This window comes from Symphalangus syndactylus, chromosome 21, assembly GCF_028878055.3.
Source record: "Symphalangus syndactylus isolate Jambi chromosome 21, NHGRI_mSymSyn1-v2.1_pri, whole genome shotgun sequence".
Lineage (NCBI taxonomy): Eukaryota > Metazoa > Chordata > Mammalia > Primates > Hylobatidae > Symphalangus > Symphalangus syndactylus.
Genome location: NC_072443.2, coordinates 68,470,039 through 68,542,127, shown reverse-complemented (window position 1 = coordinate 68,542,127; position 72,089 = coordinate 68,470,039).

The following is a 72,089-nucleotide window of genomic DNA, read 5'->3' as shown; positions in this document are numbered from 1 at the left end:
AATAGTATTTGGAAAATTTGAAACATGTCAATCTTCTACATCTTTTGGAGTGAATTCATTGTCTTGTACCTCCAAATAAATCTCTATTTTTATTTACTGGTACACATACGTAGGGATTCTAAACATATATCTGTAAATCTCACAATTGAAACATTTAAAACCAAAGGCTATAGTTTATTTTAATAAAATATTAGAATAGTCTAGCAAATATTTATTTCTTGAAGCACTTGAGAGAAACCTCACCAGGGATAGAAAACCCTACCCAAGATCAAAGACTGTGGGGGAAAGGAAAGAAAACACTGCTGAATGGCAACGATTCCTTACTTCTTCCCTAAACCACATGGCTTCCCTGTATGCTAATAGCATTCATAATGATTTCCGCAGGCTTTGAAAGCTTAACAAGCAAGAGTACAACCATATTTTATGTCTATGGTGAATACGTAGCTTTATGTGCACAGATGATTACAAATGTATCATTTCTAACCTCTATTTCAAGAGAAAAATATAACTTTTTTCCCTGGCAATTTGAAGAGCTGTGTTGTATAGTGAATTACAATAAAAAGTTGAAGTACAAAAACATATCTCTTACTAATGCTTCCATGAACCATGCTGTTTCTCAGTGAGTGTTTGACATTTATGTATCTATGGTACATAGATATTCTACAAGGCTAGACACGGGGGAAAAATATACTCAGTAGGTGTTGCACATATATTCTCTAGTCTGTTTATAAAGAGAAGTGACATAGTAATATTATATCTTGCTGTAGTAATAAAAAAAACACATTTACATCAGAACTGTTCAGGATAATGGTCATCACTTGTGTTTATCAGCCCTGACACTTTTGTCGATTTATTTATATTGGAGACTTTGATAGATGGGATAGGGCATTAGTTCTCATTATTCATTCAATTTTTGCTCAAAAGACATTTAAAATCACATCATGTGCCAGCACTCTCTAGGTTCTGAGGATTCTGAAAATTATACACCTCAGCTCAGAGAGTTTGTAGTCATATGGAAAGAAAGGTAATTGATCAATTATGCCCCATAATTTGAATAAATAATCAAGAAAATGAGAACAAAACATTAGAAATTTCAAAAAATTAAAAGGAAAAAATGCAGTCACATCTGTCCCTGTATATTTCTAAAACAAGAACGTCTATTCAGCAAAAATAGGGAAAAAAATCAGCTATAATCTTATCACTAGACCAAAACTATGTTGACCTGAGTAGATATGTCAAAAAATATAAAATCTTATCAAATTTGGGGCTATTTCTTATTCTTCATATCAAATCTTGCAAAATTCTAATTATTGGCTTGCATTTGGCACACAGACATATTTTGTTTCTTCCACACTTCGTTGAATAGCAATAAAATGTTTTTTAAAAATTGCTTGTCAACAAAATTCTCATAAAAGTTAAAAATTCCAACTTTACTTCTCAGGCAATTCCAAACCTGTATTTCCTATGGCAACAATCTGCTGGAGTTGATCAATGTCCATAGCAGATTCCCACTGCCCCCATGTCTCCCTGTTATCTCCCTAACCTGGTTCACTCCACTCACTGACATTCTCTATTTAGGCCTTGGAGATGCCTGTGTTTGGGACCTCCAGTTTATAGAAAACTGCCAGTTGCTTCAGGTTGTTCTGTCTGTTGCACTCTATCTATGCTGGAGAATTATACATTTCAATGTTTATTCAGGTGTTTTGATGTCCTAACAATTGTTACCATGTATTGGGCATTATCTATGTCAGGGGGTCAATAAATGTTACCTGTTAAGGAACAGATAGTAAACATTTTAGGCTTTGTGGGTCATTGGGCCTCTGTCACAACTAGTCAACTCTGTGAAAGAAGCTATAAACAAATCGTAAATGATGGGTGCAGTTGTGTTCCTAATTAAACTTTAGTGAATGGATGCTGAAACTTGAATTTCATATAATTTTCACATGTCACAAAAATCTCATCTTTTTATTTCTTTCCAATCATTTGCAAATGTAAAAGCCATTTTGTTATAGACTGAATGTGTCCTCCCTAAATTCATATGTTGAATCCTTAACTCCCAATGTAACTATATTCGGAGACAGGGCTTTTAGGAATTAATTAAGATTAAATTAGGTCATAGGGTGTAGTGCCAATTTGATAGGATTGGTGGATTTGTAAGAAGAAAGAGAGAGATTCCTTTCTGTAAGCTAGGAAGAAAGCCCTCACTAGGACCCAATCAGTTAGCAGCTTGATCTTCTCACCTCCAGAACTATAAGAACATAACCATCTGTTGTTTAAGCCACTCAGTCTATGGTACTTTGTTATGGCAGTTAGCCTGAGCGGACTAAGACATTCTTTGCTTGCATACCATACAGAACAGGTGGTAGGCTGAATTTGGCCTGTGGGCTTTAGTTTCCCAAGCCCTGGTCTAGGTGCCAGTATTCTATTTGCTATTCCTCATAGTCTTAAATAATAATATATATATTTTTTCACTTTACAATGAGAAAGGTAGAACTTAACTAATACTGTAAATTTAGTCAATGTTGAGCCACATCTGAGAGAGAGAAACCGGGTCTTTTTTCTCCTGAAAACTGTGAGTTTTTAGGTCAGAACACAGTGGATACTTTTAAGAATAAATTATGCAGTCAATTAAATTGTTACATATCGGTTAAAAGATAGTATGAACTAAAAGTCCTTACTAATAATGTCTAAATTTCCATTCTCTTCCATTCGTTGCTTTCCAGGTAGCATTCTGATATGTCTAGTTGTTTTCCAGAAGCACAGAAAGAAAAGCTCTTTTAAATCAAGAATTTGTCTATATTTCTTCTTGGCAAACTTGGCCATGATAGAATGACTTGCTAAAAATGTACCCCAGGCATGCTGCTGGGTTTGAATTCTCTGTAGAAATGACTGCTTATTTTTAATTATTTCAGCCCATTTGTAATGTGTATGAGTGTGCATTGTTTACATATGGAGAACTTAATCCTTCAGAGGTAGTGGTTTTAACAGTGGGAGTAGGAATGGCAGTTAGTGGAGCTGCAACTTCCGTATCCTATTACCAATACTTGTTCAAGGATTTTATGGAAAGCTTGGAAGACATTGCCCAAAGTATCATCAACATACAAAATCGGATTATTTGGCAGCAGTTGCCTTACACAATAGAAGGGGACTGGATCTCCTACTAATGAAAAAAAGTGGCTTATGTCTTTTTCTAGAAACATAAAAATGCTGTTTTTTTGTTTTTTTTGTTTTTTGTCAACCAATCCAGATTAGTAAGGAATGGAACCCAGAAATTACATGTCCGGGCCTCTAAAATATGACAACAGCTGTCTGTGCCATGGGGCTCCTGGAGAAGGGCACTAATTTGGGTTTCATGGCTCCTTCTCTTGGCTGGCCCATTATTAATGATTATAGTTGCCTGGTTTTGGGACTGTGTGTTAAGTCTCTTACCCAAATTCATTTCCTCTCACCTAGAGACCATCAAGCTTCAGATGATTATGTGACGTGGTTTCTAGCCAGTTCCAGGTGAAAACACCAACCCAGGCCATCAAGAAGCTACCATGTCACCACTGGACAGAGCAAGGAAAGGGTTCCATGAGCCCCATTAGGTAGGGACTGCACCCCAAATTCAAGTCAGCATAAAGCAGTTACAGAAAAAAAGACTATCAGTCCCTATGCCTTCGATAAAGATATATGAGAATCATGTCTTGCAGTGGGGACATGAGGCAGGACAAGAATGTCTGGAGGCAGGAAGCCTAAGGCCAATTCCCACTGACTTCCTGGAGCTCAATCCAAAGGAAAACCACACTGGATTGTCCATTTTCATGCTGCTGATAAAGACATAAAGACTGGGCAATTTACAAAAGAAAGAGATTTATTGGACATACAGTTCCACGTGGCTGGGAAGGCCTCACAATCATGGTGGAAGGTGAAAGGCATTTCTCACATAGTGGCAGACAAGAGAAGAGAGCTTGTGCAGGGAAACTCCTGCTTTTAAAACCATCAGATCTTGTGAGACTCATTCACTATCATGAGAACAGCACAGGAGAGACCCACCCCCATAATTCAATCACCTTCCACCAGGATCCTCCCATGATGCATGGGAATTGTGGGAGTTGCAATTCAAGATGAGATTGGGTGGGGACACAGCCAAACCATACCATCAATCTCTCCATAACAAAAGGATCAGAAACTACTCCTTTTGTACTGCATTGCAGATGAAAAATGGAAAGTACCTCTGAATGGTTCCCTCCCACCCTTTTGTACTGCATTGCAGATGAAAAATGGAAAGTACCTCTGAATGGTTCCCTCCCACAACCAAGCAGACTGGTCGCAGGCCAAGTCTTCATTTACATTGGGTGTAACCAAGTAACCAAAGGGAAACCTTTACAGGGTATTGAAATCCCAGAAAATTTTTCAAGAGGTGCTCTTCGCCACTTGCTCAATCCTGCTCCCACTCTGTTGGAGTGTAATTTCGTTTCAATAAATCTGTGCTTTCCTTGCCTTTTTCTTTCATTGCTTTGTTTGTGCATTTTGTCAAATTCTTTGTTCAAAACGCCAAGAACATGGATGACTCATCGTCAAGACCCTCCACTGGTAACAGCCTTAGTAATCTGGCATAGCCTTCATGATTCCTTCAATGCTGAAATCTTCCAATACAACTCAATTAAGAATCCATCTCACATCATGCTCAGGAAAAGCACTGAACAAAACCCGTACTCTTTACTGTGGAGCCCATCGCCAATATCATGACAAAGAAAACAATTGTTTCTAATATTCTTTTGTCCACAGTGTATCAGGAAAGGATAATAGATATGAGCCAAGCTCTCTCAATTACTACTCCAGAGCCAATACCAAGTAACCACTGTTTGGAAGAAAAAAGTAGAATTATTTTTGAAGTTTTCTGTTTTATCATGAATCAAGCCAGCTGGCCTGTTTATTTCTCATAGGTAATCCAAATAAATGAACGACCCACTTCAGCAGTGTCAGCTGTGCTTTTTTAACAGTTATAGAGGGTGGAGTTTCCCTTTTATCGCTTCCCCCTAAACACAGAACATCTCTGCTTCTCATGAAAGGGGAGAACTTTCGCTAATTGCCAAGTTGTCTGGATTAGCCAGTCCCCAAAGGAGTCAATAGTTTTGCAACAAATGATTGTATTTCTTTTTAAAAAGTATTCTTAAAATGCTTCATAAAGAATAATCGGATAGCCTCTTTAGAGTAGCACTCTATCCGTGGGTTCACGTCATTCTTGACTCAAAGAAGTAAATGGAAAAGCTGCTTTCAGTAAGACACTTGAAATTTATTTACACTAAAGCTTCTCAGATTTATATTAAGTCAGGGTTTGAGGGATAGAAGGTGGTATTCAATTTAAAGTGATTGAAAAATTGGTCAGAATTTGTAAATCATTTCATAGCAACTTACCTGTGTTGTTAGGCAGAATGTTTGTCCAGGTTTGTGTAATCAGACTGCTTTTCTCTTAGCAAGTCTAACAATGTGTTGGAAAGGCCCAGAAAAGGAAAAGATTGTTCTCAACCTGCTGTAAGACTTTTGTTTCCAATAGGAGTTTAATAAACACTGGAAGCAGAAAAATCACTCACTAGCAGCTCAAGGATATCTGCAGTGTCTGCCCTGATATTTGTACTCATAGCTGAATAACAGCTGGTAATGAAGTGGCAAGAAATGATGGCTAATTAGTTATAATGTCAATGCCCAGTAATGCAAAGTTAAGTATAAGCTATGGTGCAATGAGGTCAGGAAACACAGGTAGAGAATAGGGGCCAAAATGGATGGATTTCCTAGATAGAGTGTTAATGAAAGTAAAATAATAAATACGTAAAAACAAGATAAACTTGAGTGTGTATGATAGAATCCCGCTTATATGTAAATATATACACACAATATTTTGTTTATATTTTATGCTAACACAGTCATGCATCACATAATTACATTTCATTCAGCGATGAACCACATATACAATGCTTGTCCCACAAGATTATAATGGAACTGAAAAATGTCTATTGCCAAGTGACATTGTAGTTGTTGCAATGCGTTAATCATATGTTTGTGGTGATACTGGTGTAAACAAACCCACTGCACTACCAATCATGTAAAAGTATAGTGCATACAATTATGTACAATACATAATACTTGATAATAATAATGATAGTTTGTTTCTGGTTTATGTATTTACTATATCTTAAATACTATTTCATTTAGATTAATAGAGTTATTTTAGAATGTTTTCTCTCCATTTATTTAAAAAAAAAGTTAAACGCAAAACAACCCTAGGCAGATCCTTCAGGAGGTATTCCAAAGGAAGACATTGTTACCATAGATGACAACTCCATAGGTGTTATTGACCTTAAAGACCTTCCAATGGGACCAGATGTGGTGGTGGAAGATGGTGATATTGACGATCTTGATTCTGTGTAGACCTAGGCTAATATGTGTCTTTATGTCTTGATTTATAACAAAAATGTTTAAAAAGTAAAAAAAAAAAAAATGTTTATGTAGGAAAAAGATAATAGAATAAGGATACAAAGAAAGAAAATATTTTTGTCCAGCTCCACAATGTGTTTGGGTCTTTAGCTAAATGCTATTACAAAAGCATCTAAAAGTTTAAAAAAATTTAAAGTTCTCAGATAAAAAAGTTACAATAAGCTAAGGTTAATTTATTATTTAAAAAAGACAATTAAAAATAAATTCAGTATAGCCTAAGTGTACAGTGTCTAGAATGGCTGTAGTAGTGTATGATAATGTCCTCCACCTCACATTCACTCCCTACTCACTGACTCACCCAGAGCAACTTATAGTACTGCAAGGGATGGTTTTCGGACTGCTTTTGTAGTTTGTAGTAAGTGCCCTGTGTAGTAAGTGCCCATTTGTAGTAAGTGCGCTATGCAAGTGTGCTATATTTTACCTTTTATATCATACTTTTACTGTACCTTTTCTAGTTGGATATGTTTAAAAACACAAATATTTACTATTATTTTGCAATTGCCTATAGTATTCTGTACAGTCACATGCTGTACAGGTTTGTTGCCTAGGAGCAATAGGTTCTGCCATATAGCCTAGGTATGTAGTAGGCTATCCGACCTAGGTTTGGGTAAGTACACTCTATTATGTTCACATAATAATGAAATTGTCTAATGATGAATTTCTCGGAATGTATCCTCATTGTTAAGTGACATATGACTCTATATGTACATGAATTTATGTATATTTATATGATATAATTATATATTTAATAAATATCTATTCCTTAATATAATTAATAAAATTAACATATTTAATTATATAAAATGCATATTTACAATTTAATTATATGAATACTATAGATTAGTTTTTGTATATAGTATACATTGCAGTTTATTGTTATTTTTGGATTTTTATTTTTCAATTGATACATAATAATTGCACATACTTATGGGAAGTTGGTTTTTCTTTAGGAATGGGAATGGAGGAGTGTCTGTGTGAGTATATAGGGGCTCCACTTTGGGGAAGCAAGTTAGGATGGGATGGAGTGGAAAGAGTTGGAGGATTTTACTGTTTTTATTTCATAGGTTTATATATAATTTGATTTTTACCCCAAACATGGATTAATTTTGTAATAAAAATCACTCAAAATGTTTAAAAATACTAAAAATAGTCACTGCTCATAGGCAGTTCTTAACACAATTACTAGGAGAAAAGGAAGCGCCACCTAAATCTAGGTAATCTTGGAGCATCCGCAGGAGACATTGAGAAGCAGCATTTGTCCATATTCACATCAGTCTCAGGGAAATGCTCTCCATGCCCAGAAAACCACTGTTCCTAAACGATGGCTTGAGAAATGTGTTAAATAATCGTTGTGTACTTTTTAACCTGTATAAACATCTTGAAAATTATCTCCCTTTTCTAACTGTACATTTCAAATGCTCTTGGATATATTGAGTTCTAAAAATGAAACTTAAATTCCTAACGTGTGAGAAAAAATGTTCAGTGTATTGGGAAAATGTTCAAGTTTGAATTAAGTAAAATACCTGAGGTGTTTATTTTTATTATTTTTATTGTGCTGGGTAATTGTCTTTTCCATTTTTATGCATGTAGGTATATAAGGATAAAAATGCATTCAAACTGTTAAATTTAAAATTAAATATTAGTGACTTCAACAAAGGTAATGGCAAACTCTAGTGAAAAACATCCTTTGTGATTGTAGATTAGAATGCCTTAAATTGACTATAAATTCTAAATAATAATCTCCCATTCCTATGGCTATAATCAGCATAGAGAATATTAAAGGGTCTCCCAGTGATTGTTGTTAAATTATTGAATCATAGTTTTTCTCAGCTTAATAATTAAAAATATTTCAAATGCAAACTTAGTTTTGTAGATACTAAGTATTAAACCATTTGGTGATAACTAGACCTTGCTTAGCTACATTAAAAAAAATCCACTTAGTCATTTTAGTTATGACTGTGAGGTGTAATTTATCAAAAGCACAATGAGAGGTTATCAAACTCTCATTTCAGTAAAAGAAAGAGGAACATTACCCTCAAGAGATAAATGTTTCATTAAACTTTACAAAGACTTTAAACAGTCTCTACCTCATTTATCATTTCTAGTCTTTCAGAATGTACCAGCTGCCTGTGTTTAGAAAGCAGCACAGGGCAGACAGCCAAAAGGGTTGATAGCTGGTAGAACAGATGAAACTTCTGTTCCATATTTTACGTGTTCGTTCACCTTAGAAAATTATTTTAAAAACAGCCATGTTTTGGGCTAAATTTTGGTATTGTACAAAACTATAGAGTACATGTTAGTATTATTTTTTGAAATATGGTGAAAATTTCTTTATCATCAAATATGTTTTTTAGAAAAAAATACAATTTCTCCTACGTTTTCATAAAGTAATTATCTTGCTTGATGTTAGCATTCTGAGTCATGTAAAATGTTATTTTCTTAAGAGTACTCTTAAGGACAAAAATTTTGTGATCATCTCAACATATGCAGAAAAGGTGTTTGAAAAACATTCAAGATGCTTTTATGATAAAGCTCTCAAAATATTAGGTATAGAAGGAATTTACCTCACATAATAAATGATATATATATGAAATGCCCACAGCTATCATCGTACTCAACAGTGAAAAGCTTTCAGCTTTTCTCCTAAGATCGAGAACAGGACAAGGGTACCTACTTTTACCATTTCTATTCAACATTATACTGGATCTTCAAGCCAGAGCAATTAGATAAGAAAAAGAAACAAAAGGCTTTCAGATTCGAAAGGAAGAAGTAAAACAGTCTCTTTTTATAGATAACACTATCTTATACACAGAACACCTTAAAGACTCTACCAAAAGCTGTTGCCTAATAAATGAATTCAGTAGAGTTGCAGGATGCGAAATCAACATACAAAAATCAGTGGGAATTTTATACCAGAACAATGAACTATGTAACAAAGAATTAAGAAAACAATCCCTTTATGTTAGCATCAGAAATAACAAAATATTTAGGAATAAATTTAATAAAGGAGATGAGAGATCTCTATACTGAAAACTAGAAAATACTGATAAAAAAATTGAAGACACAAACAAATGAAAAGAAATCCTGTACTCATAGATTGGGAGGCTTAATATTGGTGCAATGTTTGTACTTCCCAAAATAATTCAAAATTTAAGGCAATCCCTATGAAAATCTCAATGACTTTTTACAGAAAAAACAATTTTGAAATTAATATGGAATCACAAAAGACCATAAATAGTCAAACCAATCATGAGAAAGCACAAAAATGAAGGCATCACAGTTCCTGATTTTAAAGTATATTACAAAGCTACAGTAATCAAAACACTATAACACTGGCATAAAGGCAATATAGACCAATGAGTTCAGAGCCCCAAAAATAAATCTACACATCTACGGTTCACCGATTAAAAAAAATGTGCCATGAATACACAATGAGGAAAAGACAGTCTCTTCAATATATCATTCTGGAAAAACTAAGTATCTATGTGGAGAAGAATTAAATCAAACCCTTATTTTACACCAAAATATGTAAGAAACTCATACAACTAAATAGCAAAAAGACAAATATACAATTAAAAAATGGAGAAAAGACCTGAAGAGGCATTTTTTCAAAGAAGACATACAAATGGCCAATTTGTGTATGAAAAGATGTTTAACATCATAGTCAGCAGAAAAATGCAAGTCAAAACTACAGTGAGATATCATATCACAACTGTTAGCAATTATAAAATTATAATTTTATAAAAGAATATTTAAAAAGGCAAAAGATAACAAGCCTTAGCAAGGATGTAGAGAAAGGGAACCCTTATACACAGTTGGTGGGAATGTAAATTGGTACAAGCATCATGGGGAAAAAAATATGGAGTTTTATCAAAAAAAATAAAAATTAAACTACCATATGACCCAGCAATACCACTTCTGGCTATATATACAAAGAAAATAAAATTGCTATCTCAAAGAGATATTTTCACTCTCATGTTCATTGCAACATTATTCACAATAGCCAAGATATGAAAACAAGCTAAGCGTCTGTCAACAGATGGCACACACACACAATGGAATATTATTTAGTCTTAAAAAAAAAGAAAAAAAACTTCTAGTATTTGTAACAACATGAATAAACCTGGAGGTCATTATGCTGGGTGAAATAAACCAAACACAGAAAGAGAAATACTTTTTAATCTCAGCTCTGTGTGGAATCTAAAAAAAAAGTTGAACTCACAGGAACAGAGAGTGGTAGTTACCAAGGACTGTGGGGTAGGGGAAATGGGGAGATATTGGTAAAAGGGTATAAATTTCAGTTATAAGGTAAATTCTGGGGACCTAATGTACAGCATCGGGACTACAGTTAATAATAATGCATTGAATGCTTGAAATTTATGAAGAGAGATCTCAAGTGTTCCCACTACACACACACACACATACACAGATTACAACATGAGGTGGTGAATATCTTAATTAGCTTGACTGTGGTAATTATTTCATAATGTATACGTATATTAAAACAATGATACTTCAATAAAGCTGGAGGGAGAAAAGAATAGAAATAAAACAACAACAAAACACAATAGAATGGAAAATAAATTGTGGTAAATTCACCAATAAATACATACTCATTGCACATAGCAGTGAGAATGACCAAACTAGAACTACACCCCAAAATATCGATAAATGCCACAAATACAATGTTGTGGGGAAAAATATAGACCAAAAGAAGAGTATTGTGATTCCATTTTCACAATGTTGGAAACCAACAAGATTAACGTATGGTGTAAGAAGTAAGGATAGGCTGGGTGCGGTGACTCATGCCTGTAATCCCAGCACTTTGAGAGACTGAGGCAGACGGATCATTTGAGGCCAGGAGTTTCAGACAAGCCTGGCCAACATGGTGAAACTCCGTTTCTAATAAAGATACAAAAATTATCTGGATGTAGTGGCGCACACCTTTAATCCTAGCTACTTAGGAGGCTGAGGCAGGAGATTTGCTTGAATCCGGGAGGCAGAGGTTGCAGTGAGCTGAGATCGCGCCACTGCACTCTAGCCTGGGTGACAGAGTGAGTGAGACTCTCTGTCAAAGAGAAAAAAAGAAATAAGGATATTGGTTACGTTTGGTATAGGTAGTCCCTGAAAAAGGGCATCATGGGAATTTCTGGGTGCTGGTAATGATCTGTTTTTTAATGTGTTAGTTACATGGTGAATCCACTGTGTTGTGAAAATTCATCAAGATGTATACTAATAATTTAGGCACTTTTCTTTATGAAGGTATTATCTTCATCCACAAGAAAGTGCTACTACATACCTAAAAGACAAAGAAGGAAAATCAAAGGCACAAAAGGCTGACAAGATATTAAAGGATGCATTACATGTCCTTGCCTGACTTTCATATTCATTAGTTTAAGACTTCTTTTCAAAAACCAGAGGGAGAAACTATAGATATTTCTTTAAGGGAGGTTTTTAACTCCTCTTAATCCAATTAATTTTAATAGTTAAATTTAATTTCAAGTGAAGGGACTTGCTTTAAAAAATAACCTCATGATCTGATAAAGAAAAAGTATAATAAATAGCTAAATTCCCATTCCAGTAGAACTTTTTAAAATGATTTCATTGGACATAGGGCTTAAGAAATCAGGCCAAGAGTGGTGGCTCATGCCTGTAATCCCAGCACTGTGGGTGGCCAAGGAGGGAGAATCACTTGAAGCATGGAGTTTGAGATCAGCCTGGGTGAGAGAGTGAGACCTCATCTCTTCAAAAAATAAAAACAAAAACATTAGCCAGGCGTGGTGGTGCACACCTGTAGTCTTAGCTACTTGGGAGACAGGCGGAGATTGAGGCTGTAATTAGCCATCATCACACCACTGTACTCCAGCCTGAGAAACAGAGCAAGACTCTGTCTCAAAAGAAACAAACGATAAAAAAGAAATAACTAAAAAAATGCAAATAAAGTTACTCAAGTCTGTGAAGACTGTAATTGTTTTAACTTTGCCTGTATTTTTTCCCAATAATTTAGGGATAGATAGTTGGGATTGTATTTCTGTTTTAGTAATATCTGTACTACTTTAAGTGTCACTTGCATTGTTTCTGTTTTCTCTCTTAACTAAATCCTTTCAGTTGATCGTTCTTGTTCCCCACCTCCTATTACAAGGCTGCCAATAACCTGAGATAATAAAATGAATATTTAGTAGGAATTAATGTGCATGCACAGAGATGGCCCTAAATCTATAATTTGAAATTCAGCAGGAAACAACCCTCAGTGACACCACATTTTCAGTTGTCTTTAACTGAAATCATTAAAATGTTATTTAAATAATTTAAAAAACAAGAAATATTGCCCTGAGTGCAAAGGGGAGAATGGTGTGAAAACTCATAATGATGCTGTTCTAGAGATTTGGTAATAAACTAATGGAAGGATAGCGAGGATGGTGAAAAGAAACTCCTGTGACTAGACCCAGTTGAATGTATTGTGACCAACTCATCCAGGTTTGTCCCCAGAGGTTCTCATTTTATCTGAAACTCTCATGTTTCAGGAAATCTTTTAGTCGTAGTGATCAGTGAAGGGCTGACCACTTGAGCTGAATGTTGGCAAGGAAGAAGATGCTTTACTCTTTAGTATATGTCTTGAGAGACACGTTGAATGGCAATGGTGTTTCATGGAACAGCAATAATAGGCACAGCAGCAAATATATGCAAGGGGTGGGTAACAGGTAGCGACATGTTTACGTTTTGGTAATATTAAATTGGGGATAACTATGAGACATCCAACTGGAGATGGCCACTAGAGAACTAGACATATGTGTCCAAAGGTCAAAAGGGTCCCTTAGTTAGAGGTCAGTTTAAAAACCATCAAGAAGAGGGTTGTAGAAGCCATGGTGGTAGATTAGATCAATTAATGGGAGTATAGAGAGAGTGGACTCAAGTAGAACCCTGGGAAATAACAAAAAATGTATCTTTCTTTCCTTTTATGATATAACTACAAGTTGGGAGGTTATATATTTAAGATATATGGTTCTCCCTGCCTTATACTGTAGCATTAAATATAAACCAAAATATTACATTTTATTTGAGTTTGCATTATCTGTCATAATTTCTGTAATTAGCAGTCTGATATCTGGAATCAGGGTTTTTAAAGCACAATAAACTTTATAATAATCATAACCTACTTAATGTTTGGTGTATATGTAAAATATATACCAAATCTCTAAAACATGGGTGAGATTTTGGTATGTATTTTAAGGTGATAAATTGTGGAGGAGGAACTAGTTAAAGGAAAAAGGTTTTGCTTTTCTAGGGCCCATAAGTTGTGGGAAAGTAACTAGGAAATATATGGAAGGAAATAATAGAAGATAAGAATTATTTTAATAAGGTCTGTTTATGAAGACTCATCCTGGCATCAGTTCCTTGTATGTGGTGATAAGAGTGCTCTCCTCTTCCTAGTATGGGAAGGAGAACTTTGTTAAGGGAAATGCATGCCCTGGTTTAAGGCAGATAGGGGGAGGGTAGAAAGCTCTTGCTGTATCTGCCGTTTCTCAATTGCTTTTGCAACTCAAAATAATCAATATGCCAAAGTGACATATATTGATCTCCTTGGATAGCTTACTGTTCTTGCCCTGCTCAATCGTATTTAGAGTTAAAACCAAAGTGTAAAATTAGAACTTTTTTGTACTCTAGAGCCAAGGATTTTTTGGCTTTGTCTCATTTTCCAACATTTCTTTTTCCAAGTTCTTTCCATGCCCACTATTTTAGATCTTCTCTAAATAAAGTCTACAGAAGGTAAGTGGCCCTTATGTGGTACTAATCTTTCTGCAAATAAACACAGTGACTTACAAGTTTTTCAACATCACCAAACTTTAAAAAATTACAAACGCAGTAAAAGCTTGTGTTGTTACACTAATAAGAAAATATATAGGTCAACAATCTATCTCTCCCAGCCCTATTCCTGGTCTGCTTCATTAGGTAACCAATATTAGCTGTTTCACACACTTAATTCTACCTGTCTCTATGTTTAGATATATAATCCTTTTTAAAATATATCTAAAATAAGATCACACTATATGCTTTATTCTAAAACATGCTTTTTTCACTAAATAACATATCATGAAAATCCCCCCATTCAAAATATACAGATATAACCCATTCTTCTTATAGCTACGTAATCTTCTGCCACTTTTTATTGAACTATTTCCTATTAATAAGCTTTTACATTATCTCTACCTTTTTGGCTGTATATATAAATACTGTAATAATATGAACATGTCTTGATATTCTATTACTTTTATTTCTGAAAGAGAGATTCTCTAAAATAATGAGGAGAGAGGCCACTTCTCCTACTGTCCTCTGTATCCAAAGAAAAGGAGGAAGTAAAAACTGAAAAATAATAGACTGATCAGCGCTACTGGCCAGGCCTGTAGGTTAAGGATTAACCCCACCCTAACCGCTTGTGCTATCTATAGATCACAGACAATGGTATGGAGAAATACTTGCCTAGAAATACAAGAGGCAGATAAGCTAACTGTTGGGCAAAACCTAAACATAAAGGTCCCCCATGCTGTGGTAACACTAATGAACACCAAAGGACATCATTGGCTAACGAATGCTAGACTAACTAGGAACCAAAGCTTGCTCTGTGAGAATCCCCACATAACCATTGAAGTTTGCAACACCCTGAACCCCGTCACCTTGCTCCTGACATCAGAGTCCAGTTGAACATAACTGTGTAGAGGTATTGGACTCAGTTTATTCTAGCAGGCCCGACCTCCGAGACCATGCTTGGACATCGCTAGGCTGGGACCTATACACATTTGGGAGCATCTTCGTCAACCCAAGGAGAGATGTGTGCTGGATATGCAGAGGTAACCCTGGACGCTGTCATTGAAGCCACATTGTTGCCCCAGGGTACTTTAGCCCAGAAGGGGGAACTCGTTGCTTTAATTCGGGCCTTAGAGCTAAGTGAAGGTAAGACTAAACATTTACACTGACTCCAGGTGTGCCTTTTTAACTCTTCAAGTGCATGGGGCATTATACAAGGAAAAAGGCCTGTGGAACTCTGGGGGACAAGACATAAAGTATCAGCAAGAGATCCTGCAATTATTAGAGGCAGTGTGGAAGCCCCAAAAGGTGGCAGTCATGCACTGCAGAAGACACCAGTGAGATTCTACCTTGATTGCCTTGGGGAACTCCCGAGCTGACTCAGAGGCTCAAAAAGCAGCATCCACCCCCTTCCGGGCATCAGTCACAGCACCCCCTGCTCCCTCAGGCACCTAACCTTGTACCTACTTATTCTAAAGAAGATAAGGACTTTCTCCAGGCAGAGGGAGGGCAGGTGATAGAAGAGGGATGGATCCGGTTATTGGACAGAAGAATAGCTGTGCCACAACTGCTAGGAGCTGCAGTCGTACTGGCTATGCATGAGACCACCCACCGAGGCCAAGAGTCACTTGAAAAATTGTTAGGCAGGTGCTTATAAATCTCGCATCTGTCAGCCCTTGCCAAAACAGTGGCACAGCCCTGTGTTACCTGCTGGCAGCACGATGCTAGGCAAGGTCCAGCCGTTCCGCCCGGCATACAAGCTTATGGAGCAGCCCCCTTTGAAGATCTCCAAGTAGACTTCACCAAGATGCCCAAATGTGGAGGTATCAAGTAATTGTTAGTTCCAGTGTGTACATACTCTGGGTGGGTGGAGGCCTATCCAACATGAACTGAGAAAACTCATGAAGTAACCCATGTGCTTCTCCAAGATCTCATGCCTACGTTTGGACTGCGCTTACGAATCAGTTCAGACAATGGGCCGGCGTTTGTGGCTGACTTGGTACAGAAGACAGCAAGGGTATTGGGGATCACATGGAAACTACATACCGCCTACCAACCACAAAGTTCCAGAAAGGTGGAGCGGATGAATCAGACTACCGAATCATAATTTAGTGAAAGTGTGTCAAGAAACAGTATTAAAGTGGGTACAAGCTCTCCCTATGGCTATTCTCCTTATGAAATATTATATCATAGGCCCCCTCCCATACTATGGGGACTCCCAGGTACTCCTTGAGACCTAGGTGAAATTGAGTTACAGAGACAGCTACAGGCTTCAGGGAAAATTACACAAACAATTTCAGCCTGAGGAAATGAGAGATGCCCCGTCAGCTTATTCTCCTCAGTTCACCCTTTCTCCCCAGGGTGTGAATCAAGGATTGGAACATAACCCCCTTGCAGCCATGGTGGAAAGGACCCCAGACTGTCGTCTTGACCACAGCCATAAAGGTAGAGGGAATCCCAGCCTAGATCCACCACAGCCACGTAAAACCTGCAGCACCTGAGACCTGGGAGGTAAGACCAAGCCCGGACAACCCCTGCCAAGTGACTCTGAAGAAGACGACAAGCCCTGCTTCATTCACACCCGGAAGCTGACTGGTCCACGCACGGCCGAAGCATGAGGAAACTCATCTTGGGAATCGTTTTCCTTAAATTTTGGACTTGTACGGTAAGGACTTCAACTGACCTTCCTCAGACCGAGGACTGTTCCCAGTGTATATATCAAGTCACTGAGGTAGGACAAAAGGTTGCTGCAGTCCATTATTTTATAGTTATTATGAGTGTACCGGGACTCTAAAAGGAACTTGTTTGTATAATGCTACTCTATACAAGGTATGTAGCCCAGGAAGTGACCAGCCTGATGTGTGCTATAACCCATCTGAGCCCCCTATGACTACCGTTTTTGCAATAAGATTGAGGACTGGGAGCTGGGGAAAAGCTGATGTGAGTAGAGTAATAACTAGAACAGAAGAGAAAGGAGTCCCCAAACAAATTTTCTTAAAATTTGACGCCTGTGCAGCAATCAACAGTGACCTGTATGGAAATAGAATAAGATGTGGCTCTCTAGATTGGGAAAGGGGCTATGTAGTAGAAAACAAGTATGTTTGTCATGAATTAGGACTATGTAGTGATGAATGTAGTTACTGGTCCTGTGTTATTTAGGCCACCTGGAAAAAAATATGAGAAGGACCCTATCCACCTTCAAAAAGGAAAGAGTAACTCTTCATGCACTCGTGGTTACTGTAACCTATTAGAACTACTAATTACCAATCCCCTTGATCCCCATTGGAAAACAGGAGAGTATGTAACTCTAGGAATCGATGGAACTGGACTGGATCCCCAAGTACATATTTTAGTCCAAGGGGAGGTCCACAGGCTCTCTCCCAAACCAGTGTTTCAGACCTTTTATGATGAGCTGAATCTGCCAGCAACAGAGCTTCCGCAAAAAAGAAAAGAACTTGTTTCTGCAGTTAGCAGAAAATGTAGCTCATTCCCTCAGTGTTACTTTCTGTTATGTATGTGGGGGAACCACTATGGGAGACCGATGGCCTTGGGAAGCCTGAGAATTGGTGCCTACTGATCCAGTTCCTGACATAATTCCAGTCCAGAAGACTTCTGGGTCTTGAAAACCTCAATTATTGGACAATACTGCATAGCTAGAGAATGGAAAGACTTCACCATCCCTGTAGGAAGGCTCAATTGTCTAGGACAGAAGCTGTATAACAGCACAACAGGGACAGTCACCTGGTGGGGTGTAAACCATACTGAAAAGAATCCCTTCAATAAATTTCCTAAATTACAGATTGCTTAGGCCCATCCACAATCTCATCAAGACTGGATGGCTCCTGCTGGACTATACTGGGTATGTAGGCACATAGTCTGCACTCAGTTACCTGATCAATGGGCAGGTAGTTGTGTCATTGGCACCAGTAAGCCATCTGTTTTCCTACTGCCCGTAAAAACAGGTGAGCTCCTAGGTTTCCCTGTCTATGCCTCCCAAGAAAAGAGGAGCATAGCTATAGGAAATTGGAAAGGTGATGAGTGGCCCCCCGAAAGGATCATATGGTACTATAGGCCTGCCACATGGCCACAAGATGGCTTATGGGGATACTGAACCCCTATCTACATGCTCAACTGGATGATACTGTTACAGGCCATCTTAGAAATAATCACTAATGAAACTGGCAGAGCTTTGACTCTTTTAGCCCAGGAGAAATCCCAAATGAGAAATGCCATCTATCAGAATAGATTGGCCTTAGACTATTTGCTGGCAGCTGAAGGAGGAGTCTGTGGAGAATTCAACTTGACCAATTGCTGTCTGCAAATAGATGATCAAGGACAAGTAGTTGAAAATATAGTTAGAGACATGACAAAGCTGGCACATGTACCCATGCAGGTTTGGCATGGGTTTGATCCTGGATCCCTGTTTGGAAAATAGTTCCCAGCTCTAGGAGGATTTAAAACTTTTATAATAGGAATAATAATAGTGTTAAGAACATGCATGTTACTCCCCTGTATGTTACCCGTATTTCTACCACCTTAGTTCATCGAAAGACCTCAGCACAAGTATATTACATGAATCACTATTGATCTGTCTCACAGGAAGATCTAGATAGTGAAGGTGAGAAAGAGAACTCCCACTAGTGAGTGAAGTTCTCAAAGGGGGGAATTAGGAGAGAGGCCATTTCTCCTACTGTCCCCTATATCCAAAGAAAAGGAGGAAGTAAAAACTGAAAAATAACAGACTGATCAGCACCACTGGCCAGGCCTGTAGGTTAAAGATTAACCCCACCCTAACCGCTTATGCTATCTATAGATCACAGACAATGGTATGGAGAAATACTTGCCTTGCTCACCACCCCCACCTATTCATGTCCCACATGCTTGCTCAATATATCGTGACCCTTTCATGTGAACCCCTTAGAGTTGTAAGCCCTTAAAAGGGCCTGGAACTCTTTCTTTGGGAAGCTCAGTTCTTCAGACACAGGTCTGCTGACACTCTCGGCCAAATAAAGCCTCTTCCTTCTTTAACCCAGTGTCTGAGGGGTTTTGTCTATGGCTCATCCTGCTACAATGGAACTTCTGGTTTAGAGAGTCTGTTATGTTGAACTTTAATAGATTTTTCCAATTTTCCAGTAGGTTACTTTCCAATAAGATTGTACCAATTAATGCTCTCCATGAGCAATGTATGAATAAAGTGACCATTTCTTTTGAGAAGTTTAATCTCAAAGAAGGAAAGCCACAACACAATCATTTTTCTTAGCATTTGGAAACTCATGGTAAGGATGATTACTGCTTACTATCACCACTACTACTGTTTAACACTAAAACCATTGATTCTAAAAAACTACTACTGTTTAACACTAAAACCATTGATTCTAAAAAACTACTACTGTTACTGTATTGATACAAAATCAGGAGCTATCATTTATTGCACAACTTTTATGAAACAGCCATTCCTACAATGTCTTTATAAGCAGTATTTTGTTTATTTCTAGATATTAATCTCTGTTAGGTTGGTGAAGAATCTGAGCCTCAGAATACTTGAATGATACACATAAGATCACTCAGCCTGTAACTCCTGCCACTTCCAACTGAAGCCAAACACACTATTCTGAAATTCTTTGCAAGAGAGGACATCAAGTTGACTGCTCCAGCCCAAAACTGCACATACATACATGTGTGCTTGCATGCACACACACGAAGAGCCATCTAAAGCTTAAAGATTTGAGGAAATTGTGTCTTTTGTTCTTCATTTTAAATCATTTACTAGTAAGTAGATAGGAAAGCCATTTTGCTTGTTCTACTTTGAATATTATTCCCAGATTGATTGTCTTCCTTATTTATATCATCATCACCTGATGCTTTAAGTTTAATGCTCCATGAATGGCTTCTTCTATAAATGTAGAAATAAATACATTTCTTTTTCTGCAGGTTACATATACTTTTCTATATGTAAGCATATGAGGTTTGCAAGTTGTTGAACCTCAGGAATATACATCAGTGCCTGGTTGTTGAAATATCTGAATTAACACATCTAGCATAGAAGCTTAAATTTAATAAAACCTAAACAAATACACTAGTTTGGACCAAATAAGTATTTTGATGCAGAACAAAAACGTTGAGCCAATATGTGACCTTCCTTAGTGAATCTAGGACAAGTGGAGGAACGTTGGAGCCAAATAATCAAGATTACCAAACAAGATTATGTTGGGTAAGACAAAATTGTAAATGTGCACCTTGTGGACACTCAGCTTTTGTTTAATAAGTTGCAACGAAGTGAAACAAACAACATAAGCTCAATAAAATTGTACAAACGTTATAATTTCAAAAGAAAGTAGATGTTCAGTGTTCATATATATATATATTTAAATCAAATAATGAGAAGCTTATGCAGTTTAAACATAAATTCATCACTTGCAACCACATATAAATTAAATTTTATTGCAAATATCCCATATAGCACCTGAACCAAGGAAAAAAGATCAAAGTCAGCTATGTAAAGTCTGTTACCCAGGGCACAGTCAAAGGTCTAGAAGAGTGAGAAAAGAATATTAGTTACCCTGCCTGTGCAGTCCTTAATTTAATGTTCTATTCAGAACTTGGAACAGAGTAGAACTTAACACAAATTGAAATTCCAGCTTAAGGAAGCATGGAATAGCAACAACTTCATTTCCTTTCTTCAAGAAAAAGAAAATTCAGTTCTCTTTCTCTATTGTTGCTGCCACTGACTTCTGTAGAATATTCCTCTCCAACCCTTTTTGTGTATTGTATATATGTGCTTGAATATTTTGAATAAATATATGATACTACATCTAAAAATTGAAGATTGTCAGCACTACAAAATAACATGTCTATTGAACCTATAAAAATTAAAGTTTTTATAGGTTTATTTTATAGTGTTTATGTTCTGCATACCACTCTTTTAAATTGCTATGTTTAATTAAAACAGTATTATTTATCTTTTGATTTTTATTCTTTATTTTGTTTTTATCATATATATATATTTTTTATTAATGACCTCCATTCATTTAGTATGTTTCTTTGTGCCAAGCAATGCATTGAATGTAAGAATTTTTTTATTCATGTATTTACTAATTCATATATTAAATCAACAGATGCTTTATGAGTGGCAACTCTTTCAGACTTCTGTGATACAAAGCTCTTATAGCAGTTATATGCTAGTGGGGTAATAAAAATACATATTGGAATAATATCTGATAGAAAAGGGACTATGGAGAAACTGAGCAGGCTAAAGAGTAGGTGGATGAGACAGGGTAGGGAAGACCAGGTGGCCAGGAAAAGCTGCTCTGGACTCTGAAGGGTAGGTGACAGCATGTGATGAGCAGAAAAGAAAAGCATCTAAGCCTAGAGGACAGCAGCAGGAACTTCGCTTAGAGGTTGTGAGCAGCAGAAATCAGACAATTGTGATAAAATGTGGTGACAGGGGACTGGATGTAGAATAAAATGAAGTTGGAGAATAAACAGGGGCAAAATAATCTGAGGCCATGAAGACCATGGTTACATGTTTCAATTTATATCCTTGTGCAATGGGGAGCCATTTGAAGGGGAGTTGCATAATTCGAATTTCATTTGAAAATGATCATTTAAGGGAACAAAGGCAGAAGGAGAGAGATCAAATAGGAGGCTATTGTTATGGTCTAGACCTAGGGTGATGCTTTTGACTAAGGTCAAAGGAATGAAGGTGATAAAATAAATAACTTTTGGGTTATTTTAAAGGTAGGGTTAATAGTATTTGAGTGTGTTAGGGATAAAGAGAAATCAAAGACCTGATAGGATTTAAATATGAACCATAGAGAGGAATTAAAGGCAACAACAAAGATTTTGGATTAGGCATTTGTAGGAAAAGAAGTTGCCTTTTACTGAGATGAGAAAGACAGAAAAGAAAAAGTAGACTTTGGGGGGATATCAAGAGTGTGTTTTTAGGAACATAAACTTTGATATGTCAAGTTGGCTCTTGTGTATATGAGTTGAGTTGAAGGGAAAGGTCAGGGATGGACTTATAAATTTGAGTATCAGTTTGTTAATGTCACTTAGAACTTGGATGCTGGATGAGATCACCTGGTAAGCAGAGAAACAAAAGAGAGGAGGTCAGAGGACTAAGCGCTATAGCTCTACTGTTTTTAGAAGTTGGAAAAATGAGAATAGACAGCAAAGGAAATAAAGAAGGATCAGCTAGATAAAAAGGGAATTAACCAAGAGAGACTGGGTCCCAAAACATAAGTGAAGAAGATCGTGATCCCTGTCAAATGCTGCTAAGTGGTAGAGTAGGAGTAGGATGAGATAGTCATTAGATTTCACAATTTGCAGCTCTTGATGACCTTTAAAAAGGCTATTTCATTTGAATAATTACTGGAGTGATCGTAAAACAGACAGGACAAATGGAGGTGAAAACTGTGGTACTGAGCATTATTTTGAAGATTTTTGCTACAAAGAAGTGCATTGACTTTCTATGATTGGAGAAAGACATGGAGTGAAGAAAGGTCTGTTCTTAACATTCGAGTAACTACAGCATACTTAAACATTACTGTGAATTATTTTGTTCAACTGGGGTCAAAAACTGTGCTGTAAAGGGCAGATAGTAAGTATTTTTAGCTTAACTGGCCCTATAGTCTCTGTGGCAACTACTTAACTCTGCTACTGCAGTGTGAAAGCAACCATAGACGAGTGAGCAAGGCTGTGCTCCAATGAAACTTTCTAAGTGGATGCTAATTTTTGGATTTCATATTATTTTACATGCCATGAAATATAATTCGGTTTGACTTTTTTTTAGCCATTGAAAAATGTAGGAATTATTCCTAACTCAAGGATCTAGCCAAATTTGGCCTGTGAGCCATCGTCGGCTGATCCCTGCTGTAGAAGACAAAATCTGATGTTTGCCAGAAAGTGGGAGGATGGAGCCAGGTACTTTCACTGAGATGAGAATAGGCAATCCAGAGAACAAGTGGAGGGTTGACCTGAGATAAGCACTTCATGACAAGGGAGAAGAAGGTTGAGGATGTGGATACAGGTGCAGATTAGTTGGTAGATTTGGTGCTGGAAGTGCATGGAGTATTCTTCTGATCTTTTATCTTCTCAGGGAAACGTTTAAGCAAACCTTTCAGCTGAGAGAAGCAAGTAGGTAAGAGATATTAAAATTTGAAGGAGAGTAAAGGGTTTATAATAGGAACCATGTAGAAGCAGAAAGTGAATTAGCTAGGGAAACCTGTAAGATTGAGAGGCAAGCAGTAAGAGCCCACTTGAGATTTCTGCCATGAATTTAAAACGAGACCTGTCAGCATGGCTCCATATTTTTTTCAGGAATCTTCATCTGCTTAGTTATGGGCCCTAAGTAGGGAAAAGCTTGAATTTAAACAAATTTGGTATTTTTCCAGGCAGAATGATAGAAAAAGAAAGGCCAAGGGAGTTAGTATTTGCAAAGGAATGATGACTGTGACTGACCCTGTAATTTGAGCTGCATGAGAAGGGAAGTGAGGATTTAATGGGAGTGATGGAAAGTCAAAAAGGTGAAAAGGTAAATAAATTAGAAGTCCCAAGGAGAAAAAAAAAAAAAAAAAAACTCTGGGAGACGGGATATGAGAGGGACAAGATTGAAAGACAGGGGGTGGTGTTTGGAGAGTACAGTGTTTGTGACACAGATCAAGGAGGTGGTGTGTTTTACATTGTTAGTGACCATGGAAGTGGGTGACAAGTGCAGATCATTGGGGCTGTTGACGTTAGGGAAGAAAGACTTAGAAAGTAATGCACTGGAAGCCTCATATCTATGAAAATGTTTAAATCACTAAGTGTCATGACAAGAAGGGGAGGATGGGACATGGAGAGAAATATATTCTTTAAGAATTGAAGGAGGCAGTTTTTAAAAATTGTATATTCAGGAGTCCATGTGCAGGTTTGTTATAAGAGTATATTGCATAATGCTGGCATTTGGGCTTCTATTGAACCCAACATCCAAATAGTGAACGTCGTACCTGATAGGTTGTTTTTCAGCCCATTCCTCCCTCCCTCACTCTCTACTTTTGGAATATCTTCTTTATTGTTTCCATCTTTATGTCCGAGTGTACCCATTGTTTAGCTCCCACTTACAAGTGAGGACATGTGGTATATGATTTTCTTTTGTGTGAATTCTTTTAAAATAATGGTCTCCAGCAGCATCCATGCTGCTGCAAAGGTCATATTTTTTTTTTGGCTGCATAGCATTCCATGGTGTATATGTACCATGTGTTCTTTGCCAGTCCATCACTGATGGGCGCTTAGTTTGATTCCATGACTTTGCTATTGTGAATAGTGCTGTGATAAACATACACATGCAGGTATCTTTTTGATAGAACAATTTCTTTTCCTTTGGGGAGGTAACCAGTAATGGTTTCCAAGACAATGCTTATCTCTCTAGCCATTATAATATGCTGCTTCCTAGAAGGCTATATCCATGTGATGTAGTTTGCAGTAAAAGGCAGGTTGAATCCCTTTAATAACAAACCCTTGAATATTTTCAGTTAGACTTGCTACTTCTACTGTACTGCACATGCAGCTCCCCTGAAACCAAGGAGTCATCCTAATTCCTGACCGCAACTCTTGCCTTCCGAATTTGTTCTTAGGATAAAATTGGAGTCCTGAAAATGTGCCCAAAGTCTCTTTCTGCTCCTTCTTCATCAAATCCAGTGTATCTTATTATTTTTCCTTCTCCTGCTTAACTCTTATGGCATCAAATATCTAGGAACGTTTTATTGTTTTCTGAACTTATGAGTTACTTCTGTCTTCCCAACTGTCCTGTAAGTTCTGTAATGGTAAAACCATGTTTTTTGCTTTCCATATCTCACTCAACCCCTACCTACTAGGCTCTAACTGCACAATCAGAAGCGGAACTTTTTGATTGATTAAGCTTGTCATCATGCAATAGCAGAGTAAAAGTTTTTCAATTATTCCTTGAATTCACTAAACTATAACACCTAAAAATCTATTAAATCAATAAATAATAAATTTCCGAAGTGGCATAAAACAAGACAATATTAAAAAGGCTTCATAGCAGACATTCGGTATTTGGTAAAAATGAACTTATTCATAATTCTGTGAATTCATATTGGATGCACTAACATACTTGTAAAAAAGTGTTCATCCTGTCATCTTTTTTATTATTTAAGGGGAAATCTTAAAGGCCAAAAAACTTGTGAAGTTCAATAATTAAAGTCAAGTAAATGTTCTGTCTTGTTATTAAGGTAATTGGAAATTGAAGGCAATTTTGTGAAATGGAACACTGGAGAAAAATATTCAGAAGCAGAACACAGCAGTGAAGACGTAGTGACAAAAGACAAGTGCTCTTCTCAAATGGCTTATTTCCAGCAGTTTTTGAAAGCATTGACATTTGGTTTGGTTCTTTCCTATTGGTCTATATCTTGTTTCATATTGTCTCTTGGCAAGGGCAACAGAGTATAGTTGAGTTAAGAGAAGTTGAAAAAAACACGAAGAAAATTCTGCCTTCATGGTCATTACAGACCATTCCTTGGCTCATAGTTTTTTCTTCAGAGTATGCAACAATAATTATGGACTGTTAAACAGATCTTTATCCCTTTCTTTCTGTAGGAAGGGTCTCAAATTGTAGTTATGTGATCAATTGACTCTGTCATAAGTTATATGGAATTATATTTCTTTTTCAGATTTTACTTTTTCTCTCCATTTAATAGTGTGATTTATTTTAATGGCTATAATGTATTCTGGCAAAATCCATTTAATTTTGCATTATGTATATTGAATGCCTCTAATAAAAGTATTAATCAAAAAAGCATGGAAGAATATCCTGAAAATGATAAATGAGACTTAGTGTTTGTTTTATGAATCAGTACCATCTTAATAATTTTGCAAATTTATATGGTTTATATAAGAAACCTGAGGTAGCAGAATGCCCTTCAATAAAATCACACTGCCTAAAATGTTTATGAGGAAAGAGATATATTTCTTTACATTTCTCGTATATTCTATTCTTATGTTTGTATGTAGTAAGTGAACATTGGAGATGTTAAACTAGAAGTTTCTTGTAAACAGTAACTACTTTATTTAAATAAGAGCAGTTAAGTGTTAAATTATATATATAAAACAGATGTATACATATACACACATGTGTGAGATATATATATATATATATATATATATACACACACACACACACACACACACACACACACACACATACAGTCTCACTCTACCACCCAGGCTGGAGTGCAGTGGCACAATCACAGCTCACTGCAACCTTGACTTCCCAGGCTCAAGCAATCCTCCCACTTCAGTATTTTGAGTAGCTGGGACTACAGGTGTGGGCCACCACACCTGGCTAATTTTTTGTATTTTTAGTGGACACAGGGTTTCGCCGTGTTGCCTGGACTCAAGTGATCCACCTGCCTCGGCCTCCCAAAATGTTGGGATTATAGGCACAAGCCATTGCACCTGGCCTAAATGATAAAATTTTTTAATGGGAGGAATTTTATTTTATATGTTTTATCAGGTTCACAACTGATATCTACTATGTACCTTCCTTGTTCTCTTTGCATCTGTTTTAGTTGATCTGGAAATCCTATGGCAATAATAATAACAAAAACAGCGACGTAAATAATTACTTAGTACTTACTATGTACCAGCCCTGTCCCAAGAACTTCACAGCTAATAAATGTTCACACTCAAACAAAATACCTTTATAGGAACCAGAAAATGCTGTTAATATGGAAAAAGACAAAACTGATAGTCTTCTCTAATGCTTCCAACATCATTCAGTATTGAGATTCTAACAGAGTCAAATGTTCTTGTCTGTAAGGCTGTCTTACATTATCCAACATTGTGAATTATAATTAGGGCAATGAGGTTTTCTTATTGTCTCTAAAAGTTTTTTCCTTCCATTATAATATTTAATTTTTTTCCTTCCATTATAACACTTAATTTTTTTACTACACAGGAAGTTGTTAGTAGTGTCTATAATCATTTTGGTCATATATCAGATTAAAAATAACCTTAGTGACTGGGGGTATTTTCTTAAATATATATGCAACACACTTGGTATTTTTATCTCAGGGTTCAGAAAGACCTTAAAGTTTATGTAGCTAACTCATTGTAGAACATCCTCTTTTACCGCTTTCTGTTTGCAATTGTATTCTTTATGTCTAGCATTTTATGCCAAACTTAAATAACAGACCTGCAATAAACACTTCTTGAATGAGTGAAAGCAGGGTCAGGCAAAGCACTTCCTCTTCTCTGATGATAGATAACCTGTCCTTTATGAAGAAACCATCTTTTATAATAAAGAGAGAGATGTCATGATATGAAGCTCCAGCTGCTCTTCAGATTTAGACCTGATTTACTGCCTTGATTCCTTTATATATGTCTACAGGACACCAATAACAGCAAGCACTTTTCAAAAAAAGCATAAGTAAGGCATTTTCAAATGTCTTATTGATATTAGTCAAAAAATAAACTGAGGTTTTATCTGAATTCCTTTTTAATTTTGATATGTGATGTTAGGTAGATAGAATTTTAAAAAGCTTAATAGGAATCAGGAACAGAGTGTGTCAACATACATTATAGTACATGTTTCTCAGAATCTTTAAAGAAACATGGAGGACATTTTCTCTAAAGGAGAAAGTTTAGTGAATGAATGCTTCATTCTTTATCAAAAATATAATTTTTTATCATTATACATGGATTTTGACAAATTTTCCTGGTAATCATGATTAAACCTGTTGGCACAAACATTTGCTGTTTCAAAACCAAACAAAAGTATTATATATTTACCATTTTTTCTTAATAAAAAATATTCCCTTTGTACATTTTTTATTTTTCAGAGTCATCCTGTTGGGTTTAGGGAAAATTTTGCTTTCTTCATATTATGGTTGTTTGATTTTTCAGAGAAGCTTGGTAAGTGTTTCCCAGTTTCAGAAATATTTTTGTGGAAGTCATTTATACAAATTATAGCAAATGTATTAAGGAAAATAAACACTAGGTCTGTATCTCTGATATATCAAACAATGGTATTTCTTTGATTCAGCTGAGCAGTGAGTTAATTTGGTGAGATGTTAATGGAATAATTTGTTTGAGATCCAATTACTATGTTTGAATCTCATAAGATTTTTATTCCCAGTTCAACCCACTGTTTATGGATGATCTTTAGACAAATCATTGTCAATTTAACAAACTCCACATTCGCATGTCATTTTAACAACAAAGACTGCTGTTGACCATAATTAAACTAATTGAACAGTGAGTAGGTGCTATATAATACAATTAGTGCAAAATAAGAGGAGATTTCCAACTGCTTTCATTTGCTTTCCTCTGGAATACGGTGGTCTGGAGCTTAGTTACAATTCACATCGATTTTGCTGTGTTTTCAGTGTGTTTGAAATTACTTTTCAAAATGCCAGGTACTACACTGAATTTTAGAGAAACAAAAATATTAATCAAGTCTTCTATCTCTGTTGCGGAAACTTAAGTTCAAGTTTGAAATAAGTAGTCAATTTTTTCTTATTCTCTCCATCCCTTAGTCCAGAAGTCTCAAACTCACGTTTTTATTTCTACCAGAGTCACAAAATAAGCTTCATGACCATAGTGGACCTCATGCCACACTATAGGGGGTGGCAGGGACTCTAGCGTCAGGGAATCATGAGATTCATCTAATAACAACAGTCGTTCAAATTCAGGGCACCATTGCCATCAGGGACCGTGCACCCAAGGCTGATACATTGGATTTTTCAAGAGAAACCAGAATAAAGGACTTTATGTGAAAATATCTTGATTTTTAAAAAAATACTGGTAACTAAATTTGAGACTACCAAAATATTGTGCAGACCAAGGAAAATATTTCTAGAACTAACTGTGTGCAGGAGCTCCCAGTTTATCGCATCTCATAGAGACTCTTGGACAAGAGTGTCCAATGGGATTTACTCCATCATCTTGCTTTGTGGAGTTCTCTCAGAGCTGGAATAGTAAAATCAGAATGACTCTCCCTTAATCTGTATCTTATTTTCTTGGTTCTGTGCATAACTTCCAGTGACTTGGTTACAAATTGTTGTCTTATGCACCAATTTATTTTATGAGCCTACCCTAAATATGTAAATAACAAATGTTTGCCTAAATTGTAGAAAATTTAGGCTGCTTGCTCTACTGGGAATACTTGAAGTGTTTGAAGTAAATTTCTTGTTGCTACCTAATAGTTAAGTTCCTGGGTTTTACAAACTTTAATGGTGAGTTTTCAGACTGCACATGAAATACACACATGCATATACACACATACAGTAGCTTAAACCCTACTTTATATGAAGATTAAATTACACATTTAATTTAATGAGCTGCTTAATTCTCAAGATATTTTTTCATTGTCAAATTAATTCTTTTTGCTACTTTAAGTAGAGCATGTTCAAGTTTGCGGTTGTTGAGTTCGTTCTAGAACTGTAAGGATACCTTGAATTTATTTTTGTTGGATAAAGAAACAAAAATATCATAAAATCATGCAACATTCAGTCAACCAGGGAGGTACATATACAAATGACCACAAGAAATAAAAATCCAAGTGATATTTATACAAAATTTATTTTAATTTTAATCACTTTAACTGTATAGAATGACTGAAGATGGATGGTAATTATCTATGTTACGCACAACATCTATTTATTATCCATCTGGCAAGGCTAGTTCTAAAACAGTAGCAGAATCATATTCTTCTGTCATTTTAACAACAAAGACTGATGTTGACCATAATTAGACTAATTGAACAGTGAGTGGGTGCTATATAATTCTATTAGTGCATAAAATAGGAGATGTCCAACTGCTTTCATTTGCTTTCCTCTAGAACATGGTGATCTGGAACTTAATTACAATTCGCACAGATTTTACTGTGTTTTCATTGTGTTTGAAATTACTTTTCAAAATTACTTTTCTTAGCAGGCAAGTTGAAAGATTAACATGGAAAAAAGTTGCAATTATTTTAGGAATGTAATCTCTACAGCTGAAATTCTCATCTTTCAGCTTGCATGGGTACTCATTCAGTGATTGACCACACACACTCTAGAGTTAGAGAACCTGAATTCAAATATCACTTATAACTCCATTGTCTCCTGTAAATATTTCCCTAAGCCTTGGTTCCCATATTAAAAATGTGATAATAACAACCTCTTCCTTAGAGGGTTGTCATGAGAATTAAATGAGATAATGTGTGTAAAGCACCAAACACTATAGCTAGCATATAGTAAATGTGCAACATTTGTCTATCTTATCTATCATCTATTTAGATTATTAAGAAACAAATGAATCTATCTATCCATCCATTCTCCTCCTTACCGTTTGTGAATTTGCAGAGGTAGAATAGGCATTTCTCTGAAGAAGGTGATACTTCAGGCATTATGGGTTTGGTTTTGTTTTGTTTTGTTTTGTTTTGTTTTGTTTTCTCCTCTGTCACCCAGGCTGGAGTGCAGTGGTGTGATTTTGGCTCACTGCAACCTCTGCCATTCGGGTTCAAGCGATTCTCCTGCCTTAACCTCCCAAGTAGCTGGGATTACAGGCATGTGCCACCATGCCCAGCTGATTTTGTATTTTGAGTAGGAACGGAGTTTCACCATGTTGACCAGGCTGATCTCAAACTCTTGAGCTCAAGCGACCTGCCCGCCTCAGCCTGGCAAGTGCTGGGATTACAGGCATGAGCCACCACACCTGGCCCATTATGATTCTTACTATCTCAACTTGCCTGCATTATTTAGTGTTTCTTGTACATAAAGACTTGTATTCAATATTTTTCAACTGGAAAAAAAATACCCATATATCTTAATACATTTAACCAAATATTTCCAAATAGGTTGGATTTGAGCTATTTTCTTCAAGAAGATAGTTTTTTTAAGCCTAACAAAATGTTTTCTTTTCTGGACATCTTAAAGAATATGTGCTTGAGGAGTTTTGGAATCATTAATTTCATTTATTCCAATCAATAAAGATTTATTAAGTACACACTATACACAGAATAATATGCTTCCTGGAGAAAAAAAAAAGGAGAATCATGATACTTTCAGTTACTAGAGGGGTCTTTTAAGCGTCCTGAATTCTGAAACTGAATAGATTAAGGGACATATTTAAGAAACAAATGCACCAAGTTCTCTACCTCTGGACTCTGACTCTGACCTCAATTAAAATAGGATGTTCCTTTGAGAACTTCTGAGTATACAGCAAAATTGTAGTTAGTAAGTTCATATAAGTTTGACAATTACAGAGAACCTACTATTGTTGTATAAATGAGCCAAAGTTGGCTTCTGTGTATTGGCCTCTAGGTTGTGTATAAGCCAGGCAAAAGCCTGCCGGCAACAAATTTAAATTTTTATACATCCAGTTATTTTTTATAACAGCCCAAACAAGCAGTTTTAGCTACTTATGCTCCATGAAACTTCACCTTGCAGCTGATACCCATTGACTAGACAGTGCCCTGCAGTTAGAAAGTCCCAAGTTGTACTTTGGAGCTTTCTGACCCAGGGACTTTCAAATGCTGCTAAGCACCATCAGTGGACCCCTCTTCAATCCCTGTCTCCAATCCTTCAATCCCCTTGCCCTCCTTTTTCTCTGGATGGCAGCCTCGGGACTGTCTTATGTTATGCGGGACTTCTCTTCTCATGCAACCCTGTTGAAGCACTGCCCAATAAAGCTTATGGTGTATTACTGCCCCTTGTGTTAATATCTTTTTCCTTAATCAGTTCCCAAAGCCTTCAAACCCTCTATAACTGTGTGCCAATTACTGTGCAAGGCACTGAGGATGAAGAGGTAATAAGATACAGTCTTTGACTTTAACGAACTTATATTCTGACTGGGGAGATATTTATGAATCATTTCAATGAAATGCAGTTTCCCTTCTATGAAGATATGCAGAAATATGAAAACATGAAGCACTTTGCTCAGTCTGGGGCAGGTAAGGAAAGAGCTCTTGAAGAAGATGAAGAGTAATTAAATTTTACCTTGAAGATAAATTTACCTTGAAGAGTAATTAAATTTTCAGGTAAAATGTAAAAAAAAAAAATGTTTTTTAGGCAGAGGGAATAACAAAGAAAAGCTTATTAATGAGAAATATGTTGATGTATTATTCTCTTCTTCATTGTTTTTATTAGCATCACTGCTAAACGACTATTGGTTGAAAAACTACATAAGCACTTTATAAATCCTATCTCATTTAATTCTCATAATAAGCCACATAAGCTGAAAATTATCAGTCCTGTTTTAGATACGAGGGAACATGCTTAGAAAGTTAACTAACTTGCAAAGTTCACAAATATCTACCACAGTGAGTGGTAAAGACTACACAAGCTCATAGCTGTCTCCACTGAAAATGCACATAAATTGTTTCTAGGGTTGGTTTTGTTCTGGTATCGTGGTTCTTAATTATTTTATAGTCATAGTGTTCTTTCATTATTTTCCAGAAATGTTGTTCACAATGTACATATGTCATAGCTTGTATTGTCCAAAGATTGTTGTATCCCTAGTTACAAGTTACTGCTTTGCCATAAAGTATGATGTAGGAAGTGATGAGAGGTTAAATTGAAAGAACACATAAGGACTAGAGTCTTGCCTGTGTTTAGTTAAGTCTTTCCTACAGGATAAGAAAAGACTGACATGGTAAGATATTTTTGTGTGTATTTGTGTATGTGAGTGGGCATAAGTTGTACTTGGAAAGAAAAAGAGAGCAGAGAGAAGACCTGTTAGGAGTTCAATGTAGGAGATACAAATGAAAGTATGAGGGTTTTATTAATAACAGTATTAAAAATATAGAGAAGACGTATTTTCATGCACAAAAAAGTGGAACCACACTAAAGGTGGCTGATTGAATGGGGTGAAAGTGAGTCAAGAAGGGAAGAAGTCATGTTTATGTCAAGACTTTGAGTTAAAGTCACCGGATGGAATATCTGAGACTGGGAATATGGAAAGAGGTTACAGCTTCATTAGAGAATGGACTGACACATGAGAAAAGCACATAAAGTGAGTAAGTAGAATGGAGACCAAAAGTTTGAGACTTCAGTAGTTAACAATTGTTGTGAATCACTCATTGCCTATTAATTATTTTTGATTTCTCCTGCCATTCTCAACAGTATCTCCATTCGACAATAAAGTATGTCATCTTTTTACAAATCATTAAGATTTAGCAAAGCTCTACATCTAAGTAGTGGATGTAGAGGCAGGAGACCATGAAAAAATTGGAGAAAAAACATTTCTCCAATATAGGAGTTGAAAACTCTACTACCTCAAGTGATCCTTCATAACCATGGATCACTGGTGCAAGGAAAAGTTTCTTTAAAATGGAGATGAGTATGTCATGAAAATTCTGGAAATATGCTATTAGCATATTATCTTAAAAACTGAAGTTAATATGAAAATAATTATTTACTTTCATATTTATTCTATTTATAGATATTATATTTTAAATATTTCACAAATATATTATTTATGAATGTTTTATTTTATGTTTTCATTTTATTATTGTTATTTTGTATATTATATATTATTTATGTATATAAATTATGTTTATTTATATATATTTAACTTATAATATAAATTATATATTTATGCATTATAAAATATTTATTTTATATTCTATATATTTTATTTCATAAAATCTTGATAGAAATTGTAACAAAAAGCCAATACCTGTAGTAAGCAATATGAGTTATGTTCATGTTTTTCTAGAACACTTTCTGTGAGAAAATTTTCTGATGGTGTGAAAGAATATTCTTCCTTTCATTTTTGGTTTTTACACAAATGATATAGGACATCATATTTTCTTCAGGACTTCCTGAGCTTTCCCATGGGTCTCTTTTACTCTTTATATTTAAATCATTATTTTTTGAAATAATGATTGTGCCATTATCCCTGATAATAATTACATATTTAATCATTAACTGTTCTTTCTCTGTTAAAAATCTATTTATGAATGGCTTGAAGTTTAAAGAAACTTTTCAATATCACTTTCATTAACTTCAAGAAATCCGGCATTAGTTGGAAGATTTGTAATTGCACCTTAGAGTTTGTTTGTACTGAATTTAGTTTGGATAGTAGAATCAGCAAATATATAAACTAGTGTTAAGTGGGAAGGCTGTTTTAATGGAGATTAATTTTATATAATCAGTTAGATAGCCAGCATCTTGTCTTATAGCAATGCTTATTTTACAGCCTCATAACTGCGTATTGAATCTGCAGATAAATATGACTGCTTGATATTTTTCCATTTTATTTCAGGCAACTGCGAGTTTATAGATTGCTGAAAGAACTGTAACTGTTGTCTTCACATTAAACTTTTGCTGGAGAATATGATACACTTGCTATGCTCAGAAGTGGTTATATTCTTTTAGCAGTTCCTCTTCTTATATATCTCTTCTTATTAGTGTAGTACATTAGTGTTATTCATCACCACTATTTAGAATTAGTAGCCTGGATTCTATTGGTCTTACAGATTGTAACCTACTTTTAGGCTACATGTCTTTCCGATAAGGAAATCTATTATCATCTGATTCATCAATTCAATGTCTAAATATTCTTCTTAGTGCACAAGTTTCTCTTTCTTGCTCATGCTGAAATATCACCACCTGGAAAGGGGGACATCTTTTCCAGGAACAATTAGCCATGTGAGAGATCTCACTAGAATCTGCCTCTTGCCAAAGAAACAGAAAATATATGCAGGGTATCTGGAAATACATTTATGCTGTAGCTTTTGATTTTGTGTCTGACACCAGCATGCATTCTAGGACCTAATTGTAAGGGCAGCAATGAGGATTATAATGAAGGGGACAGCGGGCTGTTCATCTTTTGGAATCAGGATTGAAAACAAACTTCCCACGGTTTTGAAAGAAGACTTTTCTTTGTGTTTTCCTCTGCTTTTAAATACATGTGGTGGGTTTTTTTTTTTTTTTCCTTTTTTGCAGTAACCAGCATGTGAGCTTTAAAATGAATGCTGTGGTTTGAAAGCCTACCCTCTGTGTCTAATGAATTTTCACTCCAGAGGAGCCTTCATTTCCTCCCCATCTCTATTCTTTCTTCACCCAAAGGTGGACTGTTTGGGTCTCAGAAGTATGATTATCATATTCGTAATAAATGTGTGCAGAATGCATTATAAAAAGTTATGGAAAAAGTGGAGAGAAATATCTTCCTAGTTGTTAAGGCACAAATTTGCCTCCCTTCAAGGTCTACCACATACATTTATTCAGGTCTTATTTACTCATTGAATAATTATTTATTGTGTGCTAACTGAATGGCAGGCACAGTACGCATCCGCGTCCATAAAACATGCCTAAAGTGCTTGGCAGTCTCATGAGGGAAACAGACATTAACTAAGTATTCAAATATGTAAAAAAAATTGCATTTATAAATAAATATATAAAGACTATATTTTTATTTCAAAATAAATATATAAATACATGCAAAGAAGAGGAAATACTGGGAACCTAAAAAAAACAATCTATGTTTGGGAATTCAGGAAATCTTACTAGAAATATTGGCTTTTGGGCTGAAGTAAAATATGTAATTAATATTTGGGCAGGTGAAAGTTGGGGACAGTCAGTACAAACTCTTTAAGAAAAGGGAGGAACTATTTTATTCTTTGTATTTTTTTGAGAGTCTTTTCACAATGTCTTCAATTTAGGTTGAAGTTACGCAAGATGCAAAAATAGAGTTTGCAAAGTCTAAAATATTTAAATATTTTGATTTCCCATTTAAAATATATTTAAATGTTTTCTCAATAAGCATGGATAGGTGCTTTATTTTCAATTTCTACTCATTCAGGACTGATGTCTTCATTTTCGAGAATTTATATTTTGCCATTTATTTAAAAAGACTCTTGTGGAAAACCGAGTTCAGAGGTCAAATGTTTCAGATTTATTACAGTGATATTTTAGCTTTAGTTGTAGATTGGTACCTTGAGTAGCTGCCCCCGGCCTGCCACTTAATACAGTTCAATTTAACCTAATATATACCTGGCAAATGCTTTTTGAATTAGTCTTAGACCTACAGACATCTTTAGAAGGAAATAGAATGAAAATGCTGCTAACAGAGTTTTAGAAAGCTTCCATGTGTTTCTCGAAGATGTTCTGGACTTTCAAACCAAATGACAAAACAAATCCTCTTAATCAGAGGTTACAGCCCACAGGCCAAATCCAGTGTGCCACATGTTTTTGTATGGGCTATGAGCTGGTTTTTACAATTTGTTTAAATGGTTAAACAAACAAAAATGAAACAACACTTTCAACATATGAAAATCAAATGAAATTCAAATTTCGGTATCTATAAATGAAGTTCTGCTAGAATGCAGTCATGCTCATTTATCACATCCCATCTTTGGCTGCTTTAACACTACAGTGGCAGAGGTGAATAGCTGCGACAGAGCCCACAAAGACTAACATACTGATGATCCACATGTACTTATGGAGCACATCTGGAAAGTCAGGAATTAAAAACAAACAAACAAACAAAAACAACACAATCTCTCCGCCCTCGTGGATTTTACTTTCTACTGGAGGAGATATATAAACTCATAAATCGATAAGTTTACTTCAATTAATGTGATAAGTACTAGAAGGAAAATATAACAAGTTATGGCGTAGGAAACACCTGAGGGGCAGAGGTTGGGGCTGTGTTACTGAAGGTGTAAGAAGGAGGAGCTGCTTAGTAGGACTCTAGGATGAGGCAAAGAAACAGCCATGAAGAGGAGGGGCATTCCAAATAGACAGTAAAACAAAAGCAAAAGTCCTAAGACTGGAAAGAGCTTGATGATTTCTGGATAGGGAAGAGAAGCTATGTGTGATCGAAGTGTCATGGGTGAACAGGAGAGGGATATAAAACAAAGAAGTTGAAAGATGGGAAATGTTCAATGTGGAATCTACTGAGCCTCTCACCTCTGGCAAGGTTGATTAGATGAGTCTAATGTGTGGTCTCAAGCTCTGTATATTTTTCATCTCTCCAGGTGCTTCTGTTATGGCCAGGTTTTGGAAACCACAAATGTTTTCATGTTAGTCTAAGTGCCATGAGAAGCCACTGGAGAATTCTTGGCAGAATTATATATTTAAAAGTTCCTCTTGGTTGTTGTGAAGAAATAGGTCTGCAGGAGGAAAGAGGAGAGACAGGAAGCTGGAGGGGGATGTTTCTGGAGTTGTCCTACCAAGAGACTTGTGTTAGGGTAGCAGTAATGGCAGTGAAAAGGGGACAGACGTGGGCCACATCACAGAGGTAGAGCCAAAATAACTTGCTGATTGGAAGTGGGAGTAAGGGAAAGAGGAATCAGTGTCACTGAATACCTGGGAGGATGGCAGTGACAACTGCAAAGACAAAACAGGAAAGAGGCAGGTTTGGAGGTGGGAGATGGAAATCAGAAGTCTTATCCTAGACAAGTTAAATTCTAGATATTTATTGGGTGGTATCCTTCAAACTCAAGAAGGCATTTTGTACCCTCTATATGCTAGACAGCATTCTGGGCACTGATAATTTTATGAGTTAAAAAAATACAGAAAAAAACTCCATACCATTGTGGGATGTCAGAGCGATGGTGAGGTGACGAGCCTGAAGTTCAGAAGACAATGGCCATGGTGAAATGCATAGATTTGCGAGTCCTTTGGTTGACAGATTGCTTTGCCTCTGTATTTTTACATTGAACTATTTTAACATTTTACACAATGATGCAGAGCATTCAAAGACAACACAACTGTGGATTACTTTCTGGAGAAATGGACTGGCTTGAAAACACATCTCCTTCTGGGGACTGCAGCACCTTTTCCGCATGCTGGCAGAGCCGTGTTGCACTTGAATGGACCTACTGGCAAATTTGGACACATTTGGATACTCTTCTTATTAGTATAGTACATTTGTGTTATTCATCACCACTATTGTGTTATTCATCACCACTATTTAGAATTAGTAGCCTGGATTTTATTGGTGCATGTAGGTCTGCAGCTTTGGTTGTTGTTGCAGGAAAAGGGAGGGATTTTTATTTATTTAGTTAGTTTTGGTTGGACTGGCTGCTGAGCTGACAGAGAAAAAGAGCTACTTCAACACCAGTATGGGAGAACCAAGTACTGCAGTAAATGAGTTTAAAAGGCATCTAGCCAGCTTTACCTGTTCCTGCTGATACATGAGACTTCAATCCAGCCAGAGCCGCAGGGCCTAGAAGAACCTACCTGTGGCTGAGCATGAATGATAACGGATATAATAATACCTTGCACTCATAAAGCACTTTTGTACTTGGACTTTCAGAAAGGTGGGCTGAGCAGGTGCTATTATCTGCATTTTACAAAAATATCTCTCAGAGGCAAAAAGCGTGTGGGGAGGGGTGAATAAAGATGAAGCCAAAGAGGCTTGAAAATAAGGTAGAAACAAGTGCACTTCGATTGAGAAGTTGCATGAAACATTATGAATTGTTTTTGGTTACTTTCTGCTACTGGTGTTACTTATTTTCTAATTAATTACATCAAGTAACTGTCTGTTGATTAACTCATGATATTATACCTAGCATGTTTGCTCACAATAGGGGTCTCAAGCTCAAATGCTTAAAAAGTCTAGGCAGACCAAGCTGCATGAATGGAAAGGTGCAGGTTAGGGTATGCTGACCTGGGAAGCCCATGCTCATCATAAAGTGGCCATCACTACTCAGGTCCATTGAGGGAGTTGCTAGGAATGTAGACCCAGGGTAGACTTGTTATATGACTGTTTAAAGGAAGCTGAAAGCAAACTTGTGTAATCTCATTTTTTTTAGTTTTGCAACTAATTAAAAAAATTAAACCTCCAAGGGCCAAAGAATACTTCTTTGAAGATAAATTTGGCCCACATATTGCCAGTTTCTCAACCACCCGCTTATGAATTCAGAATTGTCTGTTAATCCTACATATTGGGCCAGGTGTGGTTGCTCAGGGCTTTGGGAGGCCAAGACAGGAGGATTGCTTGAGGCCAGGAGTTCAAGACCAGCCTGGACAACATAGCAAGACTTTGTCTCTACAAAAATTTTAAAAGATAGCCAGGTGTGGTGGCTCATGCCTGTAGTCCCAGCTATTTGGGAGGCTAAGGGGGGAGGATCAATTGAGCCCAAAAGTTGGAGGTCACAGTAAGTTGTGATTATGCCACTAGACTTCAGCCTGGGAAACAGAGCTGAACCCCATCTCAAAAAAAAAAAGAAAAAGAAAAAGAAAAGAAAAAACCTCCTGCCAATATGGAAGTCTTGTAACCTGTTCCCAGAGAGAATGTTTTCCTTGAACACTTACTGTCAATAGCAGGAGTGACTTCTTTGAATGGCAGTTGGGTGAGCCCTGGAAATATCTGCAGCATCTCAAAGAGTATGGATAGAGCTTTTTAAAGCTCCTTACATGACCTTCTATTAAATATAACTTACTTTGATCTTTAACACTAAAAATTAGGTAAGCAAGTATTTATAGGATATATAGACTGTTTAAATATGTTCCTATGAGAGCAGAGTGACATGTCTGCACATATGGTAAATAGGTTTTCTTTTAATTTTATGAAGTTATAAGTTCAAGTGGTCAAATAAGATAGTAATATAAATCTTAACACATATTTTTACAAAAGGATTCATTAGATCTGATTTAGCCACGGAGCTAAATTTAATTCATAATAAAGGCAGTCAGTTTTTAGTATTCTTCCTGTGTTGGAATTTGGTATAAAGCAAGAAATATGAATTTCGAATTATCATAATTGATATATATGCAAGTGAGAAACCAGTTATTGAGGTAACTCCTCCTAACCTAATATAGCTAGTGGATATAGAAGTGGGAAGTAAATCTTAGCAAAGCTAACTTACTATATAAATAGGGAAAGTGAGGTACAGAAAAGCAGGATGTAAGTTTCTCAAATTCACAGGGCTAATGAAATGAATGGCCCAATCAGGACTTTAAAAATCCAGTCCAGGTTCTAGACAATGTAACAATAAGCCCTAAGCCCCAAACCAACCTACCCCCATGACACACAAACACCTTGGGTAAAGGAACTAGAAGTAGGTATATGAGATTCACCCTTCCCACCCTTCCCTTCCCTCCTTCTTCCCCCCCACCGCCCCCGGCCCTTCTTTCTTTCCTTTCTTTATTCCTGTTTGAGGTACTCTGAGTCATTACGGTTGCTGGTAGGAAATTCACCAGCTAAATCTATTGATGGAGGGGGGTCCAAATGGATATCGGGAATTAGGACAGTCTCGTAATTTGAAAGATTCTGAAATATTTCTTGCATAGCATGTGATTCAATTTACCATTTCCCTAAGAAATATAATTTCCTGAAGGAAGATATGTTAATAAAGGTAAGAAAAAAAATCACAAAATCCATTGCCCAGAGACATTTTTTTTATATTAAAATATGTGATCTTCATTACTTTTCCCATGAGAATTTAGGTTTACAAAAATTGATTCCGTCCATACATTATTCTTTCATTTAAGGATTTTCAAACTGTGACTTATGACCAATTAGTGGGTTAGAAAATCGAATTTGTGGGTAACAGCAAGCATTAAAATAATTAATAGAAATAGACTATAAAGTAACTGAGTAAATAGTGCAGAGTAAGGATAAATATTGTGTCAGTTCTATATGTGTGAATGTGTCTAGGACCACAGTGTAAAGTGATTTTTGTATTGTCGGTAAAAATACTAGAAAGCCAGTACTGTGGCTTGCTATTTCTGCTTATTATTATTATTATTATTTTGAGACAGAGTCTTGCTCTGTCACCAGGCTGCAGTGCAGTGGCACAATCTCGGCTCACTGCAACCTCTGCCTCCCGGGTTCAAGCGATTCTTCTGCCTCAGCCTCCCAAATAGTTGGGATTACAGGCACACACCACCAAGCCCAGCTAAGTTTTGTAGTTTTAGTAGAGACAGGGTTTCAAAACGTTGGCCAGGATGGTCTCGATCTCTTGACCTCGCAATCTGCCCACCTCGGCCTCCCTAAGTTCTGGGATTATAGGCATAAGCCACCGTGCCCGGCCTTCTGCTTATTAATTTTATAAAACCTCCTTGTTTTTTTTAAAGACAGCATCTCACTCTGTCACCTAGACTGGAGTGCAGTGGCACAATCATGACTCACTGTAGCTTCGACCGCCAGAGCTCAAGCAATCCTCCTGCCTCAGCCTCTCAAGTATCTGGGACTACAAGCTCATGCCACCATGCTGGGCTAATTTTTAAATTTTTAGTAGAGTTGAAGACTTCCTAGATTTCTCAGGCTGGTCTCGAACTCCTGGGTTCAAGTGATCCTCTTGCTTCAGCCTCTTAAAGTACTGAGATTATAGGCATGAGCTACTGAGCCCAGCCAAAGCTCTTCCTTTTAAGCAATTATTGACGTATATAATCACTTTGAATTCTGCCTGAAAAGAATACATGCCATCTCACATTATTGCTCTCTGCTTTGTGAGGAAATGAGATCCTTTTGCTTAGAAGCGTCACGGGTTCAATGTTTATTCCCACTCCAGTCTCATCTTGGAGGAGTCTTCCACTGACTATTGTTTTTATGGAGAGAAAGAGTTTCCAAACCATTACATTTTTGCTTACAGTGGCTTGGAATTTAAGTTCAACTCTTGTCTGGGTTGGTGTTATTGCTATAGTAATCTAGCAGCAAAATACCACGGGTTTAGGATCCCTCCAGCCCAAACAGTTGGTATCTTGAGATGATTTTACCCACATGTCTTTACTATTCATCCAAGCTGATTCATCCAAGCTGATAAAGCAAACCCTTTTCGTTGCTTTTTGTTATTTTAGTAAGGACAGGTGCCGTAATGGATTCTTACATGCAAACTTGCTAATGCCTGGATTCTGTAGACTTTGATTTTGAAAAGAAAAATAATTATGAGTTCAAGGACAATAGATTTATTTGTTATTTTCTCTTCTCTTAGCCACATTTTTAGTTTACTTGTATGGGTCACTGCACTTTGTCAATTATCCTTTTTTTCTTCATTTGGCTTGCAGGTTTCCTTGAGCCACAACAGAAAATTAATCTAACTTCCAAGGATTAGTTCACAAATTGGGTGACCTCCATCGAATATGGGGGTAGTGGCCACAGCTGATCTTAAATCCTGACTTTTCTCAGTAGAACACCCTGCCCATTGGTCACCAACTCTAACTTGTCTTGAACCAGGGGGTGGGATTAAAGGCTACAGAAAGAATATAGGTTTACTAAACCTTTCTGGCCTTTTAATTTTATGTTTTAAAACTCATATAGTAAAGGCTAATTTATGTATTTGCTGAAGCAATGTCAGAATTGCTTTATGTATGTAAACAGGTGCACATACAAACTCATTATGTTAAAATTACACAATGCGATGACTCTCTCTAATGCACACTACACATAAGCCAAGCTTCCTGAAATTTATTTGACATAATTAATAAAGTAAATGTATCAGAAGATCAAAAAGTTGTCTCTAGAGTTTGCACATGAAAGTTCTTCCTTTGAATTGAAATTTTTATATATTTTCTGTGATTTGATAAGAGCAGGGCTAAAAATTGACAATCATAATAATTATTTCCAGTTGATAGCCTACCACAGTTTTCTGCAAGCTGAAAAAAAAACTGACAGCACGTGGTCACTCTCTTTAAAGGGCTTACATGCTTTCCATCCTCACTCAAAAGCAGAAAACGTGTCAAATGAACTCTGTAGAACAGTAAAACTAACATTCTTGTATGTAAATAAAATAGACTCGCAGGAGTAGCAGTTTGAATGTGTGTGCCACTCTCCTATTTTAAGACCCTGCGCAGTTATCACGTCAAATGCAACGAAGTTTTACTAGTTCTCACAAGCAAGCAAGGAACATTTAAGAAGTACAATCTCATTTCAGGAATTAGAAATAATTCAGGTTGGAGAGACCTCTAGTGGGCATTTCCATTCGTATCGATGATGAATCAGACAAAAAGAGATAAAAGTTGATTAAAAATCACATTCTATATTTCTGCAATGATACATTCTTTTTAAAATAAAGTACTCCTTATCAGGATATATATGAGATAGCCAAAACAGGTGCTCTTCAGAAAAATAATGAAGGTTTAAGTCTGAATATATATACTCAAAGCTAACTGTATTTTCCCTTTTAAAGTGCCACAGAACCAAAATGTAAATGTTAGTAAAAAATCTTACAAGTGGTTATTTTTATCTACCTTATTTCTGCTCTCACTAAAATCCTACTTGAAAATTCATTAGAATATAAATCATACATAAGACACTTCTCTATTATTATCCTCAGTCACAGTTTAACTGAATTGCATCATGGAAACTTTTCCAAAATGGGATACCAGTTATTCAAAGTTCCCTTCCATCATACTCTCACACTGTATTTCCCAAGACACTATCGGACAAATAAAATTGGTAGCCAGAGCAATTATGAAAAGCCAGGTCAAAGGAAGAAGTCCCTGCCCTACCTTTAGAAAGCTGGGAGGCCGAGGCGGGCGGATTACGAGGTCAGGAGATCGAGACCGCGGTGAAACCCTGTCTCTACTAAAAATACAAAAAATTAGCCGGGCCTGGTGGCGGGCGCTTGTAGTCCCAGCTACTCGGAGAGGCTGAGGCAGGAGAATGGCGTGAACCCGGGAGGCGGAGCTTGCAGTGAGCCGAGATTGCGCCACTGCACTCCACCCTGGGCGACAGAGCGAGACTCCGTCTCAACAAAAAAAATAAAAATAAAAAAGAAAGCTGCAAGTGTGCTGGAGAAGAGACAACAAATCACAAAAGCCTGGGAGTGCCCTTGGCAAGGATATCCTTCCCCAAAGAGTTTTGAGCTTCTCAAGCCATGCTTAATAACAGAAAATAAAGGCTGTTGAATTTTTAGTATCTGTAAGAATATTACAAAATACAATGAATTTTTATTTCTACCTGTTTATTAAGATGCACGTTTCAAAACTTATTTCATGTCGTAATACAATCTATGTGGCTTAGTTCTTCATTGTTTAGTAATTACCTCTGGATGGTTAATCATATTTCCCTCTCACATGCAAATTCTTTGAAAGCAGAGAAGGCATTGTCTTCTCTTCTTACACCTCCTTATTAACATATTGCTCCCTCACCTCTATACTGCACAATTTCTGTAGTTATTTAAGTGCACTTGCTCCTTCTCCTCCACGACTTCTTGAAAAGGCAATGTGGATTCCACAGTGTATGGCTAAGGGTCTGGAGAAAACATCTAGCCCAGCTGCAGACCTTTGGGTGTTTATTACTATTATTCATGGTTTTGACAGTATTCTCTCCCTCCTTTGAATGTTCCCATTTCAGGCAGTTTTGTCTATAAATAGGATCTACCTTCCAGAGCCAATGATTTCAATAGGGTTCTTTACTTTTGTCAGTGAACTTAAATTTAAAAATCTGTTTTCATAGAAGGTTAGCAGTTTTTTCCAATTAAGAATGTAGGCTGTATTATCTCTAGTGTAATCCACAAAAGAAATCAAAGGTATTTTCATACCATGTTAACAATTGTGGCAGGTAAAGCCAGTATTGTTTAGGCACTGTGTAATTATGGTAATTATTATGTCTGTCATTAAATCTTGGTACTAAAAGAGAAGCTCATGTATTATCTTATGAATTTGTATTTCTTTTTTTTTTTTTTTTTTTTTGAGGCGGAGTCTCGCTCTTTCATCCAGGCTGGAGTGCAGTGGCGCGATCTCGGCTCACTGCAAGCTCCGCCTCCTGGGTTCACGCCATTCTCCTGCCTCAGTCTCCCTTGTAGCTGGGACTACAGGCGCCTGCCACCTCGCCTGGCTAATTTTTTGTATTTTTAGTAGAGACGAGGTTTCACCGTGTTAGCCAGGATGGTCTCGATCTCCTCACCTCGTGATCCGCCCGCCTCGGCCTCCCAAAGTGCTGGGATTACAGGCGTGAGCCACTGCGCCCGGCCTGTATTTCTTTTAATATGTTAATTCTATCAATATGATTGTTTTTATGCCTGCTGATTTTGTTTTTGCATTGGCACATATTCAGAGAAGGGCTGCTGAGGCTCTATCAGAAAATATTAAGTGAGATTCAACAACTGGATTTGCTTCCATTTAGTTATTCTTTCCCCCTACCCCCATAATTCATTTCTAACTCCTCCTTCCTGTGTAAGTGATAAAACGCTTGATATAAAATGGACTTGTGAAAGTTTCAAAGTGCCTGGGAAGAAGGCACTGGGCAGGCGATTTCCAATGGAGGTGGTCCCAGGTAAGAAGTACGAGGGAGAAATGGCCCAGATGGTAGCTGCTTTGAAAACGGGCAGGGGAAAAGCGAATCCCTGGAGGCAAGCTGAAGGAGGAAGGAGGGGAGTATAGTGCACTGACTGGGAATCAGCCTCACGGCCTGCAGAGCTGGAAGCTGCAGAGCTGAGATCTTAATGGCCATACCCTGGATGATAGGCATAGACTCTATTGCCCCTACCTCAAAGACTGGTGTGAGGAGAAAGAAATCGAAGCAACAGGTGGTGGAGGAAATTCTGACTAAAAGGAATCACAGGGCTGTGTCCTAACTCAGCTACTGTATAGTTGGTGGGTGGGGGGCGGGGGTGGCTTTTAAAAATTATTTCAATAGTTTTGGGGGGCAACAGGTGGTGTTTGGTTACATGAATAAGTTCTTTAGTGGTGATTTCTGAGAGTTTGGTGCACCCATCACCTAAGCAGTGTACACTGTAGCCAATGTGTAGTCTTTTATCCCTCACCCCACTCCCATCCTTTCTTCCAAGTACCCAAAACTCATTGTATCATTCTTATGCCTTTGCATCCCCATAGCTTAGCTCCCGCTTATGAGTGAGAACATATGCTGTTTGGTTTTCCATTCCCGAATTACTTCACTTAGGATAATGGTCTCCAGGACCAGCATGGTGGCTCACACCTGTAATCCCAGCACTTTGGGAGGCCGAGGCAGGTGGATCACAAGGTCAGGAGTTCGAGACTAGCCTGACCAACATGGTGAAACCCCATCTCTACCAAAAATACAAAAAAAAAAAATTAGCCAGGCTTGGTGGTGGTCACCTGTAATCCCAGCTACACAGGCGGCTGGGGCAGGAGAATTGCCTGAATCTTGGAGATGGAGGTAGCAGTGAGCCTAGATCATGCCACTGCACTCCAGCCTGGGCGGCAGAGCGACACTCCGTCTCAAAAAAAAAAAAAAATAAGTCTCCAATTCTATCCGGGTTGCTTTAATGCTTTAAAGGAATTTTTAGCTATTAACATATAAATAATTAAATTAAGAACTGTCAGATGTTGGCCAAAGGGCACAAACTTTCATTTATAAGATGAGTAATTTCTGGAGACCTAACATACAGCATGGATGGTAATGGAGGTTTTAATTGATTTGATTGTGGTAATCATTACACAATGTATCATATATCAAATCATTACATGGTACATGTTAAATATATAAAATTGGTATTTGTCAGTTTAATGTCTAAACATTTTAAAATGATGACAGCACGGAAGAAAACTGAGAATACATTTAAAAAATTTAGAACTAAATGTATTATCTGTCACATGGTGAATTCTAAAAAATTGTGGAATAAATAAGTGGACCTTTCAGATGTTTTTTTAAAAAAAAGAACTGTCAGTGTTTAGGAAGGGAGACTTCCGTGAAATTGCTATCATATTCCATCTTAATCCACTCTTTTGATCAGTATTACAGGATCTGGATGCATTCATTGTGCAATATTGGAAATTATTCTTAGCTTATAACTATACTGTGGCTGGGGAAAAGATGTTCTTTAAAAAACAAAACCCGTAAGTGATCTACTCTGTATGAATACTGTGTCTTCTTTTTGTTTTTTCTAATTATTCCGTGAATACCCATTTTCCTTTTCTCCAGGCTGCTAGTGTCACATCAATGACACTTATCAGGCCCCCATTTCTTTAAAAATTTGAATAAATGCACCAGCCCGGGCTACTTCCATTGCTTGCTGCCAAATAGTACTAGGTTTTTTATTAATTAATTACTAATTCAGTTGTCAGCTGGATTAGTCTCTCAAATTAATGTTGCTATGCAATGTGAGAAATCAGATATCAGTTGATATTGTAAAATAATGTACACATTTTTCGAAAGACACATTTCTATATAAATGTAAAACGCTACAGAATTAAAGGAAAATCAACCGAACTATAGATGACAAAGTCGTGCTGCTGACAATGCTATTCATTGTCTTAAAGGATTGCTTATAATAGTTCAAACATCAATTGCATAGTTATGTACTTTCACAATCACAGAATGTTTATTACCACAAACATCTTTTAATTTCTTTTCACTGAGTAAAAGTTTCCATAATTACAACTATAAAAATTTGACATTAAATTAATGTGTTTCTGAAACCGCTGTTTCAGTTAATGATAGTGATATCACTATTTGTCTAAAATGCTTGCATCTTTACGCTGAGGAGTCACTGAAATATCTTAAAGTTAGTAGTGTTCAGTGCATCTAGTAACTAGTTTATCGTTCACACTAAGCCCATATTCTTTGTGTATATATAGTCTACTCAACACCTTACATATGTATATAAAACATCCACTTTATGATACCAATTTCAACCACCATATTATATCTAATTTGGAACATCATCAAATTATAAATCTATCTAGTTGGGATGGAAGAGCTAAGTTACCTTAAGATCGTTTCTTGAGAGCTTGGTATTCTTATATCGAGATTAGAAGGGGCAGCAACCATATAGCGCGGGCTTGTACATCATTAAAACCAAAAATGGAATTGAATTAGTTGCCCAAATGGAAAAATCAGAAATTTCACAACCTCCTGTCCCACACACAATCATGTTCCCATACTATCGTTTTCTTTTTAATTTTATTTGTACTGACAAATAATAATTGTATATATTTATGAGGGTACAATATAATGCTTTGATCCATGTATGCACTGCGGAAAGAGCAAATCGAGCTACTTAACATCTATTACCTGACCTACTATCTTTTCTTGAAAATTCAGGCTCTCTTGGTAAAAGTGACCTTTATCTTGCCACGCTGCTATCATCCAGAGGTTAGTAGTCCTGTCATTTCTCTCTTTTGAAGAGTAGGCAATCCAAGGTGTTCAGTTTTTCTCTCATATCATGATATCAAAAATATATATTTTTGGGGGGAAAAAAGTCCTACAATTAAGAAAAAAATAATATGTATTCACAATGCAGAAATGAGGATATATAAATAGGAAAAGGTTAGGTGGGGTGCCTAAAAAGTCACGCAGCTATCGCTGGAAATAAATGAAGATCCTATGATCACTGATTCTATGCTTTTACCAGAAACTTGCTTTTGTACTTGAAAAGGTACTTCCAAGTCAGAGTACAACATCTTTTAATTTTAGAATTTATGCTCTATTATTTGTAGAACCTTCATAACTGCCATCAAAACATATTGGAGTTTATTTTTTAGGGACACCCAGACATCTGCAGCTGAGGAGAAACTAAGGACTCGTCAGTCAAAATTAAGAGCTTGAGCTTTGGAGTCAGGCAGATCTGGATTTAAATCTTAGTTCTCTTGTTTATTGGCAGTGTAACCAGAACAATCTTCTTAAAGATACCTTCAACTGTTCCTATTTTCCTATATCTTTGGAATAAATTCATAATTCAAACTCTTGTCATCCCCTCCATGGCCACCCTGCTCCCCTAACCCAGCCAACCTGCTCTACCCTAATCACTTGCCAAAATTGTTTCTGTGCCTCCTGACCAGTCTCACTTCTCAAAATTTGCTAACGACTTTGCATTTCACTCAGAGTGAAAGAGAAAGTTCTTACTGTGATGTATCAGTAAAAAGCCATGTGGGATGTGCACGCGTGACTCACATTCCTTTGTTATTTCTCTGATCTTGCCCTCCTCTATGCTGCCTCCTGCTGACTCTACTTATTCTTGTGTTTCTTTTTCTTTTCTTTTCTGTAGAAGTTGGGGGGTCCCTATTTGCCCGGGCTGGTCTTGAACTCCTGGACTCAAGTGACCCTCCTGCCTTGGCCTCTCAAAGTGTTGAGATTACAGGCATGAGCCACAGCACCTGGCCTGAGTCTACTTATTCTAGCCACACTATATTTGTTGCTATTCCTTGAACACCTCAGGCACATTCCTTCCTCAGGGCCTCTGCACTTGCTGCTTTGAATTATTTACTTGAGTTATTCTTCCTTCAGTTGTCTACATGGCTGCTCCTTTCAGGGTGTTACTCAAAAGTCTCTTTTACAGGGGGTGACCTAACTCGTATGCATAACATTTCAATTCCTTTCATACTGTTTCCATCCCCTTCCTTGTTTTATTTTTCAGCCAAAACTTTTCCACTATCTACTGTGCTATATGTTTTAGTTATTTAGCTTGTTTACTATATGATTTGTCCCCAATGGGATATAAACATCATAAATGAGGATGTTAGTTTGTAATTATCACAGAGTCCAGAATAGTGCCTGTTACACAGAAGCACTCCATCAGTTCTTACTGATGAGCAAATAAATGAAAAAATAAGCCTCTCTGAATCCAGGAATCCCTCAGGATAACCCTCATGAGGTTATTGTAATATTCATTCTAGATAATACTTGTAAAGAGATGAGCATAGTACCCGTATATATTGGGTTAAATGAAATCGATTGTTAACATTAATTTCACTTGTTTCCTTCTACTTTATAAAATATGGCTACTAGAAAATTCAAAACTACATATGTGGCTTGTGTCTGTGGTTTGAATTATATTCCTATTGGATGGCACCTGTGAGATTCCATGTGAATTCTCTGACAGCAAAGATCTAAGTGCACAGTGGGATAGGAACCAGATCATATAGAAAATTGAGAAAGGCAGAGCTTGATGAAAGAAGGAGGGGAGAGGAAAGAAACTCCATTGTCAGGGGTGTAGCAGGAAGCAGATGGCAACAGACAGCCATATAGAGAGGGCCACGTTGTGACAGGTAGTTACCTCCAGTCAAGACTCACAACTAGTCCAAAGCAGACCCTACAGGGAGGGAACCTAGGAGGGGGAAACAATACCTTGACCTCATTCTCCTCCCTTACTCTGATGTCCTTGGGTCCTCCCCACTGCCTGAGCCAAGAGGAAGCCAGAGGAAAGGAAGGCCTCTGAGGTTTTTTCTATCTCAAAGTCAGCCTCACTAGCAGAGGTATGGAAGGAGACAGAATAAATCTTGGGGAGCCAAGGGGAAATATCCAGCAAGGGGGTGCTCATTTCTATACAGTGCTACAGACTGCCCTTAATTTCCTTACCTAGGGTGTCAGCTCCATGCATGCAGGTGCTGAACAGAAACATCTCAATATGCTTCTGAATGAGCCTATAACATTGGCATGTCAGTACATATTTGGTGGCAGCCAATAATAATAAAATCACAATTCCATGCCAAATGCTGTTCATATTATCTCTCTCAGTCTTGGACTAATTCCTCTATATATAATAACTGTGGGGAGTACAGTGTTTATCCCGTAGGTGGCTACAAGTGAAAACGCTGTACTCTGTTGAGTTTCTACAAGGCTACCTTACCGTTCATCAGCAGATGTACAAGTGTTCTGTCAGTATTAATTCTCAGAATAGTCATAGTTAGAGCCTCCTGTCCCTTCTCCCAAGTTTCAGCTGAGAAACTGCTAGAGCATCAGAAGCAGTAAGTGGCCTGCACAAAGACACGTTGCAAACTGCTATCAGGGTGGTGATTAGAATTTCAAGTTCCTGACTTAAGCTTAGACAGGTTGACTGCTTAGTGCCTCCAGAGAGAAACTGCAGCTGGCTAGCAACTTTGGCAGAATGTAGCAAGGTGTGGCTTAATCTCAGTTCCCTGAAGAATTTCCCATGGGAATCTAGGACCCTCAGTGGAGCAGACCTTTGACTGAGCTAATTATAGTAGGCCTGGTCCAAAGCACCTCCCAGTAAAGAGCAGCCTTCCCAGGAGATGATTGAGTGGTTTGTTTCGTCGTACTTTCCTTGCTGCCATTTCTTTGATAAAGTCACACACTGATCTGCAGCTAAACACATTGCTGTTTAGGGGAAATCACGAATTAATGAAATGTGCTTCAGCGTTTATTGCTACATGGAAAATGTGTTGTACCAGTGAGCAGAAACACTGCGGTGATTACAGTTAATAGAATCAGGGCTCCCTGATGTTTCCCTCAAACCGTCCTTGTTCGCATGGCTATAGAAGTACTCTACCAATTTAGAACTTCTGATGCTGGAGAGCTCAAACCTAGGCTGACTCTGGTAAGAGCTAATTTCCATCATTATCTATCATTATCTCCTCTGAAAATTTATCTGTTTAATGTCTGGTGTCTCCTAACCCAAGTCTATTTCTTAGCATCTATGTCAAAATAATTTAAAATAAAAGAATGGCAAGCCACATCAAGGTTACTGTTCATCCATCCATGCCAGTCAGTAGTAAATAGATCAAAGGTGCTGATCTGAGGTTCCTGAAAAGGACAAGCAAATGCTATTAGGCAAACAAAGAAAGCACTTTTCAATATAAATGAATACATTAACTTAGCTTTTGTTATGTAAGAGCTAATTCTTCCTTTTAAAGAAGGCAAATTTATGTAGAGCGTCCGCTGAATGGTTATTATAGAATATGTAGGAATGTAAAAAAATTTTAGAGGTAGTCTTGCCCTCAAAATGATGGCAGTCTAACAGGAAGGATGGTTTTTGAAGTAGTCAACAATTTTATATTGAGGCAGCAATGTGTAAAGCTCCCTGGTAGATGCCACAGGAATGAGACTGTCCTTGCCCTCAAGGTGCTAACAGTCTAGACTTAGATATGTATACTTTAAACTAAATAGGAAAGCTGTCTTAGGACAGGAACCATGCAAACAGACTCAGATGGAAATTTGCATGGTTTATTGGACAGTGTAATGGTGAACAAATCCTATACAGAACCCAAGCCGAATGGACAATAGAATACTATGTTATTCTTTGGGAATGACAGAAGCACAAGTGAGCAAAATTAATCATACAAACACACCTAACATATCACATGTAACACTAGTCACCAAATTCTATCCTGAAATCATAGAAAGAAAAAGATTGTGTGAAACAGCCTTAGGCAAAAGTAGTAATGGTGCCATGTTGACCCCACCCCCAAAAAACAAAATTCCAGCCCACATATTTATTAGGGATGTGACCTTGAAGAAGTTACACTTGGAGTGTCAGTTTATAAAATGAACACTATAGGACTTAATTTCACTGGATTATAAGAGTTGTATGAATAAATGAAGGTTTGGAAGACTGCCAAGCATCTGGCAAGTACACAGTAAATGGTAACTATTATTATTGTCCTTTTGTATTCTTCTCCTCCAAATCCAGCACAATTCCTTGTACATACAAGATATTCATTACGTTTTTTTGAAAAGTAAATATGTTCTCACTATCTCACCCTTTCTTGACGTGCCCACAAAAAAAAAATCTCATGAATAATTTATTCTAGAATTTTATTCCATTCAAGTGATCAAAAAGTATTTACTTTTTCCTCTGGTACTTGGCACTGAGTCAGCTGAGACCAAGATCAGTCTATCCAATTTTTAGAATACATCTGTCCCACTTTCAAATGGTGAATTTACTGATATTTAGGCTTGAGGTAATTGTCTTACATCCCATGATCTCTCAAAGACTAACAGGCCAGACTATTTCAAAATTCTCCTATTTGCAAATGTATTCATACTCTGAAATGCAGCCCATGTAGGCCAGGGGGTTAAAATCCCCTAGAAGAGTGAGTTATTTCTTCCACACTTCTCCTATTGATTCATTCTTCGATATGGTATGCAAGGCCTGTTTGATTGTCAGCACCGTAGGTCTCCAGCTTCATCTGTTGCCATAAGCAATTCAGACTCTAGTTATAAATGTGCCATGTTCTCTTTCACATCTGGGTTTGTACACTTTCTGTTTTTGTGTTTCTGAGAAGTTCATAAGTTTTCTCTTCAATTGGCCAGCTCCCTTTCATCCTTCAAATCTTTGATTAGGCTAGCATGTCCTCTAGGAAGCTTTCTTTAGCCTTTCAACACTGAGTTCAGCATCCTGCCTCTCACTTTCGCCGTCTTGCATCCCCAAAGATGGTGAAAGCTATAAAGCCAGAAGCCAAGGTGGTACGATTCACTGTTACATCCCCTCTTCATAGGTACTCAGGCATCACAGAAGAAATGCCTGGGTTTAACCACTCACTACCACATATTAACTATTTGATCTTGCGCAAGTTACTTAACTTTTCTAAACCTCAGTTTCTTCCTCTGTATAATGGGAGAAGAATCGTTCTTACATTGGTTAGACATTGTGAAGATTAACCAAGATGATTCATATAAAGGATTTAGAACAGTGCCTGGCACATAAAAGCACCCAATAAGTGGTAGTATTCAAAGAAACACAACCCCTTTTATGTACTAATGTTCCCCTGCCAAAGTGAGGGTCAGGCTACTATTTCTCGTGGACCACTAATGAGATGCAGACGAACTGGGGAGGAGGAGAGTTCCTATTTCTGCAACTATTTATGGGGGAAGGCCTGGAAATTATCACCAGACCAACTCAAAATGGCAAAGTTTTCTAGAGCTTATATACTTTCTAAGCTATACATTTAAGTGTGCATTTATCCAAAGATATAAGTGATTCACTTCTTTTAATCTATAACTAAGGTCTGAGTCCTGAAGACCTTCCTCTGGAGCCTTAGTAAATTTACTTAGTCTAAATGGGTCCAGGTGCTGGGGTGATTACACTTATCTTGTCTCCTCCTAAATCACAGAGGTTTAGGGAGTTCCTTCAGACCCCCAATAAGCTTGTTTGTGGAGGCCTGGGGAGTTTCTTTAGACTCACAATAAAACTGGTTTAATCCTTAATGGTCCGGTTAAGAATTATTTTGTTATTGTGTTATGCTTTAAAGCCCAGGAAAGTCCTAGCCAAAATTCTTGATGGGCTTTTTTTTACATCCCAAACTTTGTGTAAGGACACTGGTTTTTAATATTTAACTTAACCTCTCAGTCAGTCCTGAAACAGTTGTTATGGAGGCTTGCATTAGTGAGACCTGACCTGCCACACGAAGTGTTCAGAAAATCTTTAATATTATTGACGATCATAAACACCCTGGGGACTTGACCAGCTTTTCTAATCTAGATTTTCTCAAGATTCTATTAAGTTCTATTTCTTTAAGGCGACATTCCTTATAACCAAAAATAAAGTACATAGTAGGAGCTTGTTACTTCTGATTGCAAGACATACATATGTTATTCAAAAAGTAAAAATTTTGGGGAGGCTGAGACGGGAGAATGGCTTGAACCCGGGGGGGCAGAGGTTGCAGTGAGCTGAAAGCACACCATTGCGCTCCAGCTGGTGACAGAGCGAGACTCCATCTCAAAAAAAAGAAAAAGAAAAAGTAAAAATTTTAGTGTTTGCCTAGCAGCATACAAAAGGAGAGCCTAATCCAATCCACGGGTCTGTTTTGTAAGCAGCATATACCCAATCTGCATCTTCTGCCTTGCAAAATTATCCGCTTGCAAGATACTGTCTTCACACACAGTTCTCAGTAGCTAGATCACTTATTTCCCCACCTTTAGAAAGCTCTTTTTTCCCACATGTTGTGCCGTACTTTCTTCTTCTTCTCAGTTTGACTACTGATGCTAGTACCTGCTATGCCTCTGGTTCCATGTTACTGTCAAATCGCCAGCCACATTTCCTTCTGGGAAGCTTTGCCCCCAGAATTCTCCTCCTTTTAAAATGACTGCTACAATCGCCCTTCATGCACCTTTTATGCACTTACCTCAAGGATCCCAGATATACCCATGCCAATAACTACTAGCGTACTAAGTTGGACACATCCCTTTCTTTTCGCCTCAAGGAAACCTTGTTGGATATCATCTCTTAGTTCTTCAGAGGGCAGCAAGTAGATGCCCCCAAACTACCAGGAACTTATGGCTCCTCTCTCTTTCTTTGTTGTTGTTTTTTTATTCCTGACTGTGCAACCGCAGCTGGAGCTCCCTGAGAAGCTAAAATGCACTGAGTTCCATGGATTAACATCTAGCCACAGTGTAATTCCCCTGCTTTGTATTGAGGAGGGTGGAATGCACTTGGAACAGCTATTATGGTGAATTTTGTCTGGAGTCCATCAGAGACAGATAATGCTTCCTTAACAGCTTTCAGACAGCATAGATTTGTACCAGTCTTCATGTGTATGTTGAATTCCCTTGCCAGAGTCTCATAATAGTGAAAGGGGTCAAATTTGACATTTAAATTAATATTTTATACCTCTATTATGTAAAGGAATTCATTTCTTGGGTTCATTAAGATTTAATATTTAGAGTAACTCTTTTTTTTCTAAATTAAGTGATGTAATACTAAGATTTTCAAAAGACAATAAAATGGGTAAATTCTTAGTTTAGATAATGTTTTCTGCTTTTGTAATTTTCATGAATTTACATATTGTGTGCTAATTGAGGGCAAGCTATTAATCAAAAGAGGTTGAGCCTCGTTAAAAAAGAAAGAAAAGGAATTCTCTCAGTATGGTGTCATGCAAATCTGGTGTAAAATATTCAATTAAGCAAAAACAATGTAATGGCATAGTAAATTCTCCACTCCACCTCCAAGACTAACATTAAAGAAAAATGACTCAAAGGAATTAACAAATTGTTGAGCTTATCTTTAGCAGAGTGGCAATGATGGAAACTAAATTAGAGAGGGAAAATATTGAGTAGTGAGGAATATAAACCACATATTTGAGACATGGAAGGACGAATAGAAGAAGGAGACATAGTAAAGGAGATGGTGAGGTGCTGAGATAAATGAAAAGCTTTGATGGGGATAGACAAATCTGTGTGTTTTTGCAAAGAAGTAAGAGGACTGAAAAAGACATTGCAGATTTTCCAGAAAATTCAGGTTAACAAGAATAGATTGGTTAGCCCTAGAAAGAAATGATATTTTGCTCACCTTGAGTCAGTTTGACTGGAGGAATAAGGGGGTCTGTATTAATCTGTTCTCACACTGCTATAAAGAAATACCAGAGACTGGACAATTTATAAAGAAAAGAAGTTTTATTGGCTTATGGTTCCACAGGCTGTACAGGAAGTATGATTCTGGCATCTGCTTGGCTTCTGGGGAGGCCTCAGGAAATGTACAATCATGGCAAAAGGCGAAGGGGAAGCACACACATCACATGGCCAGAGTAGGAGCAAGAGAGAGAGGCAGAAGATGCTGCACTTTTAAACAACCAGATCTCATGAGAACTCACTGTGGTGAGGACAATATCACAGGCCACACCTTCAACATTGGGGATTACAATTTGACATGAGATTTGGGTGGGGTTCCAAACCATTCAGGGTCCCTGTCTCAGAGGTCATGAAATTCAGCTAAGTTCTGTGCTTTCCAGGACACCTGTCTAGAGGCTTTGGACAGGCTGCTTAAAAAACTTGAGAACCCTGAGTACCATCTCTCCAAGACTAGTTCAAGAACAAGCCCATTGCCGACTTCAACATCATTTGTCATCTCTGAACTTGCACATTGCCAACGATATTCTGATCCTAGAAGTGACAAAAATATTGTGGCTAACACTTTTTTATGCCTTCTGCTCTAAAGATTCTCCTCTCATTGTCCTCCTGGGAAGATACTGTAATTGGTATGTAAACAGTGTGGGAGGAAATGTAATTCTAGAAATGACCTTGATTTCTAGAAAGCCAACATTGCTACTTTGCCAAATTTCTCCTAGATGAAAGGTATAAAGACAAAATTGTCTCAAGGGATTGTGAGAAACAGCAAGTACTTGAAAAAGAATGTTACAATTTAAAAAAAAAATGAAGGAAGCCACCTTGAGTCAGCTTCGGAAAATATGCTGAAAGCACTTTCTTCAAGTAGTACAAAAATGGTTAGTTCGTGAGACTGTTTCATTGGGATTTCAGTTTTAATACCGGCTAAATCTTTTAATGCAGAATTGGAAGAGAAAATGTCCTCACATTAATCTACCACAGTAAGTGCCTTTTATTTAGATAAAGGAGAGCTGAATAGTTAGATGACAACATAGATACCAGCAGTGATAGCCAAAAAATATAGGTACCTTCAACAACCCCAGGGGCAAGTGACCTACTGTTTAATATACAGGACTCCAAAGAATGTTTATTTCTGTCATCTAATGTCACACAATTAAAATCTTACTGATGAAATACTTAATAGTGAATTTTATTAATAATTAAGTTTTTAAAAAAAACCTTAGGATTTAATTTTGATTCTCAGAACTTTATTTTATGATGATGATATTTGTTTTAATCTCAGACTTCGTTCAATATTGATTTTATTATTTGGCCTTTTGGTATTTGGCAAACTATGTATTTAGTGTGGTTTTAATGTTTTTCCATAGTTCTCGGGAGCTCAGGGAAAGGCCTCACTTTTTCAGCAGTATAAACAGCTTATTTCACTAACCAATCCATTCATGTAGACAAGTGCAATTAAAAATTCCTTGTGATCCATTATTTTGGAGTGGGGAAGGGCTGCAGTAATAAGCCCCAGTTCTTCTCAGATTCTCCTTATCTATCTCCAAGATTTCAAAACAGGATACTATCATTTTTCCACCTCAAATGACTATTGATGGGAAACACTTAAATATTTACAGCCTCATTTGATGACTGATATTTAATGAATCAGTTTTGTTTTTGGCTTCCCCAATTCCAGAATCCAAGTTCAAGGGGAAAAGTCAAGGAGTAGAATCACAGGTCATAGCATCATTCAGTTAAGCAGGGTAAGCATAGTTCCAGCTATTCTCTGGGGCTGTCTTTTTTCACATATTTTCTCTGTTCTTTGTTTAGCCTTTTCCTGTGGATTGCTCCCTCAGATGTGGGGTCTCACTCCTAACTGGCATATTCACATTCAAGTGTAACAAGTTAGAAGTGGGGACCTAATTTTTCTTGGTTCCGCCTCTTGATTTGGCTAAATGAGGCTATCTTCAGTAGCATTAAAGTAAAATAAATATCTAGTAATGAATCTGACATTTTATCCTCATCCTTGTGTCATTTATTTATTTATTGCCTCTCAGCTCCAAATCCATCTTTTTGCCTGCTCTGTGAAATGGATCTGAGCCCTTTTTCTTTGCCAACTGACACAATGTTAAGGCTCGTCAGTAGAGGGCGCCAGAGAGACACGGCAGGATTTTGTTTCCTGATGTTGGTGATGGTTCACCAGCTTCTGCAGCACTTGTAGCTTCTTCGGTGCCCACCAACTATGATGCGTGGTGGTAAGCGGCATCCACCAGCCCCTCTGTCTCTGCTTCTAGTGGGTTTATACTGGAGTGTCTCCAATGCGACTCACTCCTGAGAACAGATTTCACTGCCAACCTAGTGGAAGAATGTCTGGCAAATTCCAGAAGAAGTCAGGTTTCAGCAAGTTCTGCCAGCCCCTCTTTCATTCACTGAGCCACAGCTGTCTCTCCCGCAGGTCTGGATCCCAGCCGTGTGTGGTGGGTGGTGGGGTAGGGGAGCTGCTTTCCTGTGGCTGCTCTATTTCAGCCCTAGGGTTGGCAGGTGCTCCTTCTATCTGCTACCCTTATATTATTGAGAGTTATTTTCACTTCCTAGTAGCCAGTCCATTATTACTTAACATTCTCATTTAGTAAATAATTCTTGTCCAACTTACTCTTTCTCTTTACTTTTGAATCCACACCTATGCAATCTTCTAGTCAAACACTATTTTCTAAACCTAATGACCTTAAAACTAAATTCCCTCTGTTTGGGGAAAGAACTGAAATTGTATTTTCCACTGCTCTCATGCCACACTCAACAACACCAATTAACACAGACAGAAGACTTCTGGGACCAAATGTGTGTTGGGGGGGTTTTGCCCCACCACCAAGCAAGCAATTCATTCTGCAGCAGACACCAGATGGGTCCTACAATTTCATCTTGACACTGTCTACCTGGAGATAGCATCAGATCCCACGGGTTGAGGGCTCAGTCCCACAAGACTGCCCCCCTTCAGAAACTAGTCACAGGTTCGGCCTCCAGAACTTCTGACCAACCAGCTTCAAGTTGGGGTTCCCACGACAGGCTCTCTGGTTAATTTGCTGGAGTGGCTCACCGAATTCAGGGAAACACCTATGTTTACCAGTTTATTATAAAGAATATTACAAAGGAAACAGATGAAGGGATGCATAGAGCAAGCTATGGGGGAAGGAACATGGAGTTTCCAGCCCTCTCTGGGTATGCCACCCTCCAGGAACTGCCATGTGTCTAACTGTATGAAAGTTTCTGAGCCTTATCCTTTTAGGGCTTTTAGGGAGGACTTATTACCTAGGCATGATTGGTTAAACCACTGGCTATTGGCCCCTTTCTTCCCAGAAGGTTAGGGACCGTGCATTTGTCTTTCTGGTGACCAGTCCCTATCTCGAAGCTGAGGGGCTGCTGGCCATCCATCCATCATTGGCATACAAAAAGATACCACTTTGGAGACTCCAAGGATTTCAGGAGTTGTGCGCCAGGAAACAGGGATGAAGACCCTGTAGATATTTCACAATATCAAACCCTCATTTCTCGTCTGCCTGAAAGAATGACATATTTACTTTTATGCACCACATTCATGAGAACAATTGCTACTGGGAAGAGGAAAAAAATGGAAGCAAAATGGAAAAGTTCTGTTTACCTTTTATATTTTAATTATTTTATTAATAAGTACTTGCAACAACACTTCTGCAACTGCTAATGAAAACCAATTACAACAAAATTACTCTTCCTCTTTAAATAACTACAAAACTGGAAAGAGATATATGAAACACTGATTTTTAGGCACCAGACTACATCCAGCGCGTGACTATGGTGATTGAAAGAAGAAAATCAAATGAGATATGACTGACCCAGCTTATTGGCTGGAGGAAATTATTCAAGCCACAGTGCAGGGAGGGGAACAAATTCTGGCAATCTTATTTGGCTGAGGGGAGAGAGAGCTGAGTTTGGATAAGACAAATCTGCACAGGGAGAGAGAGCTCTGGGGATTTGCACAGAGTCCCCTTGAGTTTTTGGCTGGAAACTAATCTGTGTATGAGTAGGATGACATTTCCCCAAACCGAGGAAAGAACAACTGGAAAACCTTAGGCTGAACAATTCACAAAGCTCACAAAGGGCTGGGAATATTGGCATTTCCACCAGTCAAAACAGAAAGACCTTGTAATAGACAGAAAAATTGATAAAGTTTTCTAAAGGGATACACCTTAGTAGTGAGGCAAAATCAGTCCCAGATTAAAGTGTGCTCTGGACCTGCCATAATGTGCCTTGAATGAAATCTTCAAAAGGATCCTAAGGTTAATCCACAAGTAGTTACTTCTGTGGAAAGACAAAATCCAATACGCACAACACAAAATTAACACTATTCAATATTAAACTAAAAATTACCAGACACGCAAAGGAGCAGTCTGCAAAAATAGACCCAAATGATGACGTTATACCCAGAAACCTTGAGACAGTTATTGTAAATCTAAAGGTATATTCAGATATTTGAAAAATAATTGAACTACAATGAAAAGAGAAATAGAGACATTACAAAGGCCAAAATGAACTTCTAGAAATGAATGGTTCAATATTAAAAATTTGGAAATCACACTGGATGTGATTATCAGAAGGATAGACACCAAGAAAGAAAAGATAAGTGGCCTTCAAGGTCTAGCAATTGAAAATATCCAAAATAAAACACTGAGAAAAAGGAGTGAACAACCAAAAAAAGATACAGAACTTCAGGAAGCTGTGGGATAATGTTAATCTTTCTAATAAATGTGTCATTAGAGACTCCAAAATAAGGAAGTCAGTTGAAAGGAAAGACAAGAAAAAATAATAGTACAAATGAGACAGAGTAGAGAAGGGACTTGGCCCCACCCTTTACTAATATATTTCTTTTCCTTTTCTTTCTTTTTCCGTTTCCTGACTGATGACCATTGGACCTTGAAGAAACTAAGATAAGCAGTGTTCTATCATAAATCTTACTCAGGGAAGGTAACCTTATCATCTGCAGTGCACAAGACCAGAAGAATGACCGATCTTTACCCCTCACTTCATTATAACAGTAAAACCTCTGCCCAGGGGGTTCTTATCTGCCATTTTCTGCTCATGTGATGTATGTGTTAGCATGATCCCTTACTACACCTGAGCACCCTGCACTCCACCCCATACATGTGGTGATGCTCACCTACTTCTTGAATTATTAATGTCACTTCCTTAAGACACTGCAATGCACTCCCGTCTGGGAGCCGGCTGGAGAACTTTTGCTCCAGTACTGTCTCCCTGTGTTCCAGCATAACCCCCAATAAAGCTTTGTCTGGGAAACTTGCTTGGCTTCATGTCAACGTCTATTACATGAGAGCCTAAGGACCTATGAACAGTAACAAAAATATTCTCAGATCTAATGAAAACGAAAATCACAGATGGAAGAATTTTAACAAACCCAAGTAGAGGAAACATAAAGAACAGAACAATGATATGCGTAAGAATCTGTGAAAGGAAAATACATCTTGGGGCCCTAAAATCACTAAGCTACAGGAAAAAGTCAAGCTGGGAACTGCTTAGGGTAAACCTGCCTCCCATTCTATTCAAAGTCATCCCTCTGCTCACTGAGATAAATGCATATCTGATTTGCCTCCTTTGGAAAAGATAATCAGAAGCTCAAAAGAATACAACCATTTGTCTCTTATCTACCTATCACCTGGAAGCCCCTCCCCATTTCACATTGTTCTGCCTTGACTTTGAGTTGTCCTGCCTTTCCGGACCAAACCAATGTTCATCTTTCGTATAATGATTTATGTCTCATGTCATCCTAAAATGTATAAAGCCAAGTTGTGGTCAGACCCCCATGGGAACATGTCATCAGGACTTCCAGAAGCTGTGTCATGGGCATGCATCCTTAACTTTGGCAAGATAAATGTCCTAAACTGAGAACTGTCTCAGATATTTGAGGTTCCAAAATTAAACTGCTAAAAGCAAGTGATTAAAAAAGAAAAATTTTTTAAAAGCAGCCGAAGGGAAAAAAGACATAGACAAAAAGAAAAACAAAAATAAGAATGACAGAAGACTTCTCATGAGAAACTATGCAAGCCAGAAAATAATAGTTACCTTTAAAAAACTAGGGAAAGAAAGAGATGTTAATTGAGAGTTTTTTAAACAGTTAATGTATATTTTTAAAATGAAAACAATATAAAGACATTTTCAGTTAAACAAAAGCTAAGAAGTTTCATCACTAGCAGATCTGCACTATCAGAAGTGTTAAAAGGATTTTTTCAGGCAGAAGGAAAATGATAACGTGAAGTATTTGATTGTCACAAGGGACAAAAGAGTAAGAGTGTCAAAAATGGTAGTTGTGTCAGTATTAGATGTTTATGGTTCATATAATTTACTCTCACTCTTTAACCAAACTTTCACTGAAAAGATACACAATACCTTGAAAACAGAAATCACTGAAGATTCATTCAACTCGTTATACACAAACTCAATTTGTACTGTTGTTCAACAGCACTTTTTTGATTATTATATGATTTCTGAGATTATTTCCTATAGCACAGTTTCTAGAAATTATGAAACCTGTTTTGCCTTTTTCTGTTATCTTCGCATCCCTTCAACCATCATGGGGGAATTTGAAAATAAGAAGGGTATCTAAAAGTTCTAGAACTAATAAACAACATGTGCTATATCCAGAAATTTAAAGGAATAAATTACTGACACATGCAACTACCTGGATTATTACCCTCAAAAGCATAATGCTAAGTAAAATAAGTCAGAAATAAAAGACTTCATAATGCATAATATATAATCCACTTATATAAAATTTTAGAAACAGGCAAAACTATAGCAAAAGAAAACTACATTCATCTGTACCATGTAGTGTTTGCATAGCAGATTAATGGAACGAAATAGAGAGTCCAAAATAGATCCACACATACATGGTCAATTGATTTTCAGCAACATTGTTAAGAAAATTCATCAAATAAAATGTAATCTATCTACAAATATTGCTAGAAAAATTGGATATACATATGGGACAAAATGAACTTAGACTTTTGTATCATTTCACATATAAAAGTTAATAAGAAATGAATAGTAGGCCTAAACATAAGAGCTTACTCTTAAATTATTGAAGGTCACAAAGAGAGCATTAGATATGGCACAAAAAGAATGAATCATAGAATAAACCTATGGATAATTTGAGAGTTAATCGAAATTAAAAACTTTTGCTCTTTGAAAGATATTTCTAACAAAATGAAAGAGCAAGCCAGAGACTGGGAGAAGCTACTTAGAAAAATATCTCTGATAAAAGGTTTGTATACAGAATGTATAAAGAACTCTTACAACTCTATATCAAGAAGAAAAGCAGCATGATAAAAATATTGAGCAAGAGGTAAAACGAGATATGTGAATAGGAAATAAATGCATGAAAAAAGGCTCAATGTCCTTGAGCTTCAGAAATATGAAGATGAAAACTTGGAAGAGTTGCTACTCATTTTCATGACTTAGATGTAAAAGATTGACCATACCAAGTGTTGTGAAGGATATGAAGCCCCTTGTACCTTCCAGATATTGCTGCTGGGAGTGTAAAATTTTACAACTACTTTGGAAAACAGTTTGGCATTTTCTTGAATTGTTAACTATACACTTGCCATATGACCCAACAACCCAATCATTTGTATTTACCTTAGAGAAGTGGAACTTATATCTACTCAATGACTTACACTCAAATATCTTTAGCAGCTTTATTTATAATAGACAGAAATGGAAAACAACAACATTGATTAAGCAGAAAACTGTATAAGCACTTTGATGGAACTATCTTATTTCAGTAATAGTACCTACAAAAGAGGCATGGAAGTTTAGGAAGATCAAGTAACTTGCTCAAAGCCATAGATGAAATTGGCAAAGGCAAGATTCCCACTCATCTCTGTTTTTCCTTAACTACTTATTTTATGAAGCTGACACTAACAGGTGACCGCAAGTTTTCTGCTAAGTGCTTTCCAAACATTGTCTTATTTAATCCCCACTAAAGTCTTCCAGGCATTATTAGCTCAATTTGTAGATGAGGAAACTGAGATTTAGATGTCAGTTAAGCTGACTAAAGTTTTACAGATAAAAAGAAGTGAAAGAATCTGATATTCAAGTATTTGAACCCAGATATGTGTGATCCAAAAACCTGTGTCCTTATACATTGATTTCTTCTACTACAGTGTATGCTTCTTGTGATAATCAATTATATACAGCAACTTTACTGGGCCTCAGAGCACCCAGATATTTGGTAAAACACAATTGTGGGTATGTCTATGAGGGTGTTTTTGGATGAGGTTAACATTTGAATGGGTAAACTGAGTAAAGCAGATCACCCTCCCTAATGTAGATGAGCCTTATCCTCTGTTGGAGTCATGAATAGAACAAAAAGCCTGAGTGAGGGAGAATTCTCTTTCTCTATTTGACTGCCTTAGAGCCGAGACATTGGTCTTCTGCTTCCTGCCTCTGACTCGAACTTGAACTTACATCATCAGCTTTCTTAGTTTTCAGGCCTTAAGAATGGGACTGGAACTGTACCCACTGGCTCTCCTGGATATTAGTCTGCAGAATACAGATCCTGGGACTTCCCAGTCTCCATAATCTCATAAGCCAATCTCATAATAATTTATAAATTATAATAATTTTTTTTGAGACAGAGCCTCCCTCTGTTGCCCAGGCTGTAGTGCCGTGGTGCTATCAGGGCTCATTGCATCCTTGACTTCCAGGCTCAAACAATCTTCCCACCTCAGCCTCTTGAATAGCTCGGACTACAGGCATGCGCCGCTGTGCCCGGGTAATTTATTTTTATTTTTATATTTTGTAGAGACAGGATTCTCCCTGTATTATCTTGGGCTCAAGCAATCCTCCTGCCTCAGCCTCCCAAAGTGCTGGGGTTACAGGTGTGAGCCACCATGCCTGGCCAATAATTTATTTTTTATAATTTTTATAGTAATGAATAATAATGTAAATATAGATAAATTTATATCATATTAGTAGGATATATTACATAGATGTATATATTTATATAATAGGATATATTACAGAATATTATATATAATACACAGTAATATGTTATATATATTATATTACATATACATAATATGTAATGCATATTATATATTATATAATACATAATATATAATATGTTATATTAGGTTGGTGCAAAAGTAATTACAGTTTTCCCATTACTTTTAATAAATATGTACATAAAAATAGGATTCTGTTACTTCTATATAATACATAGGACATGTATACATATATATATATATATAAAAATAGGATTCTGTTTATATTTATCTGGAAAACCTTGACTAATACCCTTCCTAAGGATGAATCTCTTCATAAGAAAAGAATACCCTTATTGAAGGCCACTTGTGTCAGGTAATGCAGTACAGCCGTGAATGAGCAGCTCCATCCTAAGGAATTATGGAACATCTCATTAAATTTTCAATGCACAGATCATGGTATAAGCATACTAGGAGACCTTGAAAAAAAGAAACTGATGGATTCTGTTTTTATCAATCATCTAATAAAGTAAAAATGTAAATAGTAAAGAAAGCGACGAATTGAATAAGCTGAGATAAAGAATTAGGAAAGCAACTATCTTGGAGATGTCACAAAAGAATAATCACAAATTGACAGGATTTAGAATCTTTTGATCCTCTTGAGTCTACTTAAGAATTTATATCCCAAGTGTCATGAAAGTACTCTGATCCTTGAATGAAAATATGCATTTTGCAAGTTAAAGGTTGACACAGATCTTGTTCCATGTCATTTTGCTTGGGTACAGTACTAAAGGAGAATATCTTCTGCCACTTTTTGAACAATTATCTTTTCAAAGGGAAATGCGTCCTCTTTGTTCTTTTTTTAGGTCCCAAAATATCTAATAGTAGAAGTGAAAACCCCCTAAGAATTATAAATGTTTACATTCATTAAATTTTAAGGGAAAGAGGGTAATATATGTGATTGAATTATTTGCATTTTCATAGAGACAATTGGCTTTCAACTAGCAATTTTGACATGATCAAAGATAGAATTTTTTTCCATTAGATTTCAGTGTAGTGCTATAAACTAGCTCCATAAATGCAGGTTTTGAAATTTTTTTCTCTAACGATAAATGTGTGTGTGTGTGTATGTGTGTGTGTGTGTGTGTGTGTGTGTGTCTGGGTGTGCTTTAAGAAGTTATTGATGGCAAAGAAATAGAGTTACATGTAACAAAACACCAAGAAGGATTTAGTATGTCTCATAAAATGCTGTATCCAGACCTGTGACATGCCTAATAATGTCGGAGAAATGAGAGGCAATAAAGTCTTCCTTTAATTTATTATTGGCGAGGCATCTGCTAAGATGAGGTACATAAACCACAGGACACCTGGATGAGAATATGTGTATGACTTCCTGTAGATTGCCGTGGAGGGGGGATAAAGAAAACATTCCACAAAACAGGAAATTTTATTTCTATATTTAATTGTACTGAGAATTATTGGATGTATCAAAATGGTTTTTACACACTGTTTAAAGGATTAAACATCTCTTTCTCCCACTACCTTGCCTTTAAGCATACATTTGAACTTTTTTTACTTAATGAGCAACTTAGTCTAATAGGTTCATATTTTAAGACCATTTTCATCTATCCTTGATTGTTGAAAGTATGTATGCATATTTACAAAATAAAGCAAATCTTATATTTATATATATGTTATTATTCTCCTCTGGCACTCAGCTTTCCTTCAAAGTTATTTTTGAAATCCCAGCGTTTTGATGGCTCTTTAATAAATACATTAAGAATGCAGGAAGTTTATTTTATTCAACCTTTGTGCATACCTGAAAGTTAATTACATGGGAATTCTTGTGGAACTCTTAAAATGCAGGGATTTGGGGTAGTAGCATAGGATGCAACCTTACAAAATTGTTTAAAAATATAATTGGCTGTATTTAAGCCAGTGATATTTAGACTATAATTAAGAGTATTTCCCCCAAAACACAACACTGCTTTATTCCCTACTAAAGTCTCCTTAAATGTGTCAAAACTCTCACTATTTCTACATTTTAAAAATGCCATATTACTAAAGCTCGTTGCAAACCCCCACAGATGGCAACTTCAAAACCAGTTTGGCAAGTGGTCCCTGGACCCATTTTCTGTGATGATATTCATCGATATCGATTGAGGACTTAATGTAAGTAAATCACAGAGAAGTAGGTACTAGAATACTTCAGTGTGCTTAGAACTTAGATGATTTTGCTTCAGTTTTATGCAGAGGTTCTAGAGTATTTTTTTACCCTTAAATGAAAGGCCTGAGAAAGAACAGAGTCAAATAAAATACATATTAATAGTTTCCATTTACCTGTGTTGAATTCTACAAGTTGATTTAAATTTCGATTCCTTGTATATTACAGCACTGTGCCTATCCATTCTGCATAGTTGTATACTTATTGAAACAAGTTCCCCAAATATAAACTCCTTAAAATGGCTATCTCTCAGAAGCAAAAACATAGCAACATAACTAATTGATGGCTCCTTGCCTTACCAATATAGTTATCTCCCCTTTTACAGAGGAGCCTTGTCCTGCATTAAATAAATTGCAAGTTACAAAAACACACTTCAAAAGTAGTTATTCAATTTAAAATGCCATGTATTTATTCTTACTCTTTTGTTAGTAAAAAACTATGAATCATATGCATTTTAACGAAATATTTTAAGCATACAGAAATCAGCTCTTTCCAGAGAATCTGTTTCAGTCTTGTGACAGTAATTTGTTCAATGGATCCTGCGTCTCAATGTGCTTTGGTATCATCCGGAAGAACTTAAACAATAGATATATTTCTGGGAATGAATGCCATTGATTAGAATCTGAAGCAACAGGTATGAGGTGGAGCCTAACATTCTGTCTATTGTATTTCCTTTTCACAGTCAAGTATTTCTGTTGCACAGCCAGGTGTGGGAATTACTGGAGACAGAGCTCCCTGATCTAACATAGAGCACTGCCATTTTTCCCCCAGGTTCTACAACAGTATTTTCCCTCATCTAATAGGAGAAATATTCTATGCGAGGTTGTGGTTTAAGAAAGTGTCCTGGTGGAATCTTCCTTAAGACTGACCTATTTTTTCTTTTAACTAATATGATTCTAGTCATATGCATTAGACACATTAGACACATACCTAATTATTTTTGCAATGTGTATATTCTTACTATCTTAAGTTGGCAACTACAAGTATTTCATATTGTATTGAGCTATTCTAAGCAGATGAATATATACGATCTAAGGTAACCAATTCTAGACTTCTAGACACATTATGAGCTGATGAGTCCAAACATCACACACAAATACTGGCTGTAATATTCTATGCAAAAGACACATAATAACATGTTTTTACACTAGTCTGCTTTATTATGCTAATTGGAACATTCTCATTAAGCACAACAACTTGTAACAAAGTAAAATACCACATAGATAAATAATAGTTCTTCAAAATCATACTAGTAGTTTTGAAATGTTTATCGTTTTCCCTGACTTTTCCAGTTTCAAAATGTTCAAACCTGCAGAAATGTTGAAATAGTATAACACTGGCTGTCCTTTCTTTAGATTCATAATTGTTGACCTACTCCCCTCTGTTTGCATGTTTGTCTATCTTGCCAAATACACTTTTTATTTCATTCTACTAAACCATAAGAAAGTACTTTGAAAGCATTAAAACTTTTATTTCTAAATATTTTGATGTGCATCTCCTTGGGAAAAGACATTCTCCTCTACAAACACAATACTATTATCATACCTAAGAAAATTAACATTAATAAAATATCATCTAACGTAAATGTTATTTAAATATTACCCAATATCCCCGATAGCTTAAATTTTTTATTGTAAATTGACAAATTATAGTTGTATATATTTATGGATTACAAAGTGATGTTATAATTTGTTAATACAATGTGGAATAATTAAAATCAAGCTAATTAATCTATCCATCACTTTAAACACCTATCCATTTTTTGTGATAAGAACATATGAAATTTACTGTCTTAGCAATTTAAAAATGTATAGCACACTATTATTCATTACATCCACCACACTATGCACTCGATCTCAAAAACAAAACAAAATAAAACCAAAAAAACAAACTCATTTCTTCGTGTAACCAAGGCTTTGTACCCTTCAACCACCACCTTCTCATTCCTCCCAACCCCCAGCCTCTGGTAGCCATCTTTCTACTCTGTTTTTTTCTGAGTTCAATTGTTTTAGATTCCGCCTATAAGTAAGAACATTTGATATTTGTCTTTCTGTGTCTGGTTTATTTTGCTTAGCATACTATTCTCCAATTCCATCCATGTTGTCACAAGTGACAGAATTTCTTTGTTTTTTAAGATGGAATGGTAGTCATTGTGGATATATACCAATTTTCTTTATCCATTCCTCTGTTGATAGACAGAGGTGGATACGATAACTTGGCTATTGTGAATAGGGCTGTGATGAACACTGAAGTGCAGATGTCCGTACAGATTTCAAATCTTTTGGGTAAACACCCAGACATGGATTTGCTGAATCATGTTGTAATTCCATTTTTTTGTTGTTTTTTGAAGAATCTCCCAACAGTTTTATATAATGGCTGTATAAGTTACACTCTCACCAACAGTGTACAAAAGTTCTCACTTCTCTAGGTTTTCAACAACACTTGCTGTATTTCATCTTTTTCGTAACAGCCATTCTGACAGTTGTGAGGTGACATCTCAAATTGGTTTTACTTTGCGTTTCTCTAATGATTAGTGATGATGAGCATTTTTTTTCATATATCTGTTGGCTATTTGTATGTCTTTCTGGGGTCAATGTCTATTCTGGTTCCTTCCCCATTTTTAATCAGATTTTTTGTTTTCTTTCTATAGAGTTGTTTGAGTTTCTTATGTATTTTGGATTTTAAACCTTTATCAGATGTATAGCTTGTAAATATCTTTTCCCACTTTGCAGATTGTCTCTTGACTCTGGTTGCTTGTTTTGTTTTGCAGAAGATTTTTATTTTGATGCAATCCAGTTTATCTATTCCTACTTTTCTGACCTGTACTTTTGGGGTCAAATCTAAAAAATCACCCCCCAAACCAATGTTATATCATTTTTCCCCATGTTTTCTTCTAGTAGTTTTATAGTTTCAGGACTGATGTTTAAATATTTAAACTATTTTGAGTTAATTTTTGTATATAGTGTGAGATAAGAGTACATGTTCGGGATATTAGTCTTTTGTCAATCACGTCATTTCTAAATGTTTTCTCCCAGTCTGCAGCTTTATATTTTCATCCTTTTAATAGGGTCATTTACAGAGAAAAAGTATTTTAATTTTGATGAGTGCAGATTTGCCAATTTTTCCGTTTATGAATCATACCATTGGTGTCAAGTCTAAAAATTCCTTTTCTCATCCTATATTCCAAAGATTTTCTCCTATTTTTTCTAGATATTTTATAGTTTTAGATTTTACTTGTAAGTCTATGATCCATTTTAATATCAAGTTAATTTTTGTATAGGATGTGATGTTTAGGTTGAGGTTCACTTTTTTATACTTATGGATGTCCAGTTGCTTCTGCACCATTTGTTGAAAACACTTTTCTTCCTCTATAGAGTTGCTTCTATTTGTTTGTAAAAAAAAAAAAATCCATTTTCCATATTTGAATGGGCCTATTTCTGGGTTTCCTATTTGATTCTGTTGATCTGTGTGTCTCTTCCTTTGTGAAGAAAACACTGCTTTGATTCTGCAGCCATAAGACTTAATACTTGTAGCCAGGCATGGTGGCTCACACCTGTAGTCCCAGCACTTTGGGAGGCCGAGGCAGGTGGATCATCTGAGGTCAGGAGTTTGAGACCAGCCTGGCCAACATGGTGAAACCCCATCTGTACTAAAAATACAAAAATTAGCCAGGTGTGGTGGCACACACCCATAATCTCAGCTACTAGGGAGGCTGAGGCGGGAGAATCACTTGAGCCCGGGAGGCGGAGGTTGCAGTGAGCTGAGATCATGACACTGAACTCCAGCCTGGGTGACAGAGTGAGACCCAGTCTCAAAAAAATACTAATTAAAAAAAAGACTTAATACTTGCAGTATCATTCTTCCCACACTATTCTGCTTTGTCAAGATTATTTTAGCTATTCTTGAGCCAGGCCTTTACATGTGAATTTTATAATAAGTTTTCTACATCTACAAAAACCTTACTGGGATTTTGATAGGAACTGCATTAAACCAATAGATTAATTTAGGAAGAATTGATATCATTATTATGCTGAGTCTCCCAACCCATAAAATAAGGTACATTTCTACATTTAAATATTTTTAAATTTTAATATTTTACTTTTTAGTGTACAAATTGTATATACATACATATATATTTTTTCTTTTTTTTTTTTCTTTGAGATGGAGCCTTGCCCTGTTGCCCAGGCTGGGGTGCAGTGGCGCGATCTCTGCTCACTGCAACCTCCACCTCCTGGGCTCAAGCGATTCTCCTGCCTCACCCTCCCAAGTAGTTAGAGTACAGGCGTGAGCAACTACACCAGGCTAATTTTTGTATTTTTAGTAGAGAGGGAGTTTCACCATGTTGGCCAGGCTGGTCTCGAACTCCTGACCTCAAGTGATTGCTGTGGCCTCCCAAAGTGCTTGTAATCCCAAAGTGAGATTACAAGCATGAGCCACCCCACCTGGCTATATATATATATTCTTAAGTGTATACGTACATGAATGTTTCTTTTCCTTTTTTAAAAATAAAAGCAATTAGCACCTTGAATCTTTGAGTAATGGTAAGTGGTATTATATTTTTAGTTCTTGTTCTGCATGTTCATTCTTAGTACACAGAAATGAGATTGAGTTTTATGTATTGAACTTGTATGCTGCCATCTTGCCATATTCACTTATTACTTCTAGGGGACTTTTGTAGATTACTTGGAATTTACCAC